This window comes from Balaenoptera borealis, assembly GCF_965194805.1.
Source record: "Balaenoptera borealis genome assembly, chromosome: X".
Taxonomy (NCBI): domain Eukaryota; kingdom Metazoa; phylum Chordata; class Mammalia; order Artiodactyla; family Balaenopteridae; genus Balaenoptera; species Balaenoptera borealis.
Window position 1 is genome coordinate 39,305,246 of NC_138881.1, and position 72,089 is coordinate 39,377,334.

The window sequence follows — 72,089 nt, forward strand, 5'->3', positions numbered from 1 at the left end:
GGTGCCTGTCCCCAGGAACCCCCAATCAAAGTGCAGTCAGGCCAGCAGAAAGGCCAACTTATAGCTCAGATATACTACCTGCCATCTTGCCAAGCCCCTTATGACCTCAAGGGCACCATAGTGTCTGCTGGCTGCTCTCACACCACTCACAGTGCTTTCATGTTGTTCTATAATGGTCTCTTTGTATCTGTTCTGTTTTCTCCTTGTCTTTGAGAGTAGGAGCAGGTCTTATCCACCCAACACCAGTTGAAGGGCCACTCAAATGTAAATTTGGGGTGCTGATGTGAGTATGGCGGAGGGGAGAGAAAGTATAGGCACAGAGGGCACATTCTTAGGAAGGTAGATCTTAAGGAGCTGTTGCTCAGGCCTGTTAATGGCAACATGAAAACATCTCAAATCAAGTGCATCCTGTTTCATGGTTTGCATGGAGGAAGGAACATATCATTAACTGGGTGTCTGTCATTTTGTAGGCCCATCTTTAAGAACCTGGCTTACATTCCCTCATTTAGTCTTCCTAAAAACCCCTTGGCATACGTATTATTATGCCCATTTTACAGATCAGAAAACTGAGGCTTAGAGAAGTTCAGTCAATTGCCCAAGGCCACAATTTGAGCAGAATCAAAACACAAAACACGCTCTCGCTCTGACAACTCTAACTGCTTCCTCCAAGACTGGAGAAGTTATGTGGGTGTTTCTTCCATCATACTGTCTCATTCCCTCAAAGCAAACAGCATTAACTTTCCAAGTGTTTGATACCTAAGCTTTCCTTTACACTTTGGTCTGATGAGTTTTCCAAACTGCCCAGTGATGGTCAGAAACAACAGCAGTTTGAGTTTGGACACATGACACACTCTCTACTCTGTGTTCAGAATCTTGTCATCTCTTGTTAGAATTAAGAGAGATCCTAAGAAATCATCCATCTTGCCTGGTGCTCTCTTCAAGGCTGGGAAATTGCCTCAACCTCTCTCTAATTGCTATTTTCTTCTTTACTCAAGGATCCCCAGCAGAAAATCCCTACCTTTTCTACAGCAGTGTTTTTCTTTTCTTCCAGTGTTTTCTTCTCTTGAAAGAAAAGAATTTCTTTCTAATGAAGATCTAAAGTTATTGCACTTTTAACTTAAATCTCTTATTGTATTTCTGTCTTCTAAGAAGATAAAGAAAAATGACCCAATTTATCCCCATGAAAATCCTACTATACATTTAAAGGTAGTAATTATGCCTTTGGCTCCTCTTGATCTCCTCTATATTCTTCAATTCGTTTTTGGCATCCTTTAGGAATAATAATCTTGATCACAATCATGTACCTTTTTATCTTTAGAGACTCCTTATTTACAAGGACCAGACTGACAGTCATAATTCCACCTCTTAGGAGATGAGCCTTTGGACTTGATCATGTGACACAATGAAAAGAGCAAGGAATTTGGAGTTAGATATTCTTGGTTTGAGCCCTGGGTCAACCAATGATTAGCTTATTTACTTCTGAGCCTCAGTTTTTCCTTCAATCTATTTTATTCGTTCTCTTTCTTTTTGGAGGGAGGATATATTTTGACATTTGGGAAGTTTTATATTTTTGTTGGAGCCTAGTATATAGTTACGGCGACAAACGGAATAATGCCCTCCCCCAAAGGTGTCCATGTCCTAATTCCTAGAACCTATGAATATGTTATGTTACATGGTAAAGGGGAGCTAAGGTTGCGGATGGAATTAGGGTTATTAATCAGCTGACTTTAAGATAAGGAGATCATTCGGGATTATCTGGGTGGCCCAATGTAATCACAACAGTACTTAAAAGTGGAAGAAGGAGAAAGGAGAGTCAGAGGGAGAGGGGACATAGGATGATGGAAGCACGGTCAGGAATGCAATGTGAGAAGCACTCGACTCACATGACTAGCTTTGAAGATGGAAAAAGGGGACCACGAGCCAAGGAATGTGGTATCTCTAGCAGCTGGAAAGGCAAGGACATGCAGTCTCCTCTAGCACCTCCAAAAGAAATGCAGCCCTACCAGCACCTGGATTTTAGCCCAGTGAGACCCATTTTGGATTTCTGACCTCCAGAACTGTAAGACAATAAATTTACATGGTTTAAGCTGCTAAATTTGTGATAATTTGTTAAAACAGCAATAGAACACCTATACACTAATGTCTTTATCAATACCCTTTGTCCCTTTTTGTTTATACTGTCTACAATGAGCAATTTTTTTTTAGAGATGAAGATTTTTTAATTGAGAAGATGACTTCTTTTTTTGGCCGCACCCTTCATTGGAAGCACGGAGTCTTAACCACTGGACCACCAAGGAAGTCCCTACAATGAGCAATTTTGAAATTAGCTCTTAAACACTTTCTACCTCCTCTTCCCTACCCCAGGATATAATTTGGATCCCAATTTATGTATATGTAAGGCAGTCAGCAAATTTATCATACTTTCTATGTACTCTCTCCTTTCTCATTCATTTTTTGAATACTACATTTACATGGTCAGAGATAACCATTACAAACTATTTTCTCCCCTTTCACCACGATTTTAGTCTTAGATCATTTATTGGTTTTCTGAAGCTTATTTTCTAGTAGATTTGTCAGAAAGGGCTCATGGGAATAATTTCCCCCAAGTTCTTGTAGATTCGCAACTGTCTGCCTGTAGCCTCTATATTTAAAGGTCAGCTCGGTTGCTTATCAAAAATCCTTGGCTCACATTTTCTTTCCCGTAGTGTCATAAATATGCTGACTCCATTGTCTTTGGGCATAAATAGTCTGATGTCAATCTGATTTATCTCCCTTATCAGTGACATGGTGTTTTAGCTTGAAAACACCAATAATTTTCTTAGAACATGTCTTAATGCTGGCTGTTCTGGTGGATTATCTGATATGGCTTTTTAAGTTTTTTTCATTTTACTTCAGGAAGGTTTTCTTGAATTCCTTCCTGAGCTTTGCTCTCTCCCTTACTCATTTCTTTCCTTACCTCTAGGGCAACTGTTTCTATTCATGTGGGCCTTGTCTTGGAAGGGCGCTTCAGTAGGTCAGCTTTGAGAGTTCTTAGGGCCCACACCACTCCAGCAAACTTCTACCTTAACATGGTTCCTAGATTGGAACTTGGAAATATCCCTTCTAGTTTTGGCTCTTCTCAGGTTGACTCCTGAGTTTTCCAGGCTAAGAAATCGATGGGCCATTTCTGGATTATCTGTTTCTTGGGGTCACTGAAAATTACCATCCTTTTCCTGTCTTTCACCGTGCACAGTGGCTGCTTCTTTACCAGTCTTGTTGCTGTTGGTGTTTTGTCCCAAATCTGTTTCTCTTTCGTGCTTGATGAGGATACCTTGCCACTTGGTTTTGTTGTAGATGTTTCTAGATTTACTATCTTAGTTGCTCTGTAATTTTTGTGTGTGTGTGAGAAGACTCAAAAGGTATGCTGCTGCCAGCACTACTACCTTCCCAGAATTCCTTTCAGTAAAATGAGATTGATAAATGATAGTAATAAAACCTACTTTCCTATGCCACAAGGTTGTTACAGAAATCAAGTGAGATAATGTCCATGATGACATGCATAAACTGCGGAACAATCTACACACGTTATTTTGGATCACTCGTGGGAGAGACTACAGCCCTCTCATCGCTCAGACTACATTCAATGCAGCATCCACCTACTAGACATTAACAAGCTCACTTCCACGAACACTGATTACTCAGTATCACATGGAGATAGGGTGCAGTCAGACCCCATACACTGAAATAAAAACTCCTGTATTTCCAGAGGATTATTGTTATACTATTAAACTATACACTGGAAACAGATGGCAAGTATTATATTTAACATCTTAGTATTCTAATCCTCAGTACAATATTCCAGAAGCAAAACCTGACCAAAAAGAAGAAGAAGAGGAGGAGGAGGAGGAGGAGGAGGAGGAGTTGGAGGAGGAGGAGGAGGAGGAGGAGTTGAGGAGGAGGAGGAGGAGGAGGAGGAGGAGTTGAGGAGGAGGAGGAGGGGGAGAGGGAGGGGGAGGGGGAGGAGGAGGAGGAGGAGGAGGAGGAGGAGGAGAAGAAGAAGAAGAAGAAGAAGGAAGAGAAGAAGAAGAAAGTCTAAATAAAATAAATTGGTTGAATAAAAGGAACCCATGGGAAAGGGTAAATTCATATTGCCATGGTTGGATTTTCTCAGAAATGTTCCCAGATTTAAAACTACAGCTGTACTACATGTAAAACAATGAAATTAGAACACTCGCTAACACCATACACAAAAATAAACTCAAAATGGATTAAAGACCTAAATTTAAGGCCGGATACTATAAGACTCTCAGAGGAAAACATAGGCAGAACACCCTTTGACATAAATTGCAGCAAGATCTTTTTCAATTCACCGCCTAGAGTAATGAAAATAAAAACAAAAATAAACAAATGGGACCTAATTAAACTTAAAAGCTTTTGCACAGCAAAGGAAACCATAAACAAAACAAAAAGACAACCTTCAGAATGGGTGAAAATATTTACAAATGAAGCAACTGACAAGGGATTAATCTCCAAAATATACAAACAACTTATGCAGCTCAATATCAAAAAAACAAAACACAACCCAATCAAAAAAATGGGTCAAAGATCTAAATAGACATTTCTCCAAAGAAGACATACAGATGGCCAACAAACACATGAAAAGATGCTCAACGTAACTATTTACTAGAGAAATGCAAATCAAAACTACAGTGAGGTATCACCTCACACTGGTCAGAATGGCCGTCATCAAAAAATCTACAAACAATAAATGCTGGAGAGGGTGTGGAGAAAAGGAAACCTTCCTACACTGTTGGTGGAAATGTAAATTGGTACAGCCACTATGGAGAACAGTATGGAGGTCCCTTAAAAAACTAAAAATAGAGCTACCATATGATCCAGCAATCCCATTCCTGGGCATATATCTGGAGAAAATCATAATTCGAAAGGATGCATGCACCCCGACGTTCATTGCAGCACTATTTACAATAGCCAAGACATGGAAGCAACCTAAATGTTCATCAACAGAGGAATGGATAAAGAAGATGTGATACATATATACAATTGAATATTACTCAGCCATAAAAAGGAATGAAATAATGCCATTTGTAGCTACATGGACGGACCTAGAGACTGTCATACAGAGTGAGGTAGGTCAGAAAGAGGAAGACAAATATAGTATAATATTGTTTATATGTGGACTCTAGAAAAGTGGTACAGATGAACTTATTTGTAAAGCAGAAATAGAGCCACACATGTAGAAAACAAACTTATGGTTACCAGGGCTGGAAGGGGGATGGGATGAATTGGGAGATTGGGATTGACATATACACACTGCTATATATAAAATGGAAAACTAATGAGAACCTACTGTATAGCACAAGGAACTCTACTCAATGCTCTGTGGTGACCTAAATGGGAAAGGAATATAAAAAAGAGTGGATATGTGTATATGTATAACTGATTCACTTTGGTGTGCAGCAGAAACTAACACAACATTGTAAAGCAACTATACTCCACTAAAAATTAATTTAAAAAAATAAGAAAATAGAGAGTGGACCAAAAAAAAAAAAGAACTATAGCTGTCAACTCCTATAGTTATTGACAGCAATTTACTTTTTAAATGATAAAAAAAAATGGGCTCAATGGAAATACCTAAAAGGAGAAAGGTAGAAGTGAATGAGCTCAATAAAAATATGGAAATCCATTTTAAAGATGCCAGAGGCAAGGTTTGGGTACCGAAAAATAACGAAAGTATGCAAACATATTACAGAATAACAGAACTCTTGCCACTTTCCTGCCTCCTTGTGGTAATTATCCTGAAAGGTCAGAGAAGAGTTTTCTTGACTATACAAACTAATTTAAGACAACAAATGCTGTTTAAAAGGCAGTTGAGGGCCCTGGAGAACAATACGTGTGAGTCAGCAGGTCCTGGATAGGGCAGAGCAGGCCACAGGAGCTCACTCCTCAGGACCTTTCCTCCCTCCCTGCCCAGGAAATCTGCAAAAAGCCCAGTAGACTTGCCTTGCTGGCCTCATTTCTGCAGCCTCCAATCCCCACGGTCCACCTCTCCTGGCAATCAGGCCCCTTTCCTCTGCACTTCGATGGAAAGTCTCTGGCCAAGGTCACCAAAGATTCCCCATAATGCCACCAAATCCCCCAGTCCTCACACAGTCCTTGGGTGGGTGATGCACTGCTGACCACCCCCAGATCTTCGCCAACCTCCGCTTCCTCAACTGCTTCTTTCCTGGTTTTGCCTCAGCATCTCTGACCGAAACCACTCAGGTGTCTCCAGCGGTTCCCTCTTTCCTACCTGCCCCTTAAATGTGGTTGGTCCCAGGGTCCCCTAAAAGGTTTGTCTGTTTATTCTCTTGGCTTCCACTACCATTTCTGGGCTGAAGACAGCTATACCAGTGCCTGGTTCTGGCCTCCATCTTGCCCAGCCCAGCCAAGCATTTCTTTTTTATAAATTTATGAATTTATTTATTTATCTATCTATCTATTTATTTATTTTTGGCTGGTCTATACCCACCATCTACTTCCTTTTTTCAGGATCCTGCAGTCCAAGACACTATCCCTCTGCCCTAAATCACCCCAGGGCTAGGTACCAGACAACTAGGGACCGTCCTTACAGCCCAGAGCCTGCCAAAATTATTCAAACTATTCAATCCTAAGCCTGCTCTGTTTGCCTACCCTGCCTTGCTCATCCCTTTTCACAAAAACCACAATAAAGGCTCTTGCTTACATTTCCCTCTCACTCTTTTTGCCTCCTGACTGACTCTGGTGCTTCCCCATGTGGCCCTGCACGATGTGGAGTGCATCCTGATTCTAGGGATCTGTGAGTAAGAACTTATTCCTTCATGGCAGTCATTTCCATGTCTGCGTGTCTTACCATACTTGAGTAAAACAAATCCCGGGAACATTTTAAAATGCAGGGCCTTGGAACTTCCCTGGCGGCCCAGTGGTTAGGGCTCTGTGCTTCCACTGCAGGGGCATGGGTACAATCCCTGGTTGGGGAACTAAGACCTTGCATGCCGCATGGCGTGGCCAAAAAGAAAAAAATAAATAAATGAAACAATAATAAAATACAGGGCCTGTGAAGCTTCTGGTCAGATTTTTACAGCCCAGAATTTCTGACTAAGAAACCTCAGCTAAACTGAACTGGTAAATGTCTTCCCTTTGCTTAACAAAGTAACACAAGGAAGGTATTAAAAGCAAGAACACTTTGGGAACGTTCTGTTTGGGCAAGTGTAGTGACAAGTGTTGAAGGTTTGCTCCAAGAGGGCTTCTCTTTTCTTTTTTTAAAGATGTTTGAAATGCTTAAGAGAATTTGATCTACTAAATTTTAGGAAAGTTTTTCACACTAGATTTGTGAATCTGCCGTTGTAAATGTGAGAGAATCAAATGTATTAACTTTGTAAATGTAGTTTGAAATATCTAAGGTAATTCAAGTAATTAAAGTTGAAACTGGTGTTAAATATTGAGGAGAATTTGATATGTCAAATTTATGAAATAAGTGCACATTAATCAAATAACCAATTTAAGTGATGGTTCTTTTTCTTATACAAAAGTCACTAAGGTTATAAATATAACTTATAAGTTGAGCTTAAAAGCTTAAAAATATAGGTTTTTATATTTATTACTTTGATAAATTTAATAGTTAGACACAAGTAACTATAAGAATATTTTTCTGTGCATGAAAGCTCTTTGCACAGAAAATTTAGTAACACTTAAAATTTTTCAAAGGCTTCACAATGCACCTAAAATCAAGTCTAAAATCCTTAGCACAGTGCAAAGTTCCTGGAGAGGCAAGTCAACCGCTGCATCCCTTTTCTTGTCATCCCCATGCTTCTCCATCCTCTGCCTCACTTCCCATACCTAGTCTCTGGGGCTACCTATTGCTGGCTGCCAGCTGCCCTACCACCTATACATGCCGGTGCCATCTTAACCTTCCTCCCCATCTGGCTCTCTCCTGCCCTTCCTTCAAGTCCCAGCTTGAATGTCTCTTCCAACCAAGCCCCCTCTGAAACAAACTCGTATGATATTCTGTACTTGGCAAGTAAAATCCACATTAGAATTCCCACCTATGTATTAATTGCTTTGGGTTCCCCTGGACTCTCAGGGGCTGCTTTTTGGGCAGAAACAACCTCCTCCGAGTGGTACCATTTGGCCAGGTCCCTAATAGGTGTTTTCTAAAGCAACAAGCAAGTTCCTTGTCTTTTGAGATTCAGTAAGAAGGACACAAGTGACACTTCAGACCCCCAGGACGAATTCCCAACCACTGATGTTTGAGGCAAGGGAATGCAAGCCCTCTGCCCCTCATATGACCACACCCTCCCAATGCAATGTCCCCTCTACCCAGTCTTTCATCTGGGTGCAAAGTTTTGGCCAAATCTCTTCATCTATGAAAGATATCTGATGATTGGCAGGGCCATAATATTCTAAAGAAATGGAAATGGTACAATTGTATAGAAAAGAAAAAGAAAGAGAACTTTGACTCTTACTTCACTCCATTCACACACAAAAAACTTTTTGGGGATGTATTATAAACATAAATGTAAAACCTAGAACTATAAAGCTTCCAGAAGAGGACCTAAGAGGATATTTTCACCACTTTGGGACAGGCAGATTTCACACACAGGACAGAAAAAGCCTTAACCACAAAGGTTTGGGGTTGTTTAGGTTGTTTATTTAAATAGTTCTTTTATTCTGCCACACTGGTAAGTGTTGTATGATATACTTGCCAAGCTGATAGTTGAAATTCGATATTTGATACAGTCCCTTTCATTTCTAAAACCCCCAAATCTTAAAAAGTTCATACTTATTAACATCACCAGAAATGTTATCCTAGTGGATCCTGGATCAGAGGGAAAAAAAAATTGTTATAAAGGATACCATTCAGATAATTGCTGAAATTTGAGTATGGAGTGTATAATTTTACTCAGGTCATGTAAGAGAATGTCCTTATTCTTATGAAATGCATGATGAAATATTTAGGAATATAGGGATATTTATATGCCATTTACTTTCATATGATTCAGGGAAAAAATACGTATGAGAGAGAAAGAGTGAGAGAGAGAGAGACAGAAACAGAGAGAGACGGTGAGCAAATGTGGCAAAATATTAACAACTGAGGAATCTAGGTAAACAGCATATGAGTGTTTTTTGTACTTTTCTTGCAACTCTTCTGTAAGCTAGAGTTTGTATTTTTTTTTAATTTTAAGAACTAAAAAAAAAAAGTTCTTGCTGAAATTGAATTGAATCCTGTCCCCCAAAGACTCCCATCTCTTTGGATCTAATTCTGTCCCTTATGTGATCTTTCTGGACAAACTGATGTCCTTCCACTATGATAGCATTTCAGACATCAGAATGATGGTATCATGACTCTCCCCAACTTTTTCTCACCCGGTAATCTGGATGGGAACTTCACTTCCTTCCTGACCTTTACCCTGCCCTGCTCCCTAGATCTTCTTTCTGCTCCACTCAGGGCAGATATAAACACACATGTACACACACACAAACACACATACCCACAAGTATACATACTAAGTGTGGCGTCCTACTTTGGGAACCTCTGTCAGCTCCCACATGTGCAGAGCCGTCCATGGGAATGCACAAGGAGTTATTTTCTTCCCTGCATAAAAAACCTCAACAATGTCAAAGGTTTCTCAATGCGACCGTGACACAGCCTGTCACCCGCTGCATTGGCAAAGAAAAACTGGAGAGCGAAGCATTGTCTCTTTTGGCAGGACCATGAGACAAATGGAGCCTCAGGAACTCACAATGTGTGGAAAAGAGAAGAAATGACATAAAAGCCTGCCGTAGAAAGGTTGCTATGGTGTGATGTGTTTTTTCCCCCACCCCTCTTTTCAGAGCCAGAAAAAAAAAAAATGAATGATGGTAGGTTTCACCAGTTCTTTCTTAAGTGAATGAATGAGGCTTTCCCGAAGAAAACTGTCTCACAACATGAATGGCTCCATCACACAATCTGGCGACACAATCAGACATTCGAAACCGAGATCGTTATAAGCTCTAGTCAATGCACAAAGACACAAGATGAATCTGAATTCTGAGGATGTATATTCACATTTGAAGTATTGACTGATGGCATGGATTGCGTGAGACCTGCCTAGAGTAGTCCGGGACATTTAGCATGACCAAAACCTTGCTATAGCAATGAACACCCCAGAAATGTATTGTTACCAAGATACCTCAAAACGTGTTTGCGAGGGTGTTCCCAGGGGCCTGGCAAAGGAGGTTTGAAATATAGCCAGATTCTTGAGGTCCCTTCCACCTCCTTGATTCTGAGCATAAAGGGTTCTTGCAGACTCTGTGTTAATAGTAGAACATGAGCACCATCTAAAGGCTACATACCAGATGTCTTGCCAGTGTGAACGTTGCTCGAAATGCTGTTTGCTGTGATATATGATGCTTTGGGGGATTGACACCGAAAAATTTTGCCTACCTAGAATGAAGCAGTGGGCCACTATCACATGCTATGTGTCTGGGACGGTTATATTTCTGGAGAGGTACATGTTATCTGTAGTGCTTGCCTGTTTGAAAGAGTAGGCCATGGTTGGTTTGGTTTTTTTTTTAATTTTTATTGAAATATAGTTGATTTACAATGTTGTGTTAGTTTCAGGTGTACAATAAAGTGATTCAGTTATACATATATATATAAAAACATATATATATATATATTTTTTTTTTACATTCTCGTCCCTTAAGGGTTATTACAAGATATTGAGTAGAGTTCCCTGTGCTGTACAGTAGGTCCTTGTCATTTATCTGTTTTATATATAGTAGTGTGTATATTTTAATCCCAAACTCCTAATTTACCCCTCTCCCCCCTTCCCAAGGGTAGGCCATGTTTATCAGAAGCTCTATTGGCTTGCTGTATTGTAGGTACCTGTTATTCCTTAGCTCAGACGGCCAGTGGGTCTAGTCTGAACTTGGCCATTGGCGCAGTGGGGGAGGAGGCTGAAGGGAGGGGAGAATTAGGCAGTTATCCAACAGCCATCAGCCTTGGTGGGAGAGATGGGGGCTCCAGTCCTGCTTTGCTGTTTGCTAGGTTTCTGGCCTTAACCTCTCTGATCCTCTCATGCATAAAACAAGTCTGTTCAACTAGATTATCTTTAGGGACCTCTCCTGTTTTACCATCAGTGTGGCCCTGGGTTCTGGGAAGGTGATGTAGACGACCTGGTCCCATACCTCTATTTTATATCATTGCAGGGAGCAAAAGAAAATGATCCAGGCAGGTTTCTGTTGTGTTAAACCCAGCTGAGTTTTACCCAAATCCTTTGTATTCAAAGCCAAGTGAAGTCTGACTTAAAGTTTCTTTGGGAAGTTTCCAGGGCTCCGGTGGTAAGCTGGAGTCCCCAGATTACCTAGAAGTTACTAAGGACCTATTAGAAATAGGAGCTGGTCTTAAAAAGACTTGAGTGGTAGGAGGTTTTTAAAATAGATTGACCTTAGATCCTGACCCTCTGATACGGTCCTCCAATGCGAACGTGACTTCTGAGGGTCAAACCTTGGTGGGTGCGGGGACAGAGAATGGATGGAGCAAAAAGAAAAAGAATCTTAAGCTTAGTAGACAGAGATCTGTGGTTAGTTTGCCTCTGCCCCTTAACTGGTTGTGAGACTCAGGGCAAATCACTCAACCTCTCTAAGCTTTGGTTTCCCTGTCTGTAAAATGCACCTACCAACCAAGTTGTTGAGAGGATTAAATTAGAGATTGTACTCATCCGTGTCTAGCCCAATACTGGATGCAGCATAAATATTCCACGAATGATGTCATGGGCTTATTATTTTAAAATCAGACTCTCCTGTTTGAGGCAACACAGCGAACAAAGAAAGGCTTAAGGTTCTCGTGCATTAGCACGGGGCCCCAGCAATAGAATCGGAGTCTCAGATCTAACAATGCCCACCAGGTTCCTCTGACACACAGCCCAGGCTCTTGCTTTTGTCTTTCAAAATGGCCTCTCTGCTCAGTGCTTCCTTAGTGTCTGCCATCGGCTCTGCCTTTCCCCTGCACGATCTTGCTTCTGCTTTTAGCACAGGTGGTTTTGCTGTCAGGGTATTTGAAGTTTTCCTTTGATGGCCCTGCAACTAAGCAACTTAATTACGAATGAGCACTCTGCCTAAAAGCCTGTATCGCTCCGCTCTCTTTTTTCCTCAAATACCCCTGGCATATAGCCAGGGCCTCGATACACAAAAGCAAAGCGATGGCTGACCCACCCTCCCACCACTGAACGACCCCCATCCCTTCCCATACATCTGCTGCTTGCTGCCTTTGTTAGAAGGGAAGAGAGGAAGAGTGAGCTAGGAGGAAAGGATCACGAAAATGCAATACATTTTTCATGAAATGTAACATGTTTAACCTTTTTAAAAAAAGTTCTCAAAATGAATGATGCATTATCAGCAATTCATTCTGTTCCGAGATGGGTCAAAGCAATATTTTAATGAGCTTACTTCTATTTTTTGCTTTTTTTAAATTAATTTTTATTGGACTCTAGTTGATTTACAATATTGTGTTAATTTCTGCTGTACAGCAAAGTGCATCATTTATACATCTACATCTATCCACTCTTTTTTAGATTCTTTTCACATATGGGTCATTACAGAGTATTCGGTAGAGTTCCCTGTGCTATACAGTAGGTTGAGCTTACTTCTATTTTTAATCACTTATATAAAATATCACCCATGTACAACTCTTGAAAAGAAGAAAAGGAAACATGGATAAACTCAATAAGTAAAAATATCAGGTTTCTCAGTGGTGAAAGTACAACAGAAACAGACTGTTTAGAAGTAACTTTACCTTGAGAATAGGTGAGTGTTAGAGCAGGGCTCTGTGTGAGTGTGTGTGTGTGTGTGTGTGTGTGTGTGTATGTAAAGAATATTCATGATATGGGAAGAGATCTTCATAATCTGGTCTACAAAACTGAGTATTGGAAAACGTAAGTGACTCACTCTGGATCACACAGCTGGTTGGTGGTGGAGCCAGGAGTGCATTTGGGTTTCCTGACTCCTAGGATATTGTTGAGCAAAGCCACATGGACAGTAAAGTCTCTTAAATGTCCAAGTAACTATTGTTTGTGAGGCTCTAAACCAATTCAACCATAATTTGTTGCCTCAACCTCTTTGATCTTGTTCTTAGACTTGTCCACCATATTTGCCCTTTTTTTCACAGGGATTTCAGTACGTATATTTCCAAAATAATGTATGGTTGGAATTGACATGCACTATGACTATAAAATAAGCACCAGATTTCAAAGACTTGTTGTGACAAAAAGAATGTGCATGATCTCAGTAATAAATTTGCATATTGATTACATGTTGAAATGATAACATTTGGGATAGATTCGATGGAGTAAAATATGTTGTTAAAATTAATTTTACCTGTTTAAAAAAATTTTTTTTAGTGTGGCTACTATGAAATTAAAAATGATTTATGTGGGGAATTCCCTGGCGGTCCAGTGGTTAAGACTCTGTGCTTCCAATACAGGGAGCATGGGTTCGATCCCTGGTCAGGGAACTAAGATCCCGCATGCCATGTGGTGTGGCCAAAAAAAACCACAAACAAACAAGAAATGATTTACGTGGCTCACATTACAGCTTCAGTCATATAGAATTGGAATTTTCCAATTTTAATTAGATATTCTACTCTTTGCTCAAATCCAATATTTGCAACAAAGGTTTCTGGCTCTGGGTAAATGACTGCTGTTTTGGCAAAATAGAAATTAATGTAAGAAATAGATGATTTAGATATATTAAGCTGTGCGAATCAATAATTGTGCTGTTTTGGGAAAATGTATAAATTGTGATAATCCATAGGTGTACTATTCTGCAAAAGTAGAAATTAATGTGAGGAATAAATGATTTAGATGCATTAATTTGTACTATTTAATATAATTCCCCCTTCCTTGTGGTGGAACATATAGTCCCTGACTCTCTGGTGTCCTTAAATTTAAATTTAAATTTAACCAAAAATGTGCCTTCATGAAGTTCTTCCAGCAGGCCACTACTCAGAACATACTTCAGAATAGGCTCGTTAACTCACAGCTGCAAGAGTTATTATTAAAGGGGGGTGTGAAGCAGGGGGAGAGAAGACAGGGTTTTTGAGAATAATTGAATGATGGGAGGAAGAGAAGGCTGTACATTATTTTAGAGCAAATTAATTTCCCAGAAAAATATTTAAAAACTTGCACATTTCATTGCTTTAGTTGTTTTCATCTAAGCCTGATTCATGCATGGAGGAGGGCAAATAAAATGATCTAATAAGTGTCTTCTGCCACTAGAATGAATGTAATTTTAAGGCAGAATACACAAGCTAAAAATTAAGCTGTAAAATAACAACCAGCTCTGATTTATTTCTACCAATTTAGTACTATAACCTTAAAAATGAAAACTTTTTATCATATAGTAATATAACAAGAAATGTTAAGAATGCATAAATTTTTGCTGGGGAAAAATATGGATAAGAATAATGTTCAGCTTAACCAAAGCTCTATTAGAGAAGTTACAACTTGTTTGAACTCTGAATGCATAATGCAAATGGTTACTAATACTCATGAGTGCTACTCAGTGCCAGGCATGGTTCTGGGTTTCTACACATCAGGTATTAACTCATTTAATCCTCATAATAGAATCATGAAGTCTATACATAGACTCATCCTATCTTACAGATGGGAAATCCAAGGCACAGAAAGGCCCAATGGCTTGCCCAGGAGTCACATGGCTAATAAACAGCCGAGCAAGGGTGTGAATTCAGGCAGCCTGGCCCCAGAGTTCATGCTCTTAACATGCAATGATACGTGTGCTGAGCACTATGAATTAGTGGGTAAAAGTGGGCAAACAGTTATTAAGAAAGTCTTAGAATGTTGGTTTCAACAGCAATAATGAAAAATTCATTTTCATGGTTCATGGGAGACTGTGATGCAAGAAGAATCAAGAATAGAGCACTGGCCGATGGCGTGAGCATTGGTTGAAAATTCAGGAGACACAAGATCAAAAACCTCTATAGAATGAGAGAGTTGGATGACACGCCTTCCATGTTCCTTTTTCGGACCACTGATTCCGTTAGCTATGGTTTCTCATGGCTTCTTCCAATGACAGTTACCTAAAAAGTCATGAATCACAAATGAAGCTGTGGAGTTTAATAAGGGCAGGCAAAGGAGACTGTCCCAGTGTGAAGAGGAAAGAATTGGATGGTAGTATTATGGAAAAAAACACACAGCTGGTGTAGAACAAAATTGAAGAGGACACATTGTTAAGAATTTAGTTATTTATAACCATATGCAGGGGGCTTCCCTGGTGGCACAGTGGTTGGGAATCCAACTGCCAATGCAGGGGACACAGGTTCGAGCCCTGCTCCAGGAAGATCCCACATGCCGCGGAGCAACTAAGCCCTTGCGCTACAACTACTGAGCCTGCGCTCTAGAGCCCGCGAGCCACAACTACTGAAGCCCGTGCGCCTAGAGTCCGTGCTCCACAACAAGAGAAGCCACCGCAACGAGAAGCCCGCGTACTGCAACGAAGAGTAGCCCCCCGCTCTGCGCAACTAGAGAAAGCCCGCGCACAGCAATGAAGACCCAACACAGCCAAAAATAATAAATAAAATAAATAAATAAATAAATAAATAACCCAAAACATACGCAGGGTTTGGAATGTCAGCTCCTACAAGGAAAGATCTTTGCCTCTTTTTATTTCCACTGCGCATATGCATGGACAGTTACTTTACATACACTTTGCGATTATGATGGCAATATTAGGTTTGGTGATCATTTTGAAGATAATGAAGAATTCTAGGATACCAGAAAAGAAAGTCCGAGTGATTAGAAACCATAAGAATTTATTCATACTATCTGTGAAGTGGGGACAATGTTAACCTCAAGGTCTGTTGGGAGGATTAAGTGAGATAAAGCAGAGAAAAGTGCTAAGCACGATGTCTGCTTCATTACACTCTGTTAATCAAGGTTAAAAATGATGCTGGTGCTGAAGACGACAATGATGAGGACAACCATGATGATGACAGTGACATGCCACACAAGTCAAACTGCTCCCAGGGATCCATGTCTAACTCTGAACAATTTTAAAATAAACCATTCAATTTACCACGTATGTATAACACTAGGATATTGAAGCTATTCAAAAGATTACAGCCAAATACAAAAGGGTTTTAAACTCACAAGCACAGCTTTGGTTTCATATATAATTTGAAACGTATTTATTTTCTGCAGAAGTTTGTATTTGAATAGTACATTCTCTAAAGTTCTATTGGGTCAAGGCCCTGTATGCTTTGTGTCAACAAGCTCTTCACATTCCGGAATCGTAGTTTACTAATGAGAACTGACAGATACCAACACAAGATGGTTTGGTGGTCTTTTCCTTCTGTCTTCAATCTTTAGAAAAAAGAAAATGAAGGTGTTTGGGAATCGCAAAGAAAGCACAGACTTTAAGATCAGAAGACAGCCTCTGGTTTCTTATCCATGAGATTTTTGTAATAATTAACTTACCTCATAAGGATGAGATACCATCTGTGCAAGTGCTGTACCAATATAATGTTATTATTGAAAGTCATAGCTCCTTACTTTTAAAATGGCCACCTTAAAACCAAGCACACAAGATTGTCGGCTTTGTGGATTATCTCTGTATGTCACCAGTGCACTTATTATAGTCATCTCTCACCCTCTCTAGGTTGTGCACATATGAAAATCAAAGTTATGGCTTTTTCACCACAGTATCTCCAGCATTTAGCATTCTAGTTGACACATAGTAGGTGCTGGTACATATGTTTAAGCTATGCATTTAGAGGAAGCAGAAACATTGATTTGAACCCTAAATATTATTGGCCACTTAAGAAGACAAGATGGCGTAGATACAGTCGCTTCCTTTTACAGGTCAATAAAATATGTAAAAGTTACTGTTGCAGGTTTGGTTCCCAAGAGTCAGAGGCTGAGATGGAACTTGCGATGCAGGGTATTTATTAGGGGTCAGCACCTGTGGAACACAAGGAGGGAAGCAAGTGCGGGCAGGAAGAGAGGTAGAGCTGACACGCCTCAGCCAACCCAGTTGGATGGCTCTGGAGAGAGAATTGCCCGCTAGAGTTGTCTTTCATCAGACTAAGATAGTCAGCCTCTTATTACCCCACCTACATATCAGTCATTGGATGTGAGAGCCACCCCTGGCAGAGGATGCCCTTGGGCAAGGTGACTCTGCAGCTGAGGCAGACCTGGAAAGGACTGACAGCTGAGGCAACAAATCCTTCCCTGGTGCATGCATGTCCATGTTCACCATGGTCGCCAGATTTTAAATGTTCTGTCTACCACGTGAGAAGATGGCATTAATATTTGAGGGCACAGCATGTCTTTAATCAATGAGAAATTTGGAATTACATTCATAATTGAGTTAAAGAAATTACCCACGTTTTCATAGATTTATGGTAGAATATACCAAAGTATTTCATTAATATAGTGAAGACTTACGGGCAAACATTGATTTGTTGGCATATGATGTCATTTTCTCATGAACTATTGTCCTTCAGCAAGTAGTTGCTGGGTACCTGTTAGCACACTGAAACAGGCTTAGTAATGCCTGTTTCAATGTGCAAATCGTCCTCCTGGGGTGTAATGATACAGCTATGGGCAGAACCTCTCTTCCCAGATCCAAGTCTCTCCATTATTCTAGCTCAGGAAGGGAACGGGCTTGTCTGTCTACCAGGATGTGGCTCTGCCCTGGGGTCATGAAGAAGGCAGCATCAGCAGGATATGGCTTCCCTTTCCCATCTAAGCCTTCCCAAACCCCTGTCCCCCAGGCATTTGGCGTTCCATCTTGGGTAGCTCTCTTGCTCGAGTGTGTATGTTTCAACGGGGCCTGAAGAAGCGACCAAAAGCAAATCTGTACCTTAATTTCTCCAACGTCACAAAGAAGAAATCAACTTCCTCAAACAGTTCCCCAGTCATAATGTGTAGGCAGCCTGTTCTACCTAATACAAAATAATGTGTTGAGTGGATTAGCAAACACTTGAGTTTAGCAGAAAGCCAACTGCTATTTCCTCAGGACCAGGCACAGTTGATTTGTCCTTCATTCTAAACTTCTGGGGAAAGTTCAGGAGGTTACATGAATAAAACTGAAGTGATTGGTCTGGGAAACTGAGATCCCAAGAAAATCAGTTCAGTCCATAAACTTCTCCATTTTCCACTATACTATTAACTCATTATTATTAAATGCTTATGAATTATGAGAGCAAGATCAGTTTACAAGAGGCTTGCCCTGCACCATTGTGGATTATCACACAGATTTTTAAGATGTAAGCTACTGAGATTATAAGATATTTTAATTTCCCTTTATTCATACAGAGCAAAGGGGGAAGACATTCCTTAGGCATTCCACAAGTAGTGTTTTTAAATGATCAATGTTTTCATTTGGTTCTCTCTCAATCCTTAGGGGTAGACATTAACATAAGGCTAAATATGTTTAATTTTTTAAAGATATAATGCAAATTCCATAGTAACTTAATATCCAATAATGTCTAAATTCTCTCAGTTCCCAGGGCTATTTTTAGGTCTTTAGGAAAACTATAACTCTTTTTCCTCCTTCTCAGCCTTGATATGCCCCCATTAAATTTTTTTTTAAATAAATTTATTTACTTATTTTTGGCTGCTTTGGGTCTTCGTTGCTGGGCACGGGCTTCCTCTAGTTGTGGTGAGGGGGGGCTACTCTTCGTTGCAGTGCGAGGGCTTCTCATTGCGGTGGCTTCTCTTGTTGTGGAGCACGGGCTCTAGGTGCACGAGCTTCAGTAGTTGTGGCTCGTGGGCTCAGTAGTTGTGGCTCACGGGTTCTAGAACGCAGGTTCAGTAGTTGTGGCGCACGGGCTTAGCTGCTCCATGGCATGTGGGATCTTCCTGGACCAGGGATCAAACCCACGTCCCCTGCATTGGCAGGCAGAGTCTCAACCACTGCGTCATCAGGGAAGCCCTGCCCCCATTAAATTTTACTCTCTCTCACTGTACTCTTTTCCAGCCCATTCACCATAATCAGCATGCAAGATCCTGAGAAAAGCGGGGCTCCTTTCACTGGCAAGGGGAAGGGAAGAACCCATGGCTGCAGAGAGCAGGAAGTCTGGGTTCTAGTTCCAAAGCCAAGATGACGTGTGTGACTCTGGGCAAGTTCCTGGATTTCTGCAGGTCTACATTTGCTCATCTATTTAGCGAGAGAGGAGAATGGAAGCTTTTTAATGGCCCTCCCAATGCCACCATTCTATGATTCTCTAATGTTCCAAGCATATTCTACTTTTTGCCATGGGGGAAACTTTGACAATAGACCACATAAAAGAATTTGAAGGGAACACTTTCTATGGCTTCAAGAGAATTTGGAAAATAATGACTCATATAACTGCCCCCCTCCAGTCCCAAATTGGTAGTAAGGAAATAAAGACTGGAGTTTGGGGCATATGACTCTCAAAGCAAATTGAGTTTTCAAAGCCAGGAAGAGATATTTTAAGACTAGAAGTATTATTTTCACTTTTTGATTAGTGACATGAAAGAATAGCTATGAATGTGACCAGCAGTTAATACTTTCATTATTGGTTAAGAACTATAACCATTTAACTTTAGGTACTAAATTTAATTCTTTTTTTTATGGCAAAATTTCTCTTCATGTAATGGTCCAAATTACCATTTCACATTTGCCTTCAGAATGGGGAGAACTTCCAATTTAGTGGACTGGCTGGCTCTGTCACTATGAAGGTTAAGATCAAGGTCAAGGTTTAATAGTATTAGTTTCATTGCATTCCAAAGCCACAAATATAAATTTAACCCCAGAGATGATGGTGTGTGAATTAATTTCCCACAGGTTGGCTGTACTAACAGTGGGGTGCACCATCACCTCTGGTGAACCAAGACAGCATGGTGTCAAGGTTGCCTTAGAAACTGAGTTGCCAGTCTGGGTTAGTGTTGAGATGCCTGAAGTGGATATAGCACTATGCTAGCACCATGAGTATTCTTGCAAAGGCTCATGCGTACCATTGGCCCTGGATCACTGGACGGTCAATGACACAGAAACCATTGTTTGTGAACTATTTGTTTTCCTTCTGGTTCTTCAGACTTCATTTATGGATACTTATTTTCTTCTGAGAATAGTGGCTAAGGGAGCCAGAATGCATCAGATTTTGTGCTCATTCAGCAAGCTGAATTCTGAGACTAAAGGCCACATTTCATAAGCCCCCCCCCCACCCTAGTACATTGATTTCAAAAAAATGCCTCCACCGTGCATTCTGAAACCCGATCTCCCTCTATTTCTGGATCCCCCCCACACACACACCATAGGGGATGCGCTCTGGTAGGATGTTGAGTAGGAAAAAACAATCCTTACACCGTCAAAATTTTGAAGATACTCTCTTTTTATTTCAAAACATGGGAATAACTCAAATTTTGAGCCTCAAGGACCAAAATATATTTGAACCAAATGTTCAGAAGACGAGCCAGGCCACCATTTTCGGCAGCAAGCTTCCCACGGACAAGTGGATATTAGAGAATGATGCCCACGACATGGCTAAAGCTATAGCACACCCACAAATAGATTCGTACTTGGTTGTCTAATTTGCATGCATGAGTATAGAGCATTCTCCATGCCACTAGTACATATATGCCTTTTTCAAAGTCAGTGCAGGATCCGTATTTGTGCAGGTCTTTAAAAGTCTGCTCCCTTACAACATGTTAACATAATTTATCTGAGAGAGCCTCAAGATGACAAATTCTTTAAGCCACTTTTACTTCCCCAAAGTCATTTCTGAATAATAATGATGGCTATCAGGAGTTCCAGCATCACATAGGAGAATCTGTTTGTTAGTGATTTTAATGTCAGTTAGCTGGCTGTGAATGAACCTGGCTAAACATATCCACATGCTTGGTGCCTGGAATTTGAAATTGGTAACCTTTAGCAACAATGGCAACCTTAGACCAAATGACAAGATAAAAAAAAAAAAAAAAAGCCAGAGGATGTCCCAGAAAGAATTGGGCTTTCCTGCTTTCGAAAGCAAATGCTTCCCTAATCTGCACCAAACAGTGACAGCCTGACCCACTCTTGCATGGGGGTCTACTTTTCCCACTAATGCTGAATTGTTGGAAACCCAAACAGCATTCAGCGCCAAGGGGGAAATTGCCTGAATCTGAAAAGGAACCAAAAGAAATTGTACCAGGGAAAGGAGATGGGAATGGAAAACAAGTTCCCAGAGTATCTCTGTCAACAAGCATGTAGAGTCTTTATTACTAGAATACGCAGAATCCCGTGGGAATTGCTACATTATTTTTTTTTTTTTTTGCCTTAACTCTTCCCTTGCCAGTCCTTCCCTGGCTGGTTGAACTGCTTCAGCGAGGGGGAGGGACTGTCCCATCCAGAAGCCACTCAACAGCAGGCCTCAGGAGCTGCACTCCTCGCAGTGACAGGAGAGGATGTACCGGTAGGTGGCCGTGAGTCGCATGCCCCCAGAGCAGCGCAGCCGCAGTGCCTTCAACTTGGACGTCTGGGGCCGGCAGCAGTGACAGGAGGAACGGAAGGGCTGCTTGAGGACAGTGCTGAAGGAGACCAAGGGCTCGGAGCGTGACGCCTGGCTGCAGTGCCCCTCGCACCGGGCCAGGAGTACCATCTGGGGAGAGAAAAGAAGTGATTACCCCCACTGGGGAAGCCAAAACTTCAGCCAGGTCCCGCAGCATCCTTTAAAAGGCCCTAACACTCCCGGCTGGATGAGTTCCTGCTGGAGAAGACCAGTGGCTCTCAACCCTGGTCACACATTGGAATCACCTGGCAAATTTGCTTTTCTTTTCTTTTTTTCCATGATTTTAAAGTTTACTTTAAAAAGGTAAATGTCTCTCAATATTTAACAGGTAAAGAAAATATGATATTGGTTTATTTTATGTGGTTGTTATATTTTATTTTCCAAGTAATACCGCTTAAGAATATTTATACACCTACTTTTAAGTCCACAGTTTAGCACTCTTATTTGTATGGCTTTAAAAGTTATAGCGCAAGATCTTCACAGTAAGGATTGGAGAAAAAGATTCATTCAAAACAAAGCCTGATATAATATAAACATGTTTTTCTCTGTACTTTATTTTAAATACATTAATTTTTTTTAAAAATTAATTTATTTATTTATTATTTTTGGCTGTGTTGGGTCTTCGTTTTTTCTGTGCGAGGACTTTCTCCAGTTGCGGCAAGCGAGGTCCACTCTTCATCGCAGTGCGCGGGCCTCTCACTATCGCGGCCTCTCTTGTTGCGGAGCACAGGCTCCAGGTGCGCAGGCTCAGTAGTTGTGGCTCACGGGCCTAGTTGCTCCGTGGCATGTGGGATCTTCCCAGACCAGGGCTTGAACCTGTGTCCCCTGCATTGGCAGGCAGATTCTCAACCACTGCGCCACCAGGGAAGCCCAAATACATTAATTTTTAAATGATGCTCATCTGTTTTTTCATCTGGTGGTAAAATACTAGTGCAAATTTTTATCAAGATAAAGTTTACCACAGATATAAATAAATTTTTCCAGTTGAAAATGGCCCTTCAGCTGCCATTAAATGAAATTTCCCAACTTAAGTGAAAAAGAATTGGTAGCTGTCATTATAAGCAAAAATATAAAGTACTATAGCATCACCTACATTGCTGCAAATTCGCTTTTAAAATGTCAACACCCAGGCCCCATCTCGGACCAAGTGAATTAAAATCCTTTGGAGTTGAGCCCAGGCTTTCGTGGTTTTCCAAGCTCTTTAGGTGATTCCAAAGTGTGCTGAGGGTTTAGAACCACTGGACATGGCCCACCACCACGATGTGCAAATAAAAACCAAAGAACAAAAGAAATTTCTACTGTCAGGTGGTAGTCTACCGTTGGACCCATGCCAGTTCTATTAGTCTGAAAATGTAGAAAGTCATTCCAAATTGCCATCAGGGGGTAAATAAAGAATGACTACAGAGAAAAGGAATTTGCTATGTGCAGAGAATTACTAAAGAAAAGGAATATGGTTTCTGAAGAAGAAAAAGAGGATAACTTAGTGATACTTAGGAAGAAATATTCTGGGCACCACAACTTGAAACAAGAGAGTGAAATAGAAAAAGGGTATGTTTTGGGACCTGGAATCACACTTCTGGGCTTATACACTGAAGGATCCTGAGATTTGTGCAATTGGGTTTTCAGTCATTTAGGGCAAATACTAGGATGCATTCCTTCTGACCATCTCCGTTTCCAAATGTAGGTTAGGATGATAATAAAGCTTGGGTTGAAGTAGCAGAGGTTGCATGTTCTTTATAGTGGCTCTTAGTGTGGCTTTAGTAAACAGATCCTTTAAGAATCTGGTGCAAACTACCAAAGGTATCCCCCAAACAATGGACATAAGCACACACTTTATATTTTGCATATAGATTAAAGGGATGGAGCAGAGGCTCATTTATGCGTCCCATACATAAATGGTATCCTGGGAGTGGCAGTCATGGGGGGGTAGGGTGGGCAGCTTGATTCATTAAGCTATACAACCCTATACATTGAGGCACAGAAGGTGGGGGGAAACCTGAGGTTATTGGTGTATGTTTATGTGGGAGGGTCTTGCTTGGTGAACTTCATATTAAGTGATAGAGAAAAAGTTGCCCTATAATTCCAGAACCCACAACAAGAACATAAAAAGTAGAACTACTCAAATAAAAGATTAAAAGATACATAAATATGCATGAAACTGTTTGACATTTACCTCACAGTATTTTAGGAATTAGCAATTATTATTGAAACTCACCAGCTATTAAGTCTGATATCATCCTATAGGATAGAATTTAATGCCCAAGAATTAAAAGTAGGAAATGGCCTGCCCATCTTTCCAAAAGGAAGAGAAGATGACTTCTGGTAATTATAGATCATTAACATCATTATCTGAAAAGATGCTGGGATGAATCCAACAATCTCTTAACAACAAACAAGACAACATGCGATATTAGGAAACGACTAGCAGGGCTTGGTGAAGAATAAGTTGGACTAGACCTACTGATTTATTTTCTCTGAGAGGCCACAGAGGCAGGGAGAAAATGGTAGCTGTAAGTCATTTTGATTTTATTAAAGCTTCAATTCTATCCTGCCTGCCCTTCACATTGATAGGGAAAACAGACATGATCTGAAATGGGTTTTGAGAGATTATGCCATAGGTCTATATTACACAGGCCAGTTCTTGGTGCCCGCCCCATCCCTCTAATGAGAGAGAGAGTTCGAGGTCTTCCCAGTCCCTTCTCACCCTTTCTAGTACGTGGGAATAGTTCCTTGACATCTCACTTTGGAGTAATGTTAAATTTGCTCATCTCTAATGTGGATTATCTATTAGGCAGATTAAGCAGTTCTTCAAAGAATCACCTCCCCAAATGGAGTCTTTAGAGATTCAATTTCAGTCTGGATGGGTATAGCTAACCTGTGCCAACAGACTTCATTCAGAAGGGCAGAGACATGGCAGTGCATCGTACCCAAATGATACACGTACAGGTGAACCAAATGCTGACCTTGAATGATCAGGCAACTAACACTGTCCATAATATGACCAAGTCAGCAATCTAGGGCCATTTGTAGAACTAACCTAATAGTGATTTCACTAAAAGTCTTCACGGTCTCAAGCTCTGCCTTCAGCTCATCCTGAAGGACAAGAACTCCAGCACTGAAGACTCTGGGGCCACCTCCAGTGGGTCCCTCTTCCTCAGGAGCTGGACTTTCTGGGCAAGGAGAATGCAGAGACATGTACAATAAACACCTTCAGTGGCTGCCACCAGCCTTCAGAATAAAATCCAAAATCCTGAACAGGCATTAAGGCCCTCCATGACCTGGATTTCACATACCTTTCCAATCTCACCAACAACTGTTCTCATTCTCATCACCCACTCTCTATTTGGATCAAGCTTAATTACTTAGGAGTCCATGGAACTGCCCTGAATTTCCCTGCCTCTTGCCTTTGCCTTTCCTCTCTCAGGAATGTCCTTTTCTCCTGGCTGTACTTAATGAAATACCAACTATCCTCCACTGCCAAATTCAAATGCCCTCTCCTCCAAGAAGACACCATGAAATGATTATCTGGCCCTTGACGTTCTCAACATACATGCAAATCCCCTCTCTGGGAGATTCCCAGTACAGTTGACCCTTGAATAACATGGGGAGTCAAGGGCACCAACCCTCCGTGTATTCCAAAATCTGCATATAATTTACACTTGGCCGTCCCTATCTGCAGTTCCACATCCGAGGATTCAACCAGCCACAGATCGTGTACTGTGGTAACATTTCCTATTGAAAAAAAATCCGCATGTAAGTGGACCTGTGCAGTTCAAAGCCATGTTGTTCAAAGTTCAACTGTATATAGATGCCATCTCTATCTAGCCCTGTTTTGTGTGTGTGTGTTGCAGGAGTCAAGCAGGGAGTTTGGAAGATAAAGATCCATGAATGAGTGTCGTTAGGAATGGAAGGTATAAATACCTGCTTCCCAGATTCACTCTTTTTTTAAAAAATGTATCCATACATATATATGAATCATTTTTAAAAATTAATTATTAATTTATTTATTTTTGGCTGCGTTGGGTCTTTGTTGCTGCACGCGGGCTTTCTCTAATTGCGGTGAGCGGGGGCTACTCTTCATTGCGGTGCATGGGCTTCTCATTGTGGTGGCTTCTCTTGTTGTGGAGCATGGGCTCTAGGCACGTGGGCTCAGTAGCTGTGGCTCGTGGGCTCTAGAGTGAAGGCTCACTAGTTGTGGCACAAGGGCTTAAGTTGCTCCACAGCATATGGGATCTTCCTAGAGTTGGGCTCGAACCAGTGTCCCCTGCATCGACAGGTGGACTCCCAACCACTGCGCCACCAGGGAAGTCCCCAGATTCACTCTTGATATTCACATTTTAGTCTTGGCCATGCCTCACCTGTATTACAGATTTAATGAACAACTTCTGACCTCTTCCAGACCAGAGCTTCTCAAACTGTAATGGGCATGTAAATCAGCTGAGGATCTTGTTAAAATGCAGATTGTGCTTGACTAGTTCTGAGTGAGGCCAGAGATTCTGCGTTTCTTGTAAGATTCTGGTTGATGTCGGTACTGCTGTGCTAACGTCCACACTTTGAGTAGCAAGGCTCTGGACCTGTGAAAGTTTGAGAGGCTCTGCTCTAGATACATCACTAGATAGTGATCATTTCGCTAATAATAATGATGGCAGCCAACATTTATTGAGTGCTTACAACATTTAATCTCACTTAATTCTCATAACAATCCTATGTGAAAGGTAAAATTATTATCTGTACTGTTATTACAGATGAGGAAACTGAGGCTTTAGAGAATTTGAGTAAATTGCCCAAACTCACATATCTAGTAAAACACAACACTGAAATCAAACCCAGGTCTGTCTAAAACCAAACCCCTGGTCTAAACCACTATAATATCCTGCTTCCTGATATTAAGGTGCTTGCCTGAGGCATGTGCCAACTCACACCCTACTCTAATCTTCTTTGACCTGCCTCTGGGAGTTGTAACCATATCATAACCACACGAGTCTGACCTTTTTCTTATGGGCTTCTTGGGACACATCATCACCACCTCCAAACTTAAGCAGAGCTGAATCTTCTAAGAACCATGGCAGTCCTAAATAATATCTCCTCCACTGTCAAGACCCTCGCCCGTTGCTCCATCCCCCAGGGATCTGAGGACTCCCAGGGACTCCCAGCAGTTCACTGGATGATACCACATACTCTCTAACTCCTTAACCAATTCATCCTTCAGTTCAATAAAACTTTGACACCTTCAGACATCTGTTCACCTGCCAAAACACATTGGCCCCCGGTTTATGGTCAATGCACATTCCTCATACGTGGGTGACTTGGTTGTATTTTATTAGCTGCTCTGCATTTTGCACTGCGCTTAACTGCTCTTAATGAAGAGCATACACGCTACTCCACTATCAAATCAAGAAATGAATTTTTTTGGACAAAGAACCCACATGGAGCTCCACCACTAAAAGAGTGTGTTCAATAGGTGGTTATTGCTCATACAAACTTCTATTGAGGGGCTTCCCTGGTGGTGCAGTGGTTAAGAATCCGCCTGCCAATGCAGAGGACACGGGTTCGAGCCCTGGTCCGGGAAGATCCCACATGCCGCGGAGCAACTAAGCTTGTGAGCCACGGCTGCTGAGTCTGTGCTCTAGAGCCCGTGAGCCACAACTACTGAGCCCACGTGCTGCAACTACTGAAGCCTGTGTGCCTAGAGCCCGTGCTCCACAACAAGAGAAGCCACCATGATGAGAAGCCCGTGCACCGCAACGAGGAGTGGCCCCACTCGCCGCAACTAGAGAAAGCCCGTGTGCAGCAACGAAGACCCAACACAGCCAAATAAATAAATAAATAAAATAAAGAAATAGAAAAAAAACCCAAAAAAAACCTATTGACTTTTCACGACTCAGGTGGGTGACAGATACACATTATCTGCTTTTGGTCCAGTTTAATTTTTGCTATCTTATGTTCCCCCCCAACAACTGGCTTGATGTTAGGAAGCTAGGCAACTTCTCCAGCAGCCCTTTTGTATCCCCCCAACCCTGGAGTCACTTGGCTCCAGCTGGATGTGATACCTAGTTCCTTCTAACACGAACAGAGCTGCTGGGTTCAGGGTATTAGCTCAAGGATAGACTCTTTCACGTTCAATCTGATTTCCATGTGCTGAGGTTAAGAGTAATGGAAGGTCCTTGGGTAATAATTAAGGAATAGTAATGATGATGATACGTAACATGTATTGAACGTTTACTAGGCTCCAGGCACTGTGCCAAGCCCTTCACAGGCAAGTTAATACTTAACAACTGTTTCAAAAGGTAAACTCTCCCCACTTTACAAATTAAGAAATTCAAAGGCAGAGGATAAGTTACCGGCCTAAAGTCACATAGCTGTACAATGGAGGGCCAGGATTCTGAACCGAGACAGCCAGATTCCTGAGCTCTCTCTCCTAACCACGGTGCTATACTATTAGGCCATGAGAGTCAGCCTTTCAAGCCTTCGAGTTTCATAAGATGCTAAAGTCGGTCAAGGGCAAGTTCAGGCTACACTGTGAGGGTTGTAGCCAGCTGTGATTCCTGGGTCTAGACCAAGGACTGCACCCGGAGACCTCAGGCTCCTTCTCTCTCTGGGGACCTACCACAGTTCTTAGACAGTTAGGCCTTTTGATGCAATACACAACTGTCTTCTGAGTGAGAGAAAATCCAAACACAGATGGTTTTCATCACCCCTTGTTGAAAGACTTGCCATCTCCAAAGCCACTTTCCTTTCCTGTCACGTGGGGCCCCTGTGAATTCCTGGCTCAGGCCATGGTCTCCATCAATATCAGAATAAAGACCCACCTGTCCCATCCTAGAATAGAGCTTTGGCTATTTTACCTCAATCGAGTGAGAAACATATTTTGCCTTTTTCTCAACAGTGAATACTGTGCATCCCTTATTCCATGGCACCCCTTGAAACACCCCCCTTTCTCCTCAGGAACATGATTCACCTCTGCTTCTCCCATTCCTCACTTCACCAGCACCCTCAATAAATGACTGTTCAGATCATCTCCAGAGAGCCAGGTCAACCTGCAGCTAGAAGCCGGTCCCTTCACTCTGGTTACAACTCAAACTGACCTGAAGAGACCTTTGCACCCAGAATGCTTCCCTTCCCTCTCTCCTCCATTTACTTGTAATCATTATGAGGGCAGAAACGTAGTCTGTGTTTTCTTCTACTTTTGTGCCTCAACTGCCCACCACAGTATACATTTGTTCCTTTTTTTAAAAAATATCAAGTCATATCTGCCCACTAGTCAATTGTGTTATAAACGCAATACTCCCGACTCCCCTCGTTTCTCCTACCATGCTGTGAGCTTCGGGGGCAGCCCTGCGCATGACAGGTCCCCTTTCCTCAGGGAATTTCCCCAGGCTTTGTGCCCCGAACCCTCTTCCTCCTTCTCCTCTGGGGCCACCCCCCTAGCTGCTCCTGTGGCCCTTCAGGGTTCAGACAACCGTATGCCTTGGTTCTTCGCTCTCCTGGCTCGGGGCCACCATCTGCTACTCCTCACCCAACTCAGACTTCACAGGCCTGCCCAGCTGGCTCACTTTCCCAGTCTCGGTTCCTGAAAACCCCTCCTTGGCCTGAATCCAGAATGCACCCCCTCCAATCCCTCCTTCCTCCTCTCACGTGGGAAGGGAGGTCAGACAGCAGGATCTGTTTCTCTCTGCCTTTGATCCCCCCCTTTTAGCACCCAGCACAGTGGCTTACATTTACTTTGCCCTTCTGCGTGCTCCCCCAGCCCTGCCAGGTTTCTGTGTTTAACGAGAACCTCAGTGAGGTTCATTTTCCTAATCCTTTAAGGCTATAGGAGATCCCAATAGTTATTGAGGTTTCAGTGGTTGACTAAAATAGAAAAGTGAGTCTAAACACCTGTCCACTTTATAACTTCATCATCAAGATCATACTATCATCTATTAATGTCTATTATATGCCGAACACTAGGCTGGATGCGTTACAAATATTATCACCAATACCCATACCCACACTTTTAGGGAGACAGCATTAGCTCCATTTCACATGGGAAGAAACTGAGGCACTAAAGAATGACTTCACTTCCCCCTAAGTCACCCATTTGGCCAACTGTGGAGCTGGAATTTGAAACCAGGTCTCTCTCACTTCAAAGCCTGGGATCTCAGTTCCCTTGAAGATTCCCCAGATATCTCATTTCCACTAACCACTGACCCTTTGCTTGTTTGCTTTACCACCTTTACTAAAAAATTCAGTGAAGATTGTCAATGAAGCTGCCACTCCCAGAAACTTTTGTACCCACTCCTAGGAGGTGTTACCACTGAAAGCCATCAGGCGCATCCTAATCTGTGGCCACACTGACCTCCTTCGTGGACCACTGTGGCCAGTCTTTTCTGCCTGACTCCATCTCAGCCCTTTCCTGAATTGCTGGGAGATGGGCGACAGGTCCCCGGGTCTGGCCAGATGCAAGTTCAGATAGTCTCATGGAAGGCTCCCAGAAAAGCTTTCACTACTATTTTTATTTTTCTACAAAGATTGCTGAGTGTAAATCATGATTTTTCAACAGACTGGAAGTTGAGCCTGAACTTCTAAATAGTGGCTCCCATTTGCAGCAACATGAATGGACCTAGAGATTATCATATTAAGTGATGTAAGTCAGAAAGAGATCTTAAATACGACAAAGGAACACATCTACGAAAACAGAAACAGACTCAGATATAAGAACAGACTTGTGGTAGCCAAGGGGGAGGGGGTTGGGGGAGGGAAGGATTGGGAGTTTGGGGTTAGCAGAGGCAAACCATTATATATAGAATGGATAAACAACAAGGTTCTACTGTATAGCACAGGGAACTATATTTAATATCCTGTGACAAACCATAGTGGAAAAGAATATATATATATATATATATATATATATATATATATATGTATAACTGAGACACTTTGCCATACAGAAGAAATTAACACAACATTGTAAATCAACTATACTTCAATAAAATTTTAAAAAATCATAATAAAAAATAAGTGATGGCTCCTACATTCTATTTGCATTCCTCCAGTAGGAAGAGCCAAGTGAAAGATGAATGAGTTGAATGAAATGAATGAAAGATGAATTGAAAGATGCATGCTCTGAGGCAGACATTGCCACTCCTGGGCTAAATGACATCGAACAATCTACTTAATTCTTCTTTCAGGTTTCAGTTTTCCTTACCAATAAAACGGGAATGATAATGATTTCCATCACAGGTTTGTCAGCAACGACTAGATCATATAGTATGAGGTGCCTGACACCTATTACGTGTTCAAGCAGATGCTCTCCCTTCCCTGAGCCTGGGTCACATTCTCGCCTTTATCTGTCTTCCCGAGACCAGACACTGGATAAATGGGAGTCAGGAAGCATTAACAACTGACAGGCAAGCAGTAGTAAATAATGGGCTTTGAACCTCACGTTGAGGGGAGAATTTTTGCAGAGAGGAAAAATCTACCCTAGTCTCCTCTTTGCAAAAATCCCCATTGGTCGTTTCTGAGGCACAGGCTACATGTTTTATATCCCAAATCTGTAAAGATGAACAATTTTTCTAAGTGAAACCCATTAGAGAGAAAACCAGCCTGAGTCTGTGAGAATTAAGAATTATAGAATATCTCAAAATGAAAAACAGTTTTTGTTCCCGGCTACATAGAGAAAATCTAATCCAGAAAAGGTCTGGGTAGTTGAGATTCTGCCAGGCATATTTTATGGCCAAGGAAGAAAGGTTTATAATTGCAAGCACCATTTACATAAAACTATTGCTATATTTGGGATAGTTTGGGATGTTTGAAAACAGATTGTTGCCATGAAATTACAAACATTTCTCTACAATCACAATTTTGCTCTATTTATCATGGTATTCTGGAAGAAACAGAGGTGAACAAAGGTAAACTAAAGTCTGTTTGTAGGACTCATGCTCAAGCACTGTGGGTTTGTTGCGTTTGAGTTAAGGCTATATCTTCTTTGACCTTTCCTTAACTAATGTGATAATTGCTAAGGCGCTCCTCCATCTTTTCATCAAATCTTTCCAGATTGTTCTTTAGTTTTCAGAGATGCTCCAATTTTCCTGTTCCTTCCTATCATCACATGAACACTTTCTTTGAAATAATTTTATTTCCTTTCTTTTTTAAACATTTTATTTATTTTTGGCCAGGCCGCGTGGCGTGTGGGGTCTTAGTTCCCCGATCAGGGATCAAACCCGTGCCCCCTGCACTCGAAGTGAAGTGTGGAGTCTTTTTTTCTTTGTTTTTGAAGTGAAGAGTCTTAACCACTGGGCCACCAGGGAAGTCCCTGAAATAATTTTATTTCCTTTCTTTTTTTTAAAGAATCATGATTATGGAGGACAACTCAGCAGAGGGAGAAATCATCCGTGGAATAAGAAACACTAAATACGAGTGCTCTCTACAGGGGGAGTGGAGGAGAAACTAATAATTGCTCTAGTCAACCTCACCTCAGGCCTACAGTTTCTGAGCAATCAGTTGGAAAAACATGTCCTATCTTTTTTACTCAGTTTGTTTTATATTTTGTCCTAAGAAGGGATTGCAGGCTTGCAAAAATTTATCTATTTACTCTTTTTTTTTTTTTTTTTTGGTTCGACAAGTACAAATAAGAGCCAGGAAGTTTGGGTTAAAGTGAGTTAACCCAAATTCTGATCTCCCTAAACTAAAACAAGCCATCATCATTGAGCTATAATCAGAGAAGTTATGGAAATTTTAAAGGCAGACAGAAATCGTAATGTTTTTAAACGGAGGGTAGAGCCATTAACTTATATGGTCTCAAGTTTAGTGGTTGATATTACCAAAACTTCTTAATTATACTGGTAATTTAAAAAAATACTTGCCATGTGAGAATATTTAAGTGGTTTTAGTCTCAGGACTGGAAGTGAAAATCTCTGAGGTTGGGCTAAACAAATTCTTATTTACCAAATGTGGGCAAATTTCATTCGTATGACTGGGGGCAGTGAGAGTCGTGAGAAGTCTGCTTCTGGGTCTATTTTTCCCTACTATGTGCCTCCCTTCTGGGTGGTCCAGGTGGCCTTGGAAGCATAGTATTCCTTCATACACCCCGTCTCAACACTGAGACATCACTTTTGCCTGTGCAAAAAGACACACAACCTACTCCAAACAAGAATGACGTGGCTGATCAAGGTAAACATGATAACTTATCAAAATGCCATTTCTGTTTTGAAACCATTTTAACATAAACATGGCAGGTAGAGAAAGGCATGGACCAGGAAACACTTTGAAGAGCCCCCCCCACCCCCGCCAAGAAGTACGTTTCACCGCTCAATCATATTTCTTGTATTCCCTTCCTCTTTATTGCTGGTGGAGATAGAAAGAGTTACGATAACCTGTAGATGCCATTTTCTTTCTTGAAAAAGGACACCACTGCTCCTACACTTTCACAGCCAGGGACGACACACACCCCTCCAACCTTGTGCCTAGCAACAATTTTATTGTGAGAAACTTCCAGCCTTTCCTACTGACTTTGAGCAGGCTGAAAGGAGAGAAGCTGGCTGGGTGTGTACATGGTCAATTAGGCAGCTTTACTGACAAAAGTTCAAAGCACGGTGGGAAACCCTAAAAGGATGATTCTCTGGCAAGCCCTGTGGGTCAGCCATATAGTTCTCTGTCCCTTGTCAAAGGAAGAGGGCTTGTCTCCTGTTTCTGGGAGTAAGGCTACTCTCACAGAGATCTCGAGCTTACCTTGGAGCTACACTTGTACAACGGGTGACTGATAGAATCGACATAGTGGTGTCTCATGCAGCGTCGAGGATCGGAGTCCATCATGAATGAGCTGTCTGTATCTCCCATCAGCGCCAGCAGGGAGAGCATAGAAAAGGATGCAGCTAGTACATGATTTCTCATTGTTGTAAGGGAAAACTTCTCAAGAGGAACAGCAGAGGGAGGCAAAGGACTAAAAATTGGAAATGCCTTCACCTCCTAGGCTCCGGTTCCTTTCAAGGAAAGGGCAGGATCCGGTTGGAGCTTTCTGGTTGTCATTGTTCTTTGTATGCCGGAGTTTTCGTCTTACAGTTTGCACTCGCAATCCATCATCACTGTATCTGAGGCACAGCTGGAATGAAAACAGAAATGATTTTCCCCAGAAACGTTTACCCAGAAAAACTAATGGAACCCTGGAGGTATTGAGTAGAATTTTTCCATGTCATTTTGAGTGGAGAATATTGGTTTCTGGAGTGTCATTAGCATAAGCTATCATCCATTTCACACCCCTCCCCCATAGCTTACGGTACATATTTATAATCATTTGGAAGCGGACACAATGGTTTAATGGAAGCGCTTGTTGACTTTAATTGCTGGAGGATAGTTTGACCCCATAGTCAAGTGGTTCTGGCCAGAGCATAACTCGATTGGGTGCTTTCATCCTTATCCCTGGCTGGTGGGGACGAGAGGGTCTATTCAGTTTCTCAGTAAGCTTTGATGTCAATGTCAGCTTACAGGGCTAGAGAGAAGGCAGGTCAGCGCTAACAAGCACACGCCACGTCCCACAGGAAGGAAGTACATTTTCCATGTCCAAGTCCAACCCACCCATCCACCTAGTTTTCCACTTCTATGCTCTGGGCTCATCCTGTTTTTGTGTGAAGCCCCGTGCCACCCAGCACCGATGATAAGCTGCATCGGAAATACACATTACGCTAACTGGCCTCCAGTGCGGTTAAGGCAACACATGTGTATTTGCCAACAGACTCACGCATTTCTGAAGAGCCTTTGTAGCCCAAGCACACGTATAATTTGAAAAAGTAAGTGGTTGCTGGAGCAGAGACTTATCATTAAAGTGGGATCATGCCATATCTGAAATTTGCCTTGTTCTTTTAAGCATATACCTCTTGGACAAAGGACTTGGGTCCAGAATCTCCTCAAATCACCTCACTAACCCCACCCCCCAAGGCATGGCCAACACTATCACACCAGCAAACAGAGAGCATCAAAAATATTTTCAAACATTTAGGAAGATTGGGGGACTTGACATTACATCTAAAGCAAAAGGAACACAATAATTAAACCTTCAGAAAAACTTTCAAAGTTATTTCAGATAAAAGTTTGATTATTTTGCTTCATAGTACAACCTTTTTTTTAAGCTTGCTACGCATGGACAGTCTGAATAAACAGAGCAAAGCACTGATAAGATGAAGAAGTTCAAGTCCATATAAGTCAATTAGATTTGCTCTAATATAGTGGCCCCAGACCCCCTTAACCTCAGTTTAGCTGTCTTGCGAGAGTGGGGCAGGGGACCCCAGGAGGAAAAGAGTGTGTGACACAGGGCTGTTTCAGAGTGGAGCATCCCTGGCAATGGCAAAACTTCAGCACGTGTGTTTCAGGGAAGCCCTGTAAATTGCAGGAAGAGCAGGGAACAGTAATGAGGGGACCCACCTGGACTCTAGCACTTCCATTGATTAGCTGGGGGACCTGGTACAGGTCATTTAAGCTGTTCCAGCCCCAGTTTCCTCATTTGTAGAATAGGGGAGTGGGAAAAATGGCATCTGCAACCCTCTCTTGCTCTAAAATGCCAACATTTTAGATACTTATGGATTCAGTTACTGCCATGTCCATATGCAGAAGATAATCCTAAAGTTGAGGATACCATATTTTCATGCAACTTTGCACCACTTTCCTTTATGTGCATGCTAATGGCAATATTTCATTAAAATTGATCAAACCTGAGCCTACAGCTCCAAATCAGCAGAGGATGCAGAAGAGCATTTTTTGTTTTCATTTCAGCTGCATGTTCTAGGTTTTCCTCTGCACATTACATTGAAACTCAGCAAGACTTCAGCTCAAAGAGCCAGAGCTTTCTTGGGTTCCACGTTCAGAGGCTACAGTATTGCTGACCATTTCCTGAGTTTCAATATGACTGTATTTTCCCAAATGGTTAACTGTCTCTTTGAAGCCTTAATTAGTCTCCGAAAGAGAATTTATTAGATTTCTCCTTTCACCATTCCAGTTCACAGATATTTCCCCCAGGAGTCAATGGCAAGAGGATGAAGGGGAAAAGCAGACATTCCAGTCCTGACCTTCCCTCTCCACTGCCAGCAACTTCTTTTTGGAGCCATGGCCAGGAGATATGGTTAAATGAGCAACGCAAATGAAAGAAAAGCATGCATAGAATGATGGTAGAAACAAGCAATGACATTGACAACAAAACCCTATATACGTGTTGGCATTTGCATTTATTCCACAGAAAAGGAAATATAATCGGCCCTTAAATGTAGAAGATGGGCACCCTCACTCACCTAAGAGAAATGAAAATTAAAGCACTTTGAGACACTTTGTTCAACCAGTCAGAAGTCTGATCATGCACCCTGTTGGCAAGGCTGTGGGAAAACAGGTCTATTTTGGAGAAAGTACAGTAAAAATTGGTACAAATTCTGTAGAGGCCAATTTGGCAATATCTATTAAAATTGAAAATCTGTATAATTTAGACCCAGCAATTTCACTTCGGAGAACTAGCCTACATGTGAGATCACACAAGCATATGGTTATTCACTACAGCATTGGTTGTCATGGCATAAAATTGGAAACAGCACAAAATTTCCATTAGTAGGGGACTGGTTAAATATATTACACAACGTTCATACAGTCGAATACCATGCAACTCTATAAGGAAGAATGCAGAAGCTCTACTGATTTGTGTTAAAACAAGGAGGGATAAGAATATATATTTGTGTTAATTTGTATTTACATAGAGAAGCTCTGGAAGTTTACTCAAGAAACTGTACAGTTAGTTACCTGTGGGAGTTGGAGGACAGGCACGGGAGAAAGACTTTTCGTTGTATAACTTTTTAAAAGTTGTAGATGTCTGAACTTGTGAATGTATTGCCTATCCAGAATTTCATTAACAAATAATACTTTCTCTTTTCAAATCAAAGCTTGGCTTAAAAATAGTAATTAAGTTAATGGATGTTTAAAGTTTGTGCCAGTTTGAGTGTTTTAATAGTATTAAACTTTTATTCCTGATAAATATGGGAAGACATGCTAGTCTCTTAGTCAAATATTCTTCCAGGTGGACCATTTTGTTCTTGTGCACTACTGCCACCTAGTAGCAACGTTCTGAATTGCAAGCACAGTTAAAAAAATTTTTTTTTCCTGAAAGGTGAATAAAATAATTTTGCAAGCAAATGTTATGACATTTATACTGATAAAGAGCTAGTTAATGTCACACAGAATGTAACTTTATTATCTGATTTTCTCTTTAAAGATGATAAGCTGAACCCAGAAGTAGTGATAAAGTATAAAAGAATGACAGAAGAAATATTGCTTCACCACTAATAAGAAATAGATTTTCCATTTCAACACGCTCATAAAGCATGATACTTTCTGTTCAGTTGTTATATTAAACTCTGAAATGAGAATGCCAGCAACAGTGTAAATATGCCACAGAACTCACAGAACCCTCGAAGCATAAAGGTATGATCCTTGCAACATAACACTGAGATTTTTGCCTTGTGTTCAAATTGAATGAACCAACACTGTTGTGTTGAAGAAGAAATGAACAGAATGCTCAAGAAAAGAGTGATGTTAATTAAGTCAAGTTGCCTTAACATTGTGTTGGTCCAGATGTGCACAGGTGAGGTTGTGCAGAGTGCCCAGGGAAGCACTCACAAAGGGGAAAATCAAGAATGAAGGAAGTTTTCATCACTCGAGATCCCAATCTTATGGCAGCCTAGGGGTATCTACGTCTGTCTTGTAGGAGCTTCTGTCATTTTTCTCAAAATTAAATTAATTCTAACTTGCTTTAATTTTGTGAAAGCCATGTAGCATAAAAATCAAATGCTGCCTATCAAGACTTAGAACCTCAGCCCAGCCAGTGATGGATTGAATGAGAAAGAGACTCTCTTGTTGAACTCAGTAGACCTGGGCTGCTCCGTGCTCTGGGTACAGTACAGTCTCTCTGAGACATGGACTTGGCCGATGTACAGAGCCCACATTCTAATAGCTCCAATGTGGAGCCTCTGCTGGAGGAGAGGCACGTAGGCTGGCGTGCCCGACTTTGGAGCTACCCTCCAAACGATACCAGTGGAAAAGAACAACTGGTGCCCAGATTTCCCCACCTGTCATTCTCAGCGAAATAATATAGCAGAGCTTACAGCAGACCCAGCCTCCTGGGTGAGAGATGGTGTTGTATCTACAGATCAGCTCACTCTTGGGCTGACCTTCTGCCTGGCAAAGGGTAAAGTGCTGGTTTCACACAAGTTATTCCAGCAACTGGCTAAGACAAGTGGCATGTGCCAAGAGTGGCCTTATTCTCGCCCTGCTTGCCAGACAAGGGAGGGCCGTGCTCAGTATCCGTATTTCCCCCGGGGGCTGTTTTCAGTATAATACATGCAGGTATTGCCTCCCGTGGCTTCTTTCTACAAATATATATTTAACACATATTCACTGAGCACCTACTATGTGTTTCCTTTTGCTCTAACAGATGAGACTCAAGGGTCAGGGGAGAAAATAGGTCCTATTCTAGTTCCCTCTTCCAACTCACTGCATCCACAAGCAAAGAGTCTTGGCCCGCTGTTTTCCTGGGCAATTTTTTTAGACACGCTGATGAACTCATTTAACATCTAATTCATATGCAACATCCTTTGCTTCATTTCTAAGAAGATCAAGCTAAGCAGATGAAATATAGTGACTTTGGAATGCCATCAGTGTGCCAGACAGAATTATTTGATATTTACTATCATTTAAAACTATCATATCAGGCATGAGTAAGGTAAAGATGGCAGAACATAAAGCCTCTCTCAAAGGAATTGCAAAAAAAAAAAAAAAAAAATCAGAGATTTAAATGTGGAAGAAAGCTTGCCACTAGGTAACACTTCATACTGGGATTAGAAAAGCAAGAAACTCAAAGTCTCATCAGAGAGTGTGAAGTGCTAAGTAGCCCCTTCCCAGGAACTCAAAGAATTCCAATTGGAACTAGTCAACTAGATGCCTTGGAGAATAAGTCAGATGCCTCTTCCGAAGGCACTTAATTTATAAACTGTAAACAGCCTGTTGGATTTTATAAAGCATCTCATGTGCTCAATGAATGGTTTTTGATATTATTCCTATCTGGCAGCACATCAGTAGTGGCCAAGAAGCCAAGCCTGGGCTGCCCCAGAGGCAGCCGTCCTGACCACACACGCTGCCAGCCCTCCAGCCTGCCAGCCCCTGGTATCTCCAAGGATGGGCAGCTACAAGGTCAGTGGGGAGGGAGCAGCTCCTGCCCCTGTCACCTCATGGTGTCTGTTCTACAGTTAGAGGTGGCAGAGCGTAGGAGGCAACGCCTGCCCCCATAGAGCCATCTTAGGAGAAAGAGGACATCCTTGGGATTAAACCACAGTTCTCCAGTCTGGGATGGTCTGTTTTCTCCCAGCCTGCATTACTAGGCAGGCATGGCCAAACTCAGCGGTGATGGTGACGGAGGAAGAAAAGAGATGGGAGAAGCAAAAGGGAAGGAGAAATAGAGCCCAGGGAAGAAGCAATAAATCACAAGCCTGGGGTAAAGAAGGGTGTGAAAAAGAAGGATTAGGAATAGAAGTAATTTCTGGTCAACTGTCAAGTGGCCCCATCTGCGTGTGTGTCCTTGGATTGAATAGTTTTACTGTCTGGGGCAAGACTGGTGTGGGAGGACTGGACCTAGAGACTGACTGAAACTTCAAATCCTGATTTTTTCAGGAAATCCAGAGAAACCTCTCATTGTGATCCAAACTCCCACTTCCCTACAGGTTTCATCTCTTCCTCCCCAGCCCATTTCTAGCCTGTGTTCCATGTCCCGGTGTTTTGCATTCATTTGCCAGAAACATTGGATAACTATTCCGCAACCTTCTGAAACCAGAAGAGCATTCTACTGCTGTCTGCTCTGGTGGAAGGAAGGCTGATCTGAGGAGCCGCAAGCTCTGAGCCCTCCCTTCCCGTCATTGGCTGTGTGATCTTGAGCAAGTCACTTGCCTTCTCTGGACTCAGTTTGCTCATTCACAAAATGTACGGATTGTTCGAGATGTTTCTATGGTTCTATCCGTTTCTAACATTCTCTAACTCTACCCAAGCTTCTCAGAGTACTTGCCTGCTTTGGGGCTACATGTTCCCCAAAGAAATATGACACAAAGAGTTCCTTGCTTACTCAAGAAGTTAATGATCAGGGAAAAGTCCAAACAAGTTCTAATGTGGTGCCTAAGCCCCTTGGTGAGGCTGTATTGGTGGCCCAAAATAAAAATAGCCCGTCATAACCAGTTGACTTGGTGTTTGAATGTACCAAATACGGTTTATAAATTAATAACATGTTGTTAATAATAGGAAGCAGTTAGCGAGGATACTTAACGGGTTCTTATTTCTCTTAAAGCTGTCTTAAAATTTGTAGTGTTTCTTTCCAGTCTCTACCAAATGGGGAGAGGAGAAAGCGAATAGTAGTCAATCATGGTAGAATTAAACTTCTTTCAATTGGTGATGATGAGGATATAGGCTGAGTTCAACCCTCTTGCACCTTTCCTAGGAATGACCCTTATTCCTAACAGACTGAGCCGCAGGTCCTCATGCCCTAGTGGGGCCATTTATGATGCTCTGGTTCAGGATAGAAGAGGAAGATTGGTTAGAAGAGTTTTCTTCTCTGCAGATGTGGTTAAGAGCAAGGCAGTCCGCTTAGTAAAGCATCTATGGAACCTTTGTGCTAGGGTACCTGAAGCTCTAGGCTGGGACTTGGGTTGAAAAGAGTTGCCCATTGGGTACGGGTCTTGTTTCCTGTGCTGGGCTTCTGCGGGCTTCTACAGTTTCTGTGGAAAGACTCATTCTGAGTTCTTAACAGTTGACATAACTGACTTTTAGAGAACAAACCTTGCATAAATTGGAAATGACCGAGTCTGATTACCCGTGTGTCAAGAAGCAGGATACGGCTGAAGTCTTCTCCTCTGGGGGTTTGGATTATTTCTGTAAATCTACCACTCCACTAAAAGCTGTGACTGATATGGTGACGAGCTGTCAGAAGAGGCTTAGGGGTGGGCTTTCTGGGGTGCCAAAAATCAACAATAGCCCTAAACATGGAGTCCCCTTTCATCCTTTCACCAATAATAGGGAGAGAGAAAGCCACAAAAGAGGTAACAGAAGAGACGGAAGAAGGATTATTTTTATGTTTCAAATCTGCCACTACCCTTTCAATGATTTCAAATAGCAAAATTCCAGAAAGGGAAGGTTCCCTTCATTTCACCCACTCCCTCCCAGGAAGGGGGTTTCACATGAGGAATGAGAAACACTCTACCACTTACCTTGTGTAAGACCCTTTGGAAGGAAAGCAGGAAAGTTCTGAGACACCCAACCCAGGGCACTTGGTCTCGCCAACACATGAATGTACACTCTCCCTGTGGAAAAGAAAAGGTGCCCTGGTGTTCTGGGGACCCTGGTGCTGAGTTAATTTGACACTTGCTCTGCCACTGGGCTGCTGGCTGTGGTATGGCCTTAGGAGAAGAGAGATGACCAATGTTAGCTCGGGGTACAAGCTCCCTTTTACCCTGGAGCCAAATGAGTATGTTGGCTTTTCTTCAAAGTGTCCAACAAAGTGTTTCCAAAGCTGCATTTGAATCTCCTCACCCACACTTTGGAATGATGGGTAGTGATCTCACCTAACAGCTGTAGAGCCCTTAGTTAGAAATTGGGCATAAACAATAGAGCAACTCAGTATTTCCATTCCCCATTCAATTTGCCTTTTCTGCCCAATGAGGGGACTTGAATACTGGATTCAATCCGGTGGCAATTTGGAAGCAACACTTGTGGACACAGACTCATGTCAAAGGGGCAAGGTTAAAAGCACGGGGAACTCTACTCAATGTTTTGTAATAACCTATATGGAAAAAGAATCTGAAAAAGAATGTATATATATATATATATATATATATATATATATATATATATATATATATATATATAACTGATTCACTTTGCTGTACACCTGAAACTAACACAACATTGTAAATTAACGTATACTCCAATACAAATTTTTTAAAAAATGAAAAAAAAGCCAATCACATAAAAATATGTTTCCCTTATTGCTAATCACTCTGAATTTATTGGGCTTTTGGTTTTCTGTTCGTAGTTTGCTTTGCTTAAACCACACACACTCTGGCTACGTCTTTTGATTGCCAGTTCCCCTGTGACACTTCCATTCTGCTGCCTTTGGATTTCAAACCTCAACAGAAACATTTTAATTCTGAAAAAAAGTCATTTTCCGTAATTTGGGGGTGAATCACAGAAATGTATGAAGTCCTTGAATATTGCCTCGCGCTTTAAAGAAAAATTGGATTTTAAGAACTGGATTTCTTGGACTCTTCACATCCATATTAAGAATGTGTGTGCCTACATTTTACTTCGAGTTAAGGAAGGGAGATATTTTCTTCACTGTAGGAGTTGACTTCCTTTTCTAATGTCAAGTAAAGAAGGCAACTTCAGAGTTCAAACCCCTCTTCCTGGGAGGGAGTAGGTGAAATTAAGGGAAGCTTCCCTTTCTGAAATTGTGCTATTTGAAAATCTCCAGTGGCAGATTTTAAACATCAGAAATAATCCTTCCTCCTTCTCTTTGCTTCTCCATGGTCTGCTCTTTGCCTATTTTTATTCCCTATTGATGGGAGGATGGGAGGAGACTCGATCTTTAGGGCTATTGTTGGTTGGTGGCACTGCAGAAGGGTCGCCCCTGAGAATTTTCTGACACCTCATCAACTTTCTTGAATGTATTAACCTGTTGCCCTTTCATTTTTAAAGAATCTGGCAATTGGTTGGATCACAGCTTAAAAGAAAAAGTTGGGATTGAGCCCGGCCTTGGAGGAGAGAAAATGGTATGAAAAAATTCTTAGCTTTTGTAGAAAAACAAAAAGAAAAACGTATCTACTGCAAATCTTATAGAACTGAGTTTAAAGCTATATAGTCCATGTTCGTGTGCAGATTCGGACATGAGGGTGAAATGGATTCTGATTGGATGAATTCCTGATTCTAAGCATGAGGGATATATTGCCTCCTAAAGTTACCCATTCTTTGCATTTTCTGAGTCAGCAGTCTTTCTAACAAGAAAGTGGTTGTCCCAGACTGTGAACCCCATCCAGGGTGTTACATTCGGACTATGGAAAATGGGTCTGGGGGTGTGACTCTCAGCAATTATAGGCTCACCCATCAGACTCTGAGACCCTCTGATGAGGGGCACAGTAAGCGCGAAGGGGGACCAAGCAAGCTATTGCCAGACACACAAGAAGAAGGCTTTGCAGATGTGAGAGCATCTGGCATCAGAAAGAATGCCATCGGCGCAATCTTCCTCAAAAACTCAAATGTGTGGGTGTGTGAATTTGCAGCACGCAACCTGCGTAGCCAAGCCAGTCCCTGCCTCGCCCACCCCACTGCACATGCACGGGGGTTTCAGCAGGATTCGCCACCCTTTGTTTTCTCCTGGACGCAAACAGAGAAGTTCTATGGTTGCTGATCTGAAGGGTGAGGAGTGGGTACTACCAGCTGGAATGTTGCCACTGGCAGGGGCAGACAGGAAAATAGGAAGGCTCTTAATGTCCTCCCAAAGAAAACCTTTGATGGACAAAAGAGTGGTTGTATTTTTACCCTCTCTCTTCATGCTGCCAGGCGTCTTTAAATAGATTCTCTAGCCTAGGGACTTGTATGGAATAATTCATATTAAAACCCAAGAAGTGGCAGAGGAGGGGAGTTGGTTCTTTCTTCTCTTTCTTTTCTTTCCTTTCTTTTTTTCCCCCCTTCTTGTCAAGCTAACAGGAAAAGACTCATTTTAATTCAGCTGTGTTCAATTTTTCCTTTTGGGTCTCTTAATGAACTTTAGCTAATTCGGAAAAGACTACCAAAGCCCCCAGGAAAAGAAAAGGGCTAGGAACCTGCATTGTAGAGCGCTCCTTAATACCTTTTGGCCCCGAGGACATTAGCAGCATCTTTTAAGGATGTTGCACACAGGGGGTGACACGAAGCTCTTAAATGGGAATGTCTAATTGAGAAGTCCAGTTCCTTCCATTTGCAACTCATAAACCGATCTGTTGTTCGGCTGTTAAAAGAAAGAAAAAAAAGAAAAAAATCCTCCCCATCTCCCCAGCCCCATGCTGGGTTCGGTTCAACCCAGGATCCATTTCTCCCCTCTCCCTTTCACAAAACGGGTTTCATAAAGACATTCAGGCCCACGCTAGCCAAATTAAAAGTCCCGTCTGTCCTTCTCTTTCCTTGGGAAGGGAAGGATGTGGGAAGGACAGAGAAAGGGGGCAGGGCGCGGCCCAAGGATCCAGGGAGCTTTGTTTCAAGTCACTTGTCTCTCTCCCTTGAAACAGAGAATAACCACATTTCTCTTAATGTAGGCCGAAGTGCATCCAGGCGTTCCCATAGCACTCCCACCCCCGGCCCTTTGCCGGAGATGTGCGGGTCACTGTGATGGTATGTTTGTCCCTGCCAACCCGGTTCACTCCAGCCCTGCTCCCAGCAGCCTAAAGGGCAGCCCGAGCCATGAGGCTGCTCTTCTCTGCGAGTGGGTTCAGGCTCGGGGCGCTCCGAAAGGACCCCCGATCCTATCAGCCCGGCAGAGCTGCTGCCAAGAATGACATCCTGGGAATACTATGGAGATGGGGAGACCTCATGGGCTGTTGTCCCCAGATGGAACAGGACCCAGGCTGTCTGGAAAACAGGCAGAGCAAAGAGCGAGCTCACAATGGAAGGAGCTCAGGCGAGGGGAAAAGGGGGCGGGGTGGGAGTGGTGGAGAGCAAAAGCAAAGAAAAGCCACATGCCACCCAGGAAGATTCCAGGGAGGGCGGGAGGAGGTGGTGGAGGAAGGACTTGCAGGAAACAAGTACCCAGACATGGCACTGCCAGTCTAGCTGGATTCTTTTCTGAATTAGATTATGCGAAAGAAAGAGGGGAAATATATAGCCTGCCAGCTGTTCAAAGGCTTACAACCTTGCTTTTATTGTCCGGGTAAGTTGGTGAGGTGGGGCATCAGAGGAATTCCAAACATACCATCCCAGAGCGATTTTAATATGTTCCACAGGGTCATACACGAAGAGGAAATGACAGCTGATCACAGCCAGGGCAGGGCCACAGCAATCTGGGCCTCGGAGCTCACCCACCCTCCCATGGCCCAGCTTCCCTCTTCTGCTTTAGCCCTTCTCCGTTCTGCCACCTGCCGTCCCATCCCTCCTGCTCCCACCGGCTCAGGCAGGGGGCCCGGACAAAGTCGCCTTAGCTGACTGTCATGGGAGGAGGTGAGGATGGCCTGGAAGGCCGCTGGCCAAGAAGCTGAGGGCTGGCTAGGGTGAGTCAGGCCCCCCAGGGAGTCAGAGGCATTTTAATCCAACCACAGGGGATTATCTGCTGATAAGGGCCAAATCAAGGACTCTGGTGATGCTGTCTTCAGGGTATTTCCCCCCAGTAACCTACCCGAGGCAGAAAACACAAGATCGGATTATTTGAAAGCAACACTGTTAGTGGCTCTGACGGAGACCTGGGTTTGGGGAACAACTTCTGGCAACTCCTTCCCAGGGTCCTCTTGAATTTAGGCCAGGCCCAGAGGTCACTGGTTTCGATCCTGGGGGTGGGACAAGTAAGTGGTGGGAGATAGTGACTCCATCTTCCTCCATGCATGTTTCTAATTCAATGATTCATCAAGTGGCCCTGATGTCAGTCGCTGAGTAGGTGACTCACAGCCATCCCCGATACAGACAGCACGTGGTCCTTTCCAAAGGGGGCTCAAGGGAGCAGAGAAAGGATAAACTGCCCCTTTTCTAGGCTTCTCCTGCCCAGGAAGGAAAGATCCAGGCTGTGCTAGCTGTGAGTGACGTGTCCCCAGGATCCGGTGATAAAGGCCTAAGGGGAACCCCTTTATCATAAATGGAAAGAAAACCCACCGATAAGCGACAATCATTTCCAGTAAATCTGGGTACCAGCAGATATTTGAAACAGTTCTTTCTAACAAGGAACTCATTGACCAGTCTACCCACTGGCGAAGTCTATTTCTGTTCCAAAATCTAACTGGAGTTGGCATACAGACTGAGAATTAGGGCGCAGGACAATGTCTCGTTCACCTTTGCATCCATCAGGACTAGCATAAGTTATTGAAAGAATGATGGCATGAATAATTAACCAATAAGAATAATAGTGCTCGAATTGTGAGTTCTTAAAATACAGTAAAAATTGCCAGCCACCACTGGTGGCTATAATTCCGAGAAACTCGCCACGTTTTTCAAGGGCCGAGGAAAATAAATGAGTTGGAAATTGTTAAATGTATTGAAAAATGATTTATTTTCCCCTTGACAGTGTCATTGGAACATGAATTAAGATTGAAAACTCCACAGGCGTGTTTCCATCTGTGGGTGTCAGCTGCTTGGTACATGGTCATCAAGAAGGCTTCAGCCAGCACTCCTTTTACCTGAACTAAATGTATTTTAAAGTAAATGATGCAAAACATTGCATTTTGTGCTCAGACCCTCTCATATAATGGTCTGAATCATAGTTTAAGAAAACTGTTTTGGATCGGCTAAATGCTTTGTTAACAGCAGTAGCTTAAAATTGTACAGCAATAGAATCCATGGTATCTTTTCAGGCTTTCTCAAATAAATAATGACTATCCCAGGGTTGTAAATTACCTCATTCAAAAGCCAGATTCTCATTCAACAACGCTTGTTAGGTTAGTTATTAGAGAAAATCAGAGGAGTTCCCCCATAAACCAAGTTCCCGTTCCACGATGAATATTGGTCTCTAGGAAGCTAAGAGTTTACTTTCAGAAGCCAGACTGGTAAGAAAAAAAAAAAAAAAAAAAAAAAAAAGGGCAGATATTTGCATTTGGTCGAAACAATTGAGAAGCATCTTGTAGTCCCCACTGCATTTGATAGACACCTAGAGCCAACTCTGCATTTTAGGCATGTCTACATTTTCAAATGCACCTGGTATTTAATGTTATGTGTTGGAGCAATCTGCCAACGCCGGCTCCTTGTAATTAAAATACACTAATATCATACATGAAAAGAGACATGCTTCACAGCATCCATATCTGCTATTCATGACAGTTACAGAGCATAGAACGCGGGACTCCCGTCTTGCCAAATAGCTTCCTTCTCTGCACCTGAACCTCAGCAGAGGAGGGAGTCTACCTCTTTCATGCAGGTTTATCTCGCCTCCTCGATCACAATGAGCCTCAGTTACAGGGTGTTCTGAGTCATTAACATTCTGTACACAGTCAAACTTCCCGTCCCCCAAGAAAGAGTTATGCCCAGGCCTCCTACAGCCCAATTGTTCATTTAAAGAGAGAACTTGTATTCAGGAGCTTGCAAGAACCCTCCGAATATTCCTCAGGTGTTTGTAGGAGTCATTCCTACAGGTCCCGGTCCCTGTGCTGGTCGCGAGCATCCTTTCCCGGTCACTGCTTGGACTGGGGAGCATCGGTCGGCTGCAGGGACGAGCTGATTACTAAAAATAACCCTTTGCAATAAGGCCAAGGCAAACAGCATGCATTTCCTCGGACTTTTTGCCCAATCAAAATCCTATAGTAAATCCATCCTCCTCTCTCCCCGGCGCTCCTGACTGCATCTATGGAATTGAAGATGTTGCAAGTTGGGAGAAAGGTGCAAAGGAACAGGATTCCTGTAAAGCGTGACACAGAAAGCTAGAAATAAATGTTGCCTATTGTTTGAAGTCATTCTAAGCGCTCCGGCAGAGCCCTGGCAGGAGATCAGCAGCATACATAAGTAGTAATAAAAGTAAACAGTGCGCTTTTAAACTTGCAGTCTTGCCCGCGTTCATAGTGCCCCCGTTCTAAGAGGGATGAGGGCGGCGGGGAAGATACTGGGGCTCCAGGAATCCATGTCGGCGAGTAGCTGCTTCTCAGTCTCCTTTCACGGGGTCAAATATAAGAACCATTACAAAGTTACATCTAACTACGCAGAGTTTGAAAATCCAATCTCTTTCAGTCAAACCCAAAGAGATTTTCCAGCCTCTCTGTGAGGCTCCCCTGCCCTGTCACCGACTTCAAAGACCCGTTCATTTACAAAACACAATGCTAGCCCACTACAGATTAATGCAAATTCAATTAATGCAAATTTAAGTGGTATTTAAAGGTTGTCTCTTTGTCTGAGAGGAGGATGAAATGCTCCTTTTGGAAAGAAGTAATTTCCTAGGCAAGCCGTCAGCGCTGTTTTCCTGCTTACCTTGGGGGAAAACGCAGGGCTCCTTTCTCCCCAGACTTTTCTGAGAGCTAGAAAGAGGTCCTGTTACTTCCAAATGCTTTTGTTCTTCTGTCCCTCTGTCACATGGCTTGCCTTTTATATTTGCAACACACAAAAGTTAGGACTGTTGTTTAAGCGACACAGGGAGAGAGAGAGAGAGAGAGGCAGAGAGAGAGGGAGAGAGAGAGAGAATGTCAAATGGAAAAGTGCCATTGCAGTCATATATCAATCAGGCGTGCGGCCGCAGCAGCGCACTAGCAAATGGGAATGCCACGGAAATGTGAGGCGCCCGGTATCGGGGACTCGCAGCCGCTGCCCACCGCTAGGCTCCCTTCCACGGAGCATCTTACGATGGGAACGGCATAGGAGTAACAAGGGCGAGGAAGTCCCCCACCCCCTTCTTCTTCGTCTTCTTCTTCTTCTTTTGTGGTGTTATGGAAATAATAAGGGGCTAAATGATCTTCGGGATTCAGTTCTTTGGCAAGCATGCGGCCGCCCTAAAGAGGTGCCGTCCGCACGAAAGACACGGAAATACAGAGTGGCATTCTGCTTAATGATTCAGCAGCTGACCGGGATGAAGTTGAAATTCTCAGTAAGAGAGGAGAAACATGGGAATCAGAACTCTTTCTCGGGCAATGCTGTGGAAGCAAGTGCAAAACTCTGCCCTGTTTTATTACGGTGTGGGTGGGTGGTGTGAGTTCTTTTCTGAGCTGTTCATCCAGTGAATGATTTTTAGCAGCAGATCCATGATTAAATCCACAACAGTACTGAAATCAGCGCCTTCTTTGGCATCATTTAGAATAAAACACTAGATCTGATTTAGACACAATGACAAAGTGGGAGTCCTTGACTCCTCGAGTTATGTGAGTGTGAGAATAACAGGTAAAGCCAACCCACGGCACCACAACTAGTAGAAAAATGACAAAGGTAACTACGTGTGTGGGCTAAATGCCTGCTAGCTGGATAATACTGTTATGAGCTGTAGGAATACAAAGGGAACTATTTCCTAATTCTTGCCCTTAAAAGCTGAAAATGAAGACAGAAAGCCATCAGCAACTTCTGTGGAAAACACAATGAACCATTGAACCATTTATAATTTTTTTTTTTATGTCAGATGAACCCAGCTCCAGAACGTTTTTTTTTTTAATGAACACTGATGAAGAATTAAACTGAGAATATAAAAAAGTGATAAATATGTCATAAAACTTAATTATTGATGCTGAAACTGTCAGGTTCAGCTAGATCATGTCATTTATTATTCATTCATAAATTGGTAATCACATTATTACTTTTCCACAGAACCTTTACTTCAGTCACTGATGTTTACAGGAGGTGTCTTCAATTTTTCAGTTTGATCTCCACCCTTTAGTAAGAAGCCCCTTTTCTTTTGCTTTACCAGGAAAACCCTGTCTACCTGGGACCAGCCAGTCACAAAACAGAATCCACCTACAAGGATAAAGGATAAATGACAAGTTCAAAGCCTTGAAAGAAAACCTGGCACTTGGCCAATGATGATATTGGCCGAAATGTCTTAAAAGCAGAAGATCAAAAAGCAAATGGAAATTGGAGCTTAAAAATGGAAATAATCTGAAAGGGGAAATGACTTGTAGCTGAGTAAGAGCCATGGAAATAGTCATGAACACATTTTCTGGCTCAATTTTGTGGGTCAGATCGAGAGGGTGGATAAATCCTTTGGCCACCAACATTTTCAAATATCAGAGCTTGACGTCCATCAACATTTTCATTTCTCCTGATAATTTGTGTTTTTCTCTCAACATATGTTCACCACTCCACTCTGCTATCTTTTGCCTTTGGGTTCTCAGAACCACTCTATCTGCTCTGAAGTAACATGAAAAGGTGTGGTTCTTCCTGGTTGGAATTTTCCAGCCTCCTACAAGCTGCCCTTCTGCAAGGCACCACAGAAAGTGTAAAAATTGCAAACACATTGATTGCTTGGCCACAGAAGACAGGCTCTCTCCCAGATGGGGCCCCACTGCTCCCTCCAGCCGTTATTCTGTCAGGGGTGGCGAAGAATACCATCTGCTGCCCCTTTCAAGAGGGAGGCTTGCCTCCGCCTCTTGGGCTCCGGAGGACCTGTTTCTGAGCCTATCAATGGGTATCTGGCACCAGCAACTCTTTTCATCACATCACCATGCTTTTCAGAAAGGTCACTGTGCCACATGTGGTTACTTTACCAGCCATCATTAACGTTCCTGAGAAAGAAGGACTCTCTTTACATTTCTATCTATGCCAAAGGGGATGAAAATACTCCTGCTGTTATTTCATATGCACTCAGGATGGGAAGAGTTTGGAGAAGAAGATGTCTATCAGCTGGATGGGAAATTCTTTAAGGGACCCTCCTGAGCCTTTTATTTCTGGTTCTGCTTTTAGGTTGCCTCTCTCTTTCCTGGTAGCTCTAGTGGATATTTACAGGAATTGCCCAGCATCCAAATACCCCCGAAGGGATGGGGACTCCCAAGGCAGGTGGGAGGCAGGATCTGAAGGGAGCAGGTGTTTCCTCTCCCCTCCTCAGAGCAGCTGGAGAGCCAGGCGTGCCCAAGCCTGGCTCACCAGATGTGCCATTCAGGGGGAGTGGCCAAGACCTGCAGACATTCAGAGGTTATTCCCTATGGGCGCACTGGAATCAAGAGCCCAGAGGTTACGGCAGCCAATGTCAAGTGCAAGAGAGCCCAGCCATGTGACAAAGGGTGTTCCAGGGACACAGGGTCCACCCATGATGGCATTTGGAGCATTCTGGTCTTTTGGGCTGCATCCGTGTTTGTCACCATTTTATGAGCCTGGATCTCCAGCTTTCCTGGTGATTCTGTGAAGTGCCCCCCATCACCACACCCACAAATCCTGCCAATAAATTCCTTTCTGCTTTAATTAGCTAGAGACAGTTTTTGAGGTTGGCAACCAGGAGTCCTGACCTGAACACTGCATTTTCCAGATTTAGGTAAATTAACATCATTAACATACAAATGGAAATGTAGCCTCTCCTTCTTCCTAGCTACTTTTCCAAACAAACAAATGGTCTCAGATTCATTGTCAGTCTGCTATAGTCTCTGCTACAACATTTTGAAAGTAGAAAATTTCTAGGTGGATACATAACAAGATACATATATATAATATGTACTTATCAAGACACCCACCAAAAGCCAATAACATTTGATATCATATCTACATGGATACAGATAGGGGTGTGGCGGGGATGTGTGTGTGTGTGTGTGTGTGTGTGTGTGTGTGTGTAAAATCCCAACACACCAGCACAGTCTGCTAGGCATGATTTATAATTATCTATGAGAATACTTGTCTTTACCATGCTCATGAATATAATAGTATGCATTCAAACATATCTATTAATAATAATAGCAACTATTTAATGGGTGTTTACTCTCTACTGGGCTTTGTGCCAAATATCTATATGCATTATCTCTTTTAGAGAGATACACAGTAATCCTATAAGGTAGATACTATTATTCTTTATTTTGTAAGTGGAGAAACTGAAGCTCTGAGTGGACAGGTGATTTCCCTGAGGTTGACCAAGCAAGCAAATAGCAGATAGGAGCCCTGGCTTTGCTGTCTTTAAAAGGCCAGGACTTAACCACTATGCCACGCTGCCCCTATTCAACAGAAATTCACTGAACTGTGCTTTTACAGTAATGCTCTATTATTTGTGGGAGATGCGACTAAAAGTAGGACATAGATCCATTTCTGAAGGTGTTTGTGATACTGTAAGGAAGAAAGAAACTTTCACTTATGAAGACACTGCAGGGTATAACGTGATCAGGATGGTTCATTCAAGACGACACCCCTGGGTCTTGGCTTTGAAGCCACAGGGTGGGAACCAGAGGATGAAGATGAGTTTGTGGAGTGACACACAGTCCGACTTTTGGCTGGGCCTAAACCTATACTGTGGTGAGCCAGGAGGATGTGGGGAGCAGAGGAGGAACCAGGCTAGGAGCTGGGGCCAGATGAGGTTAAAAAAGAGAGAATAGAATAGGAAGGCAGTCTGAGAAAAAGGAGAGGTTCTGTAAGTGGAAGAAGACTGAGTCAGAGGAGCAAAGATAAGTAGCATGGCAGGGATGCCAATAGGTACTTTCATTCATTCATACATTCATTCAACAAATATTCTTTCAGTGTTTCGTACCTGCCAGATGTCATTCTCATTGGGGTCCGGCATTGGATAAGACAGACAAAGTATCTATGGTAATGGTCTAGGAGTGTGTCAGCAAGGGCACTTTCAAGGCAAGTAACAAAAAACTTGAATATCGATGGCTTAAAACATAGGGAAATTTATGGCGCTCAATCAGGAAGTAATAGTTTTAGGGTTGGTACAGTAGCCATGGTATCATCAAAAACTCAAGCTCCTCCCACTTCCTCAACATTGTTGGCTTCTGTTCTCCTCTAGCAGATCAATTCATGGACGCAAGATGGCTGGTGGAACTCTAGAAATCACATTGAAATTCAGGAGTCAAGACAGAAGGAGAGAAGAGCTTGTTTTTTGTCTGCTTCTTCAATCAGGAGGAAAGTCTTTCCAGAAACCCCAAGGGCTTCCCCTTGCATCCCATTGACCAGAACCCGGCCACATTCCCACTCCAACAGTAATCTCTGCAAAGGGAAGCACAATTGCCATGACTAGTCTGACCCAATCATGATCCACGCCCTAGAGCTGGGTGCATGGCAGACTAGACATAGTCAGATTCTTGGTGATGAAAGAGGAGGAATGGTAGGAGTAGATAACCAGTAGTATCTGCCACAGTGAGAGAGACAATATAAACACCAGGTGACTTCAGAGTGTGACAAATGCTATGAGGAAAATGAAATAGTAATGAGCTAGAGAGTAACTGAAGCAGTGCAGGAAGAGGGGTGAGTTAATAGCGTGACCAGAGTTGGTTTCTCTGTGGACATGACATTTGAACGTAAATGCTAAGAGCAAAGTTGGCAAGCAGAAATGCCAAGGTGGCTGGAACAGAGTGAGATGGGCAAGTGGCAGGAGATGTGGTCAGAGATGAAAGCAAGGGCCATATATATTATGTAAAGCTTGATTGTAGGCAGTTTGGGTTTTTGTTCCTGGTTGAATTGTCTCCCCCAAATAAAATATTTTGAAGTCCTAACCCCCAGTACCTTAGAATGCAACCTCACTTGAAAATAGGGTTTTTATAGAGATAAATTAGTGAGGTCATTAAGGTGGGTCCTAATCTGATATGACCGGTGTCCTTATAAAAAGGGGAATTTTAGACACAGAAACAGACATACACAGAGGGAAGATGTGAAGACACACAGGGAGAAGATGGCCGTGTGACTGGAGTAATGCATCGTAAGCCAAGGAAGACCAAAGTTTGCCAACAAACACCGGAAGCTAGAAGAGACAAGGAAGGATTCTCCCCCTGAAGCCATCAGAGAAAACATGGCCCTGCTGACACCTTGATTTCAGACTTATGGCCCCCAGAACTGTGGGACAACACATTTCTGTTGTTTAACCCACCCAGGTTTTGGTACTTTGATATGGCAGTCCTTGGAAACAAACACAGTTTTGTTTGCAAAAGGATGGCAATTCATTGGTGGGTTTTAAAGCAATGATTTACATTTTTTTTAGAAACTCACTCTGGTTCACATGTAGAGATGGATCACGGGCAGATGAGGAAGTGGGAAGTGACAAAGAGTGGAAGGAGGGAGGTCACTGAAGTCTCCCAGGGAAGAGAAGGCAGTGGCTTGCACTATGGTTGAAGTAGCTCAGGAGGAGTGGAGTGGACAGATTTTGGATGTACTTGGGGGTGTGTGTAGAATATACAAGACTTACTTCTGAATTGTTTGTGGGAGAAGACAAAAAGAGGAAACTTCAATCTGATTCTTGCCCCATGGTGGACTAAGGGAAGCACAGGTTTTGTGAAGGTTGGGGCTGGAAGCATATAATTCAGTTTGGAACAGGTTCTGTTTAACATTCTTATAAGACATCCAAGTTGGAATGCAGAAAAGATAATGTGATATACAAGTTTGGATTTCAGGGGCAGTTTCAGAGCTGGAGAAAAGACATTTGGACATTGTCAACCTATGGAGGGTATTTATAGCTATGCAGCTGATGGAGATGCTGAGGAAGAGAATCTAGCTAAAGAGAGATGGGGAACTAGGATAGAGCTCTGGAGGTCACCTATGTTGAGTGAGAGTGAAAAGAAGAGATCAGAGCGGTAAGTGGAAAATTAGGATATTGGGCCATCTCCAGAAAAACAAATAATACGTTTCGTTTGTCTGTTTTTTAAGTATAGAAAGTTGTTACCTAAAAGTAGAGAAAGGAAACTATGGCATTAGACCTCTGCTTCTCAAATTTAGAATTAACTAGAGAGCCTTAAAATGCTGATGCCCAGGCCTCGCTCAGGTTAACCAAAACAGACTCTTTAGGGCTGGAGACTGGGCATTTGATATTTTTAAAAGCTCTCCTCTCTTCCTCAAAAAATTAAAAATAGGACTACCATATGATCTGGCAATCCCACTCCTGGGTATTTATCCAAAGGAAATAAAAACAGGACCTTCAAAGAGATATGTGTACCCTCATGTTCACTGTAGCATTATTCACAATAGCCAAGATATGGAAGCACCTTAAGAGTCCACCAATAGATGAATGGATAAAGAAGACGTGAGATATATATTTATATATATATATATATATATTTATATACTCACACACGCACACACACAATGGAATATTACTCAGCTGTGAGAAAGAAAGAAATCTTGCCATTTGGGATGAATTGATGAAACTTAAGGGCATTATGCTAAGTGAAATATGTCTGACATAGAAAGACAAATAGTGTATAATCTCATGTATATGTGGAATCTAAAAAAGCCAAACTCTTAGAAACAGAGAATAGAGTGGTGGTTATCAGAGGCTGAGGGTTTGGGGAAATAAAAAGATATTGGTCAGACAGTACAAACTTCCACTTGTAAAATGAATAAGTTCTGGGGATCTAATGTACAGCATGGTGATTATAGTTAACAATATTGTATTATATACTTGAAAGTGGCAAGGAGAGCAGACCTTAAACGTTCTCACCATGAAAAAGAAATGGTAATTATGTGACAGGATGGAGATGTTAGTTAATGCTATGGTGATAATCATTTTGAAATATATATCATATCAAATCAACATATTGTGCACCTTAAACTTACACAATGTTATATGTGAATTATATCTCAATAAAGCTAGGGGGAAAAACAAAAGGAAGATGAGGAATATAAATAAATACATAAATACATAAATAAAGCTCCTCTTACAACATCAAAGGCACAATCCATTAAATAATTAATTTATGAGTTGGACTTCATTAAAATTAAAACTCCTGCTCTGCAAAGGCAATGTTAAGAGAATGAAAAGAAAAAAGCCATGGACTGGGAGAAAATATATGCAAAGGGCACATCAGATAAAGGACGATTACCCAGAATATACAAAGAAATCTTAAACTCAACAGTAAGAAAACAAACAACCTGATTAAAAAATGGGCAAAAGACCTGAAGAGATACCTCATTAAAGAAGATACACAGATGGCAAATAAGTATATGAAAAGATGCTCCACATTATATGTCATCAGGGAAATGGAAATTAAAACAATGCGATACCGTTACATGTCTATTAAAATAGCCACAATCCAGAACACTGACAACACCAAATATTGGTGAGAGCAACAGAAACTCTGATTTATTATGGGTGGGAATGCAAAATAGTATAGCCACTTTGGAAGGCAGTGTGGCAGTTTCTTACAAAACGAAACATACCCTAACCATGTGATCCAGCAATTGCGATCCTTGGTATTTACCCAAAGGAGCTGAAAACTTATGTCCACACAGATATTTAGAGCGGCTTTATTCATAATTGCCAAAAACTTGGAATCAACCAAGATGTCCTTCAGTAGGTGAATAGATAAACTGTGGTACATCCGAACAATGGAATATTATTCACTGCTAAAAGGAAATGAACTATCAAGTCTCGAAAAGACATGGAGAATCTTCAATGTGTATTTCTTTACAATTTTATATGTCAATTACATCTCAGTAAAGCTGAATTTTTAAAAAATGCATCTTACTAAGTGAAAGAAGTCAAACTAAAAGGTTACATACTGTATGATTCCAAAAATATATGACATTCTTGAAAAGGCACAACTATGGAGACAGCAAAAAGATAAGTATTTGCCAGGGGTTGGGGAGGGGAAGGGATGAATAGGTGGAACACAGAGGATTTTTAGGGCAGTCAAAATACTCTGTATGATATTATAATGACAGATACATGTCATGATACATTTGTCTAAATCCATAGAATGTACAACTCCAAAAGTGAACCCTAATGTACGCTATAGACTTTGAATGATAATGGTGTCAATGTTGGTTCATCAGTTGTAACCGATGTACCCTCTAGTGCAGGATATTGATATTGGGGGATGTTCTGCATGTGTAGGGACAGGGAAAATATGGGAACTCTCTGTACTTACCACTTAATTTTGCTGTGAACTTAAAACTGCTTTAAAAATTAAGTCTGTTTTTTTAATAAAAAACAACAATATGGCATGCTCCCTTCTTTCTGCAAAAATATTACCCAATTAAAGGAGACAGCTTCAGGAAAAACAACAACAACAACAACAACAACTCCCCAGGCAATTCTAAAGCTCAGTTAGAGTCAAGAACCAGTCTTTAGCCATTATAAAAGTACCCAGTCAATCAATTCAATAAACCATTTTATAATGTAAATTCAAGCTAATGAACCACTAGATATATGCTAATTTTAGTGAATAATCTTTTTTGGCATCTTTTCCACCATTTTATGAGCATCTTCAAAGCGTTGAGAGGACATCTTTTCTTACAACATACTGTACATCTCATCAAAGGCATAACTCGAGACAATCTTTGGTTTATAAAAAGACGACGAGAGAAAAAAGACTCTCAGCTCTAAATTTAAGCACCTTTTGAACTTTATAAAAATCACTTTAAGAGCCACATAGTTAGTGTCATAGAAAAACTAAGATGTTTATCTAGCCCTTTTCTTTTAAAATACATCTTTCTGTCCGTGAGTTACTCCATAAGGATAATGAAAAATTATTTTATACCCAAAATTAAAAATGCAAGGATTCAAAGCAGTCCAAAGAACATTTGAGAAAAAAAGGACTTATATTTAAGGAGGAAACAAATCCTCTAACAAAATGTGTTGTCTTGCTTCATTATGGTTCTAAAATTAGCCCTTCTTTAATTAGGTGAGAAATAGGGCTATTAAAATCATCAGTACCCTGCCAAATCGCTGGGGCTCCTTGCTAGAGGTAAGGACCTCAATGTCCATTTTATTTCAAAGACCTTATTCCCCTCACCCCATAGAACCCCTCAATAGTATCTGACACAAATGAGCGACTCTTCCTTAAAATTCATCCTTCTCTTAGTCTTCATCCTGTGATAGGATCCACTCCTACCATAGCATCCTTTCCTTCATGGCCTCAATTCTCTTCTAACCCACCTGAGTGATTTATCTAGTTCATGGCTCAAATATTACCTCAAGGTCCATTTCCGTTCTTAGTCTACTTTCTGAACTTCAAAACAAGAATTTCCACTTATTCCCGAGAACTCACCATTTAAATATTTCATTGGCACCTCTCACTGGGTTACTAAGTCCAATTGATTATCGTCTCCTTTCATGTTGCTCCATGTTTTGCATCCTTAACTCAATTGCACCACAGTTGCCCCAGCCTGGAAAATCTTATTAGCTCTGTAATTTGGAGAAAGTTGTTAGCTTCTTACAAACTCAGTTACTTCATCTGTTTTATGGGTAAAGAAAAACAATTTAAGAGGCTCGGTGTGAAGGTTATTTGAGACATTGAACTGACACTGCTTTAGATTTCAAAGATTATTGCTCTGTGTCGTTGTTAGGCAAGGCCCTGCTGGAGAACACCTAAGGAAATGGTGAACTCAGTCCCAGCTATAAACAGGACCAAGGTCTTCGACTCCCATATTATGATGCCTATAAAACTACTGGCAGGCTGGGAAGTAATAACTTTCTCCATAGTGAAACAGAATGGTTTCAGTCATATTGGAACTTCAATTTCTTATGTTCTTGCTATAAAATAATAGACTCTACTGTCAAATCTTAACTTTCTCAAATTCTTAAACTTCACAAGACTGAAAAATATTCCCTTCCTTTTGTATAAAATGTGACCTTCATTTAGAAATAAGGGATTTTTCATTAACTTTGCATGTCTCAGTGATCATGGACAAACTACATTCACTAGTAGCTCAACAAATTCATGTTAGGTCAGTTTTAATCCTATTTAAGGTCAGTTTCACAGAGAAAGAATTATTATAAGAGTTTGTACTGACAGCTTGTAATTAATGTATGCTTTTGAAAGGATGAACAGTCATTGACTGGATGTTCAAAGAAAGATTTTTTGATCTTCCCCCTACACACAAATACCTGATACTACTCATCATATTTGACACTTCTTTATCTTTCCCAAAAGAATTTTTTCACATATTGAACAGTTCGTCTTCCCCAAAAGTATGACTTTTTCAATTAAAACTTAATTTAAAAAACATATTTGGTGGTTTGAGTCAAGAAAAAATAACAGGCTTAGAGGTATTCCATAGTTGTTCTATGCAATGAATAAAGGCAGCTTCATTTTATCCATTTACTTATTCAATCTGTATTTATTAAACACTTACTGAGTACAGAAAACCCTGCCTTTCCTTACCTAATTGATGAATCATTATATTTTCAGAAAGATCCTCCGATTTTCCCAGATATCTGAGAAATGATTTTCAGAACTTTTTTAGTCCCACTCATTCATTCATTCAACAAATAATTTTTGAGCAGTGCCAAGCCCTGTTTTAGGCCTTGGAGATAGAGTAGCAAACAAGACGGACAAGGTCCCAGCTCTCATGAAGCTGAAAATCTATTAGGGAGACAGGCAATCTCATAAAGAAATATATAATATACTTTCAGGTGATGATAAGTGCAAGAACAAAAATCAGACAGGATAAGGGGATCTAGCATGAAGGAAAATGCTACTTTAGATTGGGTGGTCAGGAAATGCACCCAGGAGGAAGTGGTATTTGAACTCAGAGATATGGGTGAAGTAAGTCATGCAAGGGCTAGGGGAAGACCATTCCAGGCAGAGGGACAGCCTTGGGATGGGAGCAAGCTTAGCATGTTCACGATGAAGAAAGGAGGCCACTGTGGCTGGAGCAGAGTGAACAAGAGCAAGAGTAGAAGAAAATGAGATAAAGGCCAAATCATGTAGAGCCTCGTAGCCACGATAGGACATGTAGAGTGTATTCTAAATGGAATGGGAGGCCACTGGGGAGGTTAGAACTAGATGGTGACATGACCTGATTCAAGTTTATGAAAGATGACCTTGGGTCTTTTGTGGAAATAGGCAGTCGGATTAGGAGGCCAATGCAGTGAAACATGGTTGAATTCTGACTATATTCTGAGCATAGAGCTCTTGCAGAACTTGATAATGGATCGGATTTATGGTACGGATATAAAAGAGGAACTGACGATGACACTTAGGTTTTTGGTATGAACTGGTGATTGATTGATGTTCTTCATTTAATTGAAATAGGGAAGATTAGAGGAGGAATACAGTGGATGGGAGTGCAGAATCAGGAGCTCTGATTTGGACAGAACAGAGCACCTATTGTGCAACAAGTACAAATGATCTGCTGGCACGTAGATCAGACCTGTAGGAACATCATTCATCAGGAAAAACTCAAGAAGACAGGACCAGGGCAGATATGTGAATTCCCTGCTGCCCCTCACACTCTGGGGTAGCTTCACCACAGATGCCAGATGTGGGAGAGGGATGTGACTTTTGGGATGTGGGGCTTTTAAGTTGAATGGTTAAGGAAGAAACAGGTTCTTCCCTGATATAATGAGGGGCCAGGATGTAATAACAATATAACACAGTAGAACCATGCTCCATCTCTATCCTGCCAGTTCCTCCTTTGGGGTGATCAGGGACCAGGAGACAGTGGCAATTGGATACAGCAGAACTTTTTTCCATCCCTGTCCTGACAGCTCCTCTTCTGATGTTGTTGAAGTAAGAGAAGGATCCAAGGTACCTGTTGCAGCTGTATGATAAAGACAAGCTAACAGCGGGATTTGCCTCATCAGTGCTCATGACTGGAAAAGTACCAGCCTCTTTCAGGGCGTGCAGGGAGGGCTGTGGTCCAAGGCTTGTTGTTGACCAGGATTGATTGCCTTAAGCACTAGTCTTAGCCAATTTCTATGGAGATTTTCAGGAGGCCAATTCCTTCTCTACAGGGGATAATTCGTGAGCAAATTAACACTTACCTCTTCATAAAAACTTGGATTGAGTTGGTAGTAGTGGAGCGGTGAAATGTGATTGGATTCTAGAAATACTCTGAGTTTAGATTTCCCAAAGAACTTGCTGGTGGATTGACTTTATTATTCAAAGAGAAAAAGAGCAGTCAAGAAGTATGTATAGGTTTTTATCCTGAACAACGGAACACTGACAGAAATAAGGAAGGTTGAAGGAACGGGTAGTGGGGTGGAAGTGAAATCAAGAGTTCTGATTTGGAAATGCCTAATAGACAGCCAAGCAGAGAGGCGGACAACACTTGGAGTTCGGGGAAGAGATCTGGATGGAGGATATAAATTTTGGAGTCGCCAGGATGTAGGTGCCTTTTAAAGCTGTTACTGAGTCCAAGCTCACATTGCTCACCGCACGACAGGCCAATGAGTCAAAAGATGAGTTGTCGGGGCAAGGAATAGTGACTTTATTTCGAAAGCCAGCAGACGGAGATGGTGGACTAGTGTCCCAAAGTCAGCATTCAGGCTTCTTTTGTTCTAAAAGGGGAGGGGGTGTGGCTAGTCGCTGCAAACTTCTTGGTACAGGAATCCTTTGTTCTGGCAGCTGTCCATGTAGGTCTGATCACAATGTTCCTATAAACCTCCAACGAGACAATTGTTATTTTCTGTTCTGCAACTTTTAATCTCTGTATGAATGAAAAATTGTTATACCTTTAAAGGTCAGAGCCCCGAGAATGGGCTATCCTGTACATTTCAGGCTCTAGGCAACATTCTTTTACAACGGTGTAAAGCCAGCACAGGCAACATAGCACAAGGGTTAGAGCTGAAGGAATAGATCCAATATGGAGTCAGGTTTGTTCTCTGTTACAAAGCCATGGGACTGGATCAATTTAGGAGCAAATGTAAGAGAAAAAAGGAATGCAAACTGGCAAACTGAACCCTGCCTGGGTTATGTCAATATTTAGAAGCCTGGAGCAGGCCTAATGTCTGCTTCTCCAGGCAGACTCTTGGTTGCCTACAGCAAAAAAAAAAAGAGAAGGAACATTCAAGCGCAATGTAATCTAAAAATAATACCTGCAATTTACCGCATAACGCAGGTCTGAGATAGATCTGAAGTGTCATTTTCCAAGGTAAAGGGGGAATATTTCTACACATACAAAACATGATGAACATAATATTTTAAAAGCATGGTTTTTCCCTCACTCAGCTAAGGAGAATTACCTGTCGTTTAAATATAAAATTGACAAAATTCCATACTTTGCTTACTCTTTCAGAGACCTCAATTAAAATCATATAATTATTCCAAAGCTTTTTGAGCAAGGTTTGTTTTTCTTTTGAATGCAACATTTTATCCTATCTTTAATAGGGCTGTATTTTACTCTCTTCTCCCCCAAAACTATAGAACTATTAAATTATTGGGCATTCCCCTCACATGATATGTGTATTTTCTGTTTCAAGTCTAGGTTTCTAGGACCAGTGTTTCAGTTACTCAGCAAATCATCAAGGAAATTTGAAAATGGCATTGACCTTTCCTCAACTTTTGGATCTAGAACCAGGAATTGGTTATGGCCTATGCTAAATGAACTAGACATTAAATCATGATTAGTAATGCTTAATCAGGAACCGAAAGAGTCTTGGTTGGTAGGAAGGGAGCAACAAATGTCCAACAGTAAAAATAGGGAAACTTTCTTGTCCCTCTTTGTTTTAGCTTATTCCTTCCCCCCAAAATAGAAAGAGCTGATTTTTTATAAAAACAATCAGAACCTAATATATTGGATTTCAAAATTTGTCAGGAACTATATATGCGTGAGAATAGCCAAGAAATTTCTGGAAAAATAAACAATGAATAATAAAGGGTGTGGCAAAACATCTATTACTCACCCCATGTTCACGTACTCTTCCACATTTCTCAGCCCCCTTGCTGTGCATGGGACTGTGTGACTAGTTCTGGCCAATGGGCCGAAAAGGTGTCACTTCTGGGTCAAACCATTTAACATCCTGATCCACACTCTTCACTTCTGTCTTCCCATGCTTCAGTGACCTGGAGGCCATATATTGAGACTGTGGCATCACAACAGGGAAGCAGCCTGTGCCACTGAATCTCCAAATGGAAGACAACTGGACTGGAGAGTTGCCTGACCCATAGTGGAATTCGTGTGAATGTGCAATAAGTCTGATATATTAAACCATAGAGATTTAGGGGAGTTTTGCTTTGCCATAGCATTATATACGTATACACTGATACAAAAAGAAACTTTCCTCAAAAATATGACTAAACAGATCAGTGAAATATAAAAGGGTTCATAAATAGACCCATGTCTATTTGGAAGGTTAATATGTGACAATGTCTTAAATCAGTGGGGAAAGATGGATTACCGGTACATGTCTCAGTTAACCAAATTAACCCAAAATTTAGTGGTTTAAAACGACAACAATCATTTGTCATCTCTTGTAGATTTGGTGGGTCAGGAATTGCGACAGAACATCACAGAAAAACTTGTCTCCACATCATGCATGATGTCTAGGGCCTCAGCTGGGCAGCTCAAAGGCTGAGGGCTGGAGTCTTCTAAAGGTTCATTCACTTGCATGTCTGAGGCTGACGATGGTGGCCATGGGCAGGGGGCCTAGTTGGGACTGTCAGCTGCAACACCCACATGTGGCCTCTCACATAGCCTGGACATCCCTGCAACATGGTGGCTGGGTTTAAGGGTAAATGCAGCAAGAAAAAGAGCTATATTGCCTATTGTGACCTAGACTCTGAAGTCACACAGTCTCACACCTGTGAGAACACAGGTAAAGCTTGAGGCAGGGAACACAGATGTCACCTCTTGATGGAGAAGTGTCAATAGCATATTGTAGAAGGGCACAACGAATGGGATATAGATATAGATATAGATAGATATAAATATAGATACAGATAAAGATATAGATGTATATATGTATATATACACATAAATAGCAGCCATCTTTGGAAAGTATAACCTGCCATAGTGCAAATGGTTGTTTGTTAAGGCTCAGATACTACTTTTGGACAAGCTGTATGCCCTCCTACTATAGAGATGAGAATAACAAATATATTCTCATATACAGATATTATGGTTTGAACAGATGGCTGAAACTCTAGCTAATAACTGTATAAAGAAGAGATGCAACGGATAATCTTTTCTAAAATTAAAGACATGATTTTTGGTAGACTTTCCTCAAATTACAAACTAGTATATAGATTAAATTTCCATAACCATTATTTTATTTAGTTATCTTGTATTGTTGGAAATAATTTGGGTCCTTTACTGAGATATTTTTAATGTCCAAAGCCTTGAAAAATTCCAGGCTAAAGATATTTTTGTTAAATTATAAGAAGTAGAGCTTCAGGCTCTTATTGTCCGTGTGTCTATGCACCATAGTAAATGAAAAACAATTTTCTAGGAGAATCTTGGCCTTGCCCATGGTTTTCCCATGTCTCACCTTAAAGCAAAGTTACTATGGCTTTCCATGCAGGCACACATTCTTGTTAGATGGTTCCTCGTTTTTCACAGAAGGATATCAACCCTACTCCCAGGCGATTGATCAATTGATCTCTGCCAAAGTATTCCAGTATGGGAGGACTAAGCGTCACAACTTATCAGAGAGCACAGTCTTAAACTCTCTGTTGCCCTATTTTAAACTGAATATTTGTCTGAAATAAACAGTGTCTAGCAGGATTACTTGAGGGATACGGAATCCACCCTGTAGCAAGCCAGTACTGTCATTGCTCTGCCCACATCCCCTTGGATACCTTTTAACAGTGTGCAACCCCTCCCACAACTTTTGCAACTCTTTTTGTGAGGACTGACCTCAGGCCACCCGAACCACTTTGCCCACAGGCATTAGAGCAGGAATTACCAGGAAGTTTACATCACTCCCACCTTACCCTTGGACCCCACAGCCCTTAGCCGGTGCAGGGGAACTAAAGCACAGTTCCTTTGCCCGGAGTCCGGACAAACTTGTAATTCCTCCTCCAGAGCTCCCTGCGGGATCAAGCTGAGGCTGGGGCATCACCTGAACACACACCCTTGCTCAGCTTCTTCCTCTCCTCTATCCTGTTCCCCTCACTCCCATGCCAGTTTCTCCTGGGAACACTTTTTAAATAAATCACATGTACATGAGTCCTCAAATTAGTGTCTGCTTCTAGAGAACAAGACCTAAGACATAATCCTTCTCCTTAGATATTCTTCTATCTTTCTGTGAATTAAAGTGACTCTCTAGAGAGTGGGATACTTGAACTACCTGGTACAGTTTTAATGAATCAGAATCTACATACCAATGAGATCCCTAGTAGATCTGTATGCACGTTAACGTTCCAGAAGCACTTTTCTGAGAAAGAGTCCTGTGAACTGGTTCAAGAAGTAAGACATTGGAATAGACCGGAAACTGGAAGAAATCACAAACCTTGTCAAAAATGAATTATTGCATTATTTTCATTTTTATAATATTCCAATGCTATTTAAATAATTCCAAAGTAGGAAAAATGATGGAAAGCTTCCAATTCATTTTATGAAGTTAACAAAACCCAATATTAAAACCTGATAAAGATTAAACACTCAGAGAGAAAGCTTTTTAAATAATCTAGTGAATATATAGAAACAAAAATCTTTAAACATAGCATTGGCAAACTGAATCCAGCATGAAAATAAAAGAATAGTACACCACAATGAAAAAGAGTTTATACCAGGAATGCAAGGATTATTTAATATTTTAAAATCTACTAACATAATTTATCACATCAAGAAGAGAAGACCCAGAATTTCAGTAGATGTCCCCAATTAATTAATAGATGATAAAATTAAATATCCATTAATCATAAACATGTGTAGTAAACTAGGACTAGAAGAAAACTTTCTTAAAATGATAAATGGCATATTTTGCAAACCAACACTTTACATAATTCTGACAGGCTGTTCAACTGAGGTCAGGAATAAGATAAAGATGCTTAAAATAATCACTATTCTTTTTTATTTCTTGTGAGTTCCAAACAATATAATAAAACAAGAAGAGGAATAGGAGGTATAAATATTAGAAAGGGAACAAAACTAATGCTATTTTCATTCTTTTTAACCTACCTTGAAACCTCAAGAAAATCATTCATGAAAATGTTAAAACTACTAGGAAGTGGTGGATAAGAACATAAGTATACAAGTGTCAATGACTTTTACATATTAAAAAATAAATATTTCATCTACAAAAGAGGCAAAAAATATACCATAGTTTCAAAATGTGCTATACTGTGTAAAGAAAATCAAAAAATACTTTAACAAGAGTTTAAAATGGAGAAAGACACTGTATTTCTGGATAGGAAAATCCATTATTATTAAAGTGTTAATTCTTCCCAGTTTGCTTTATAAATGTGATACATTTCTAATCTAATCCAATACCAACTGAACATTCTTGCAACTTGACAAAATGCTTTCAAAGTTTATCCAGAAGAATAAACATGAAAGAATAACCAAGAAAATTTTTAAAAGAAAAATGAGAAGGAATCTGAAACCAAATGTTGAAATATATTATAAAGCCACAACAATTTGAGCAATGTGGTATGGGCACAGGACTAGATGAACAATTCAAGGTAAGAAAAATAGAAAGTCCAGAACAAATGCAGGAATGTTTAAGAACTGATTCACTTTGTTATAAAGCAGAAACTAACACACCATTGTAAAGCAATTATACTCCAATAAAGATGTTTAAAAAAACAAAAAAAACAAAACAAAACAAAAAGAATTTAGCATAGGATAGTAGTGTCATTTAAATCATATTTATTATATAATTTGACTAAATACTTGTGGAAAAAATTAAGTTAACTTCATTATATTCCAGAATAGCTGGGCTAAGAATGTAAATTTTTAAGATAAGAACATGAACGTTCCAGAAGAGAATATAGATACACATTTATCTAATCGTGGAGTGCAGCAAGCTTTTCTAATCATGACACTGAAAGCAACATCATTTTAAAAAATGGTCTATTTGACTATATAAAAATGTTACACTCCTATGCATAAAGGAAAAGCAGTATATATTAAAAGTTTAAGCATATTGTGCTTTTCTATTGGAATAGCATAAACAAAATTGGGAACACATCACTGCTACACATGAAGTTTAAAAGTAAATATATACAATAAAGAGCTTTCAGAAATCAAAAACAATTAAAATTGGCAAAGGCCATGAAAGTGTAATTCACAAAATTGCAGAGCCAATCATTTTATTTTTAAGAAAACTTTAGCTTCTTTAATAATAAAGTACAAATTAAAACAACGGGGTATATATCACCTTTTGTGTATCAAACTGACAAGAATTAAATAGAATTATAGTACACAAAGTTTTGTCACGTGTGTAAGCAACTGGTACCCTTGAACACAGCTGGCCAGGGTGTAAATTTTATGAAGTTCATACAGAAAAGTGGTCAGTTATGTTTAAAAACTTTTAAATGTTGACCACTGGTCTTCTGGGAGTTTGCCCTAAGGAAATAATTACAAATTTTTGCAATGACTTACCTGTAAGTATGCCCACAGCATCATTTCTTATGGTAGCCAATCTTGGAAACCAATTAGTTATCCAACAATAGAAGATTGGCTCAATAAATAAATGCCTTTAATGAAATACATAGAAGCTATTAAACATATTTTTAAAGAATATTTAATGGCTTGGGAAAATGTGCATGAAATATAGTTTAATTAAAAACAGATTGAAAAGTAATATGCAGTTTGAAACGTTTGTTAAAAATTTTATTCATGCATAACATAAAACAGGAGAACACGCGCCAGAATGTTAACAATGGTTTTTTCCTAGATGCTGGGACTTTGGGTTATTTATAATGCCTTTTTTGTGCTTACCTGCAAGTTTCATATTTTCTTCAATGAAAATGTACTCTAATATAATCAGAAATTATAAATACCATTTGCAGCAACATAAATGGACCTAGAGATTATCATACTAAGTGAAGTAAGTCAGACAGAGAAAGACAAATATCATATGATATCACTTATATGTGGAATCTCAAAAAAAAAAAAAGATACAAATGAACTTATTTACAAAACAGAAACAGGCTCACAGACTTCGAAAACAAACTTAAGGTTACCAAAGGGGAAATGTGGAGGGGAGGAGGGATAAATTAGGAGTTTGAGATTAGCATATACACACTACTATATATAAAATGGTTAATCAACAAGGGCCTACTGTATAGCACAGAGAACTCTACTCAGTATTCTGTAATAACCTATATGGGAAAAGAATCTGAAAAAAAATGGATATATGTATACGTATGACTGAATTACTTAGCTGTACACCTGAAACTAACACTACATTGTAAATCAACCGTACTCCAATATAAAATAAAAATTAAAGAAAAAAAAACCAAACAGAAGAAAAAAGAAATTATAAGTGCATTAAAGTTTGTCATGATACACAATGCCACCTTCAGGGTATCACCCAGGAGAAATTCTTGTCCATTCGTAACACCAACAGCCAGTGGTAATTGCTCTTGTCCTGAGCAGTTGACCTGTTTTTATCTGATGGACCCTATGAACCATGTAAACTAGAAAGCTTGGAGACAACCTATGTCCACCTCTGTAAACAAGGGTATGAACCTATGTGACATGCAACTGTTCCACTTAAAACATTGTCATCTTGTAGTTTGTGCCTTCCAATAAGTCAGCTGACGTGTTTCCAGGAAAGATGCAGGGTCTGTATAAAGTAACGACTATACCCACTAAGGACCCTGAAGCAATATGAGAATTCCCCAGCATACAAGAACCACAGGGCCCAGAAGAGAAAGTTCAGTGCTAGACCTGCAGGGTAACTCATCCCTTAAACAACTGGGAAGAGTAGGTCGTTCGTTCAGTCAACTAACATTAGCTGAGGTCTATTATGTGCCAGATACTGTTCTAGGTGCTGAGCAGCCATACAGTGAATAATGAGAAAATTACACAATTCCTGCGTTATGGGCTGAATTGTGTTTCCGCACCCCCTCCCCCAAATCCATATGTTGGAGTCCTAATTCCCCAGTACCTCAGAATGTGACTGTATTTGGAGATAGGGTCTTTACAGAAATAATCAAATTAAGATGAGGTCATTAGTGTGGGCCCTGATCCAATATGACTGGTGTTCATAGAAAAGGGGGAAATTTGGACACAGACATCCATAGAGGAAAAACAATGTGAAGCCACAGGGAGAAGAAGGTCATCTACAAGCCAAGGAGAGAGTCTTGGAACAGATCCTTCCCTCATAATCCTGAGAAGAAACCAGCCTTGCCAATACCTAGATATAGGACTTCCCAGCCTCCAGAACTGTGAGACAGTAAGTTTTTGTTGCTGACGCTATCCGATCTGTGGTACTTTGTTGCAGCGCTCCTAGCAAAGAAATCACCTGCCGGCCAGAGGATAAGGAGCAAATAAGCACAAACAAAAAATAGTTACAAATTGTGGACTGTCCACATTGAGTCCTCAGGAAAGACTGCTGTGGGGAAGCCCAGTTAAAGCTATAACCTGAAGGATGAGACGGAAGTGGCCTGCGAAGAGGGGAAAGCATCCCAGGTAGAGGGACAACACACATGCAGGTCCAGGGCAGAGAGGGATTGAGCTGCTTTGAGAATTCAAGAATCAAGTGAGGGTGAATGGGTCCTATAAGGAGGCAATGGCAACAGACATCAGAACCCACTGAGATTCTTCCGTCACTTGTGTTCGAACAGGTGTGGTGAAGTGTAATGAGTCCTCAGTCCCAATGTGGACTCTGTCACTTATAACTGACCTGATTTCTTAATCGAGTCCTCCATTATAAAAAATCTTTTCAAGGGAACCCTCCTATACTGTTGGTGGGAATGTAAATTGGTGCAGCCACTATGGAGAATAGTATGAAGGTTCCTTAAAAAACTAAAAGTAGAGCTACCACATGATCCAGAAATCCCACTCCTGAGCATATATCCAGAAAAGATGAAACTCTAATTCAAAAAGATACATGCACCCCAATATTCATAGCAGCACTATTTACAATAGCCGAGACATGGAAGCAACCTAAATGTCCATTGACAGATGAATGGATAAAGAAGATATGGCATATATATATATGTACACGCACACAAACACTGGAATATTACTCAGCCATAAAAAAGAATGAAATAATGCCATTTGCAGCAACATGGATGGACCTAGAGATTATCATACTAAGTGAAGTAAGTCGGACAGAGAAAGACAAATGCCATATGATAGCACTTATATGTGGAATCTAAAATATGACACAAATGAACTTAGTTACAAAACAGAAATAGACTCACAGACATAGAAAACAAACTTATGGTTACCAAAGGGGAAGGGGGGGAGGGATAAATTGGGAATTTGGGATTAACAGATACACACTACTATATATAACATAGATAACCCACAAAGACCTACTGTATAGCACAGGGAACTATATTCAATATCTTGTAATAACCTACAGTGGAAAAGAATCTAAAAGAATATATACATACATATATATATACATATATATATATATATATATATATATATATATATATAAAATCTGAATTACTTTGCTGTACACCTGGAACATTGTGAATCAACTATACTTCAATAAAAACATCTTCAATCACAGATACATGAATCCAGAAAGCCTGGTGATGAGAATAGAAAAAACTTTCAGAATTCATACTTTATTTTGGTAAAGGTGTGCTTCATGATACTCATTCTCTGTACTTTTCAGACTCTTTTCCCCTTCCTGAAACTTCCTGATGCCTCTCAAACTTCTAGGTCACTGCCTGATCTTGGTGAAATGTATGAAGGAGTGCGGCCACCAAGTCAGCGCTTAGCATAGGGAAAGTAAGCAGAAAGACTATGACCCCCATGGTCATGTGTAGATGGAAGTTTGTACCTGAGAACTTCTCTAAATAAATTTCATTCTCTTCATGTCTCCACAGTCATCCATCAATCATTCGAGTTCACTCATTCAATTACACACTCCTCCTCTTTCTTTTTTTTTTTTTTTTTTTTCACACTCCTCTTTCTGTCACTGAGGACACACCGCCTCATTTTGCCATGAGGTCTAACTCCCAATCACCCCATGGAGCTGTTATCCAGCTCTTGGGCAGGCAGGCACTTAACTCAGCTCTAATAGTGTCCTGACTCAGAGCAAGATTTTATTCTTATCACTAAGTCCCCAAAATGCTTATTTGGTTAGCAGAAAATGTCCACCATGTAGTTACTTCAAAATGGATGTTATTTACGGTTCCATCACATATCCAGCTGATCATTCAGTAAGTAAATTAAAATAGATTGGCCCTTTAAAGCTATAGATTTTTCAAACTCATGATTTTGAGCAGATTTCTGTATTCACTTTATGTACAGTACAAAGACAAGACTAAAATGGCTTCAAGATATTCATTCTAGCTAAACCAAAGCTCATTTTAAAACAATCTAGTGAAAGTCATTTTTCTTTTCAAATAAGTTGAACAGAAAGGAATTCTTTAAAAAGAAAAAAAGGAGATCCAAGAATATTATGAATATGCCATGCAATTTAAAATTTAATACTGCAGCTTGGTTCTCTGCTAATCCTTTTGTGCATTTCTGCTGCAGACATATGGCTTTGAGAGCCCATCTAGAATACTAATAAATAAATAATGGTTGAGCACAGCTGATAGAACTCCCAGTTATAAGCATAGATTAAAGTAAGGTTGATTTTACACACACTACCTTGCCAGTTTGTATTCAGACACTAATATTATTACTCCTTTCTTTTCATTTGCATGCTTATTATAAGTCAAATAGATCCCTTCCCCGCCGGGGTATGTGATTATGGGTACAGAGCCCCAGGGACCAGTGGAAGTGGGCTCTGGCAGTCTTCTGGGTCAGGGACCATTTTCCAACATGACTCCAACATGTCTTGCCCTTCGTTGTCCATTACTACAATCTCCATATATCCAGCTCTGTTGAGAATTCAATAACTTTGAAATATCAGGGAATGTTACTGGATGCCCTTCCAACACCAATGCATGGGAACTTTCCAACTAACACCATTGCCTTTTCTCAATAAGTATTTTCTTTTACTCCCCTATAGCTTTTAATACAGTTGACCATTTCCTCTTTGAAATCTTCTCCCCCAGCTTCTGTAACACCACATTTTGTATATTTCCATTTCTGTGGTTCAACATGGAATCCACTAGATGTTCCTTTCCACTGATTTACATATCACAAACCAATCAATCCTCCTCTCCTCTTTGAAAACCCCTGAGACCATCCCATATTGATTTGACCTGCCACTGACTGCACAGTATTTATACCATTTTGGTCAATAACCAAATACGGCTCTGTGACATCTTTTGTAATGTAGCCTTATATTTTAGTTAATCTTTACACTCTTCTTAGAGAGAGAAACACACTCTGCTGAGACACAGAGAGAGAAACAAGTTACCAATTTGAAATACCATCTGAGGGTCCTTCCCCTTGCCCTTCCAGTGACAGGCATCATCAACTCAGGAAAGAATGAATTGTTAGAGCAGAGTAAAGGGGCAAAATGTACTCAGTTTTGGGTTTTAATTTAAAAATCAGCTTTTGAAACTTGTGGCAGAGACAATGGTTTGAGAGCAAAAGATTTGACTTCCAAGAGTATGGTCTTTTTCTGTTTTTTTTTTTTTTTTTTTTTTTTTTTTTTTTTTTTTTTAATGATATTCTTGTCTGCTTACATTCTTTTTATGTATGTATGTATGTATGTATGGCTGTGCTGGGTCTTCGTTTCTGTGCGAGGGCTTTCTCTAGTTGTGGCAAGCAGGGGCCACTCTTCATCGCGGTGCGCGGGCCTCTCACTATCGCGGCCTCTCTTGTTGCGGAGCACAGGCTCCAGATGCGCAGGCTCAGTAATTGTGGCTCACGGGCCTAGTTGCTCCGCGGCATGTGGGATCTTCCCAGACCAGGGCTCGAACCCGTGTCCCCTGCATTGGCAGGCAGATTCTCAACCACTGCGCCACCAGGGAAGCCCTCTTTTTCTGTTTTAAAAGCCAAGGCATCTCAGGGCACAAAGTCTATGCTAAACAAAAGAAGTGGACGGACGGTAGGACCAGCC

The 72,089-nt window shown here is 41.2% G+C and overlaps 1 protein-coding gene across 1 annotated transcript; it reads right to left on the reverse strand.

The window, feature by feature from the left end:
- Positions 1-20,353: 20,353 nt before the first annotated feature.
- On the reverse strand, positions 20,354-50,248 carry NDP (norrin cystine knot growth factor NDP). Its single transcript, XM_082378296.1, has 3 exons — positions 47,693-50,248; positions 33,239-33,608; positions 20,354-21,619 (listed from the first exon to the last, which is right to left on the reverse strand). Exons 2-3 carry the CDS (start codon positions 33,398-33,400, stop codon positions 21,392-21,394), a joined length of 390 nt encoding a protein of 129 aa, XP_082234422.1. The 5' UTR covers positions 33,401-33,608; positions 47,693-50,248; the 3' UTR covers positions 20,354-21,391.
- Between the last annotated feature and the right edge of the window lie 21,841 nt (positions 50,249-72,089).

Coding starts and splice junctions, on each gene's coding strand:
- NDP (XM_082378296.1), bottom strand. CDS start 33,400: ATGAGAAATCATGTACTAGCTGCATCCTTTTCTATGCTCTCCCTGCTG. Junction 21,620..33,238: donor TGTACAAGTGTAGCTCCAAG/GTAAGCTCGAGA, acceptor TTCTCTCCCCAG/ATGGTACTCCTGGCCCGGTG.